We start from the raw sequence: 60,948 nt of genomic DNA, 5'->3' as shown, positions 1-60,948 counted from the left end.
ATCTGTTGGATGGTTGTACCCAATTCCCAGGCTGGATGTGGCTCTGTGCAGCCTGGTCTGCTGGTTGGTGACCCTGCACATAGCAGGGGGTTGAAAAGAGATGATCATTGCGGTCCTTTTCAACCCAGGCCATTCTATGGTTCTGTGAATTCACTGTGAAAATGGGCAGCATGAGAACATCAGTACTGCTGAATCCAAACCCCACTTCCATATACAACACCTTACATCCACCAGCTCAGAGATTAAACACTACTGATACTACTTGAACCCCCCCCCCCCCCCCCCAAGCACTGACTCGATAAACCTGTATAATATACAACCTAAGCACGCTGCTTACAGAAGCAACCATAGAGCAGCGCTCACAGAAGCCCTCCTGCTGTGAAACGAGACCGGAGGGGAGGGAAAAGTTTTGCAGATTAAAAAAATAAAGGTTTATTTTAGGCTGTCCAGGACCGCAGCCAATGCCGGGGGGAGGAAGAATGCGGGGGGTGGAGGGGGGCAGCTCGTGCTTTCAGTGCCCGCCCCCCCCGGCACCGCCCGCCCTCGGTGCCGATATAAGGCGGCTGCAGCGGGCAGCGGGCAGAGCCGGGCGGAGCTGCGGGCAGCGCGGGGAGGGCTGAGAGAACTGAGAACCGCAACGGCACCGCAACCGCAGGGCGGCCTCGGGTAAGGGGGAGCGCCGGGAGCGGTGCTGGGACGGCGCGGGGTGCGGGCCCGATCCTGATCCCGACCCCGATCCTTAAGGCAGCCTCTGGCAAGAGCCAGAAATGTCCATTTGAACGAAATCGCGGTGTCTGCAACGGAGAGGAGCGCTGAGCTACACTAACGTGCCCCTCTCTTGCTCTCCTCTCGCAGAACGGAGCTCTTGCTACGCTGCTGTGCAGAAATGGAAACCATGCACGAGCTGATCCCCTTTGCTAAAGAGATGCTCAGCCAGAAGCCCAACAGGAAGATGGTGAAGCTGTACATGCTGGGCAGCGTGCTGGCGTTCTTCGGTGTGGTCATCGGTCTGGTGGAGGCAGTGTGCAGCCCTTTCACCTCCGAAGGGAGGATAGAGGAGGAGGAGGAGGAGGAGAAGAGACCGACCCCATCTCGAGAGCCAGCTCTCCCTCAGAAGCAGGAGGATTTGGTGTTGGAGCAGAGCAAGAAGTTGTCAACGGTGCAGCGGGGGCTGGTGACCAGGCAGCATGCATCCTAAGGGACCCACTGCTCACCCGAGCACACGGCTCTGCTGCCCCGATGTCCCAGTGATGGTGGTTCCAGTGAGAAGGGCGAAGGTTTGGCTGAATGAGGAGACTGCAAAGTGCAGGACTTGAAAGAAAGGAACGGTTTTATTTGCTGCTGTGCAGCAGTAGGAAAAAATACCTTTTGTTGGTATAAAAATGTGCAAGATGCACGGCGTGGTTTCTTATTTTTACTACAGATGCGTTTTACAACGTTTTGCAAAATCAATAAATATTTTATATGGTACCAGTGCTCTCTAGCTGCGTTCATTTCATGGACAGGATGAGTTTTGTTTGTGCTCTGCAGGAGCCTCCGGCCCCTTCATGAATGGCTGTGGCCAGTAAACCAACCCTCTCCATAGAGCTCCTTCCCCTGGTCCAGCAGCTCATGGCAGAGTGTTGGAGTTGCCCGACTCCAAAAATGCTGCTGCCTTCCAAAAATGGGTCACTGTGTGGGGAGGAGTTGGCTCACAAGCCACGTTCCCAAAGCTGGAGGTGGGGATCTTCCTTCCGGGGTTATCTGAGTTTGATGGCATAGATTCAGGGCTCTGCCATGTCCACGTGTACCCAGAGCTGCTGAAAAACCTGTCTGTCCCCCACAGATCTCTAACAGGCTATGGGCACAGCTAAAAGCAATGCTCTGCTTTGGTTGGAATCCTTCCTGAGCCTGGCACTTGATTGTGGAGAACAGTGTTTGCTCCCCATGTCACAAATGGAAAAGCTGCTGCATGGGCAGACAGCAGCTGGGACTGCACAGTGGGAGTGGTAGAAACAGGCATCTGAGTGCTGTCAGCATCCTTAGAGAGCCTTCACCTATTCAAAACCTTCCCAGGGTTAGTTCTGAGCACTACAGATTCTTGCTGTGTCACTAATGTTAAACTTTGCAGAAAACTGCAGCTTAAAGATTCTGACCATGCTACAAAGCAGCGGTGAGATCATCCTTGACAAGTAGGGAAGGGGGAGAAAATCCCTGTTTGCTCAGTGCCAAAGGCAGTGGGGCAAGGATAGGGGCATGCATAGAAACTAGGAGCTAAAAGCAAACAGTTGTTACAAACTGCAGGAGGGGCTGGAAAACAAAGCAGCACTGCCTGACAGCCACAACAAACACACAGATCTTCCCAGAGCTGTGAGTCAGGATTAAAATCCAGACAGAATCCACACACAGAGCTTCTTGTCAGGCTTTGAACCAAGAGCAAAGTACCTTTTTCTTGAGGGAAAAAAAAAAGAACAGAGTCCAGTGTAAGAAAAAAAAAAAAACAAAAAAGGCCTTGGAGAATGATTTGATTTGGGCTTTAACCAAACCCTTTGGCTTTTGGTGAGGCGGAGTGACCCCAGCACCAATGGGAATTTGGAGGCAAAGAGGGGCAGAGGGTCGCAGCCTGCAGCACCCCGAGGCCAGGCTCCATGGTGGAGCACGTTGTGTGTCCCCACAGCACAGCCAGTGTAACAGCAAGGGTCAGTCCCAGCTGAGGATCACGTCTGTTCCGCAGTGCTGGGCTTCACCCCGTGCTGCTGGCGCACCGCAGCCCCGTCCCACTGCACCCCGCCGCCTCTCTGCCATTATCCAGTCACGGGTTTATGAGCTTAAAGCAAAGAGGTTTGTGGCACAATCAAAATAGCTGCTCCTAAGGCAGCTCACGGGATTAGACAGCTCAAGAGCCGCGCCGGCGGTGCTGCAGCCAACTCGGTAAATCCGCGTCCTGCTTCTCTGCTTCCTATCTCACGAGTTGCCCCCCAGTTCGTGGGGCTGAGCCGTGTGCTGCCACTTCTGCGACAGTGCCTCGGGCTTCAGCTGGGGCTGTGGATCAGGTGAGCATCGATGGCTGATGCACAACGACCGTATAAGGTCCTATTTCAACTATATGGTGACTAACAGAAAAACTGAAAGGAAGGCAACTTTATTTGAATACAGTGAATATTTGAATACAGTGAGGTGACGGAGCACTGGAACAGGCTGCCCAGGGAGGTGGTGGAGTCTCCTCTGGAGATGTTCCAGACCTGCCTGGATGCCGACCTGTGCGACCTGCTGTAGGGAGCTGCTTTGGCAGGGGGTTGGACTCGATGATCTCTGGAGGTCCCTTCCAACCCCTACAATTCTGTGATTCTGTAAAACTCAGTGTGTGGGGGGGATTGGTAGCCCGTTAACATCCCTGTAACTGTGATCAACGGCAGACTCGCCAAATGCAGCAGACCAAAGTGCTCTGCAGACGTCCCAGTCCTTGTCCCACAGCAAACCCCTCCAACAAGGCAGCTTCCAGCCCCATCCCTGAGCCCCCACCCTGATACCCAATGGCACAACCCCCCCAAACAGCACCTGCCACAACCACGTGCCATCAGCAAAACGCATCCACGTGGACCAGGTGCGAATTGCAGGAGGCAATTGTGACTGGGATACACTGGGGAGTAACCAGACAGGAGGTGTGCTGCACAGCCAGTGCTGCGAGGACATCTGAGGCAAGCACAGGGAGCATCTGAGGCTGAGTTAAAGCCACGCAGTGAGGGATAAGCTCTTGAGGAGAGCCACGCGTTGCCCAAGGTGCAGCACATCGCTGGAGCCACCCAGGGTCAATTTCTATTGCTCTGCTTCCTTAAGGACCTGTCTGAATGCAGTTCGCTCTGACCTGTAGATCAGGTGCATTAAGTCCTCGGGCAAATTGCAGCTGGCACGAGATCTGATACCTCTCTGCCTCTGCCAACCTGGCAGCACAGCCACAGAGATCTGATTTCAGCTCAGGCCCTCGTGGCAGAGCTGGGCACCAGGAACGCAGCAGCCCTCCTGCCCAGGCCGTTGGCTTCAAGGGCACGAGCTGAATGTCTTCGGCACGCTCGCCTGCTATTTGGAGTGTGGGCTCTGCATGTTTTGAGAGCTGCCAGGCTAAATTTAGGGGCCCAGATAAGGATATTAGCCTCTCCTACACAGCAGCAAGGGCATCAGGAACATGGAGAGTGGCCAAGGCACAGGGCAGCCAAAGCAATGCATAGAGGCAGAAACTCCTGATTTGGTCACACAGGAAAAAAATAAATGCAGTGCTTAGAAAAGGCCCAAACTGGACAGGATTTACTCTAAAACAGCAGTGAGTGCAAGCACAAAGTCAAACCAAACTATTCCACAGTCACCACAGCACGTAATGGGGGCACCCCTGCCTGTAAAGAAAGACCTGCATTCATGGTAAAGAATGCTGGGAGAGCAGAGTATGAGGAAGGGTCTCATGTCTACAGGATAAAGGAAAATGAGGGGAAAAGAAGAGGAAAACAAGGGGAAAAGTGTAACCCTCTACATTTAATAAAGATTTGCTAATGGGTTAAAAACAGCCAAATATCCTTCAAAAGGGAGAACAAAAAGCTGTATTCTAGTTCCTGCCAAATGCCTCTGTGTCCCCATGGTGCATGCAGGAGCCTGCCTCAATCCCAGTGCTGGAAAACACTGGCTGCAAGGGGCTGGGTGATGCAGGAGGGACATGCAGCAGGAGGGAACACGCAGCAGGAGGGAGCAGGCAGGAGGATTCAGGTGGAGCTGCTCCCCTTGCAGTGACCCCTATGAGGATCTGGCAGCAGCGCAGCCAGAAGCAGCTCCATGGGCTGAATTCAGCTCCTGGGATCAGAAAATGCCTCCACAGCCTCCCTGCCCTCCTCTCACTTTCTTCGCTCCCCGCCCTCCAGAAGAGGTTAAAAACAAGTTCTTAAGCAAAACAAACCCAGAAAAAGCTCTGAGTGGGAGTGAGGCGCAGCGATGCCAGGTGATGGGGAGGGAGGGAAAAATCCCCATGGGCAGCAGAGCACAGCTGGGGTGGGGGCTCTGCAGCATCCACACCAAGGCTGGCAGCTATTGCTTCCCACAACATCCTCATGCTATGTAATAACAACAGATTACAACAGCAGCTCTCCCCACTCGCAGGACGGATGAGGCAGGGCTGAGGGATTTGTTTTCTCAAGCCCAGCAGTGAGATGAGTGCCCTGTGATCACAACCCGAGTTCAAAGCAAAGGGACTCAGGAAGGGGCAGAGCTTCTGCAGCGCTGTTATGGGACCAAATGGGGGCGAAGTGATTCTTATCAGGAGAAAGTTGGGTCTGAAGTAAAAGAGCAGAACTGGGAGCAGCGAAGGCTGCGGGGAGCACACGGTGCCCACCTCGTGCAGCAGTGTCAGTGCTCTGCAGGGCAGCTCCCAGCCCTCTCCCACACCATCAGTGGCACTGGGTTTGCTGCTGCCTGGACATAGCAAGGGAGCGGATGTGACATGTTTTTCCCTTGGACTGCATTCACTTACAAATAACAGCAAAGCTCCCACAGCGCTCCAAGCAGGCAGCACGAGGACTGTGACTTCTCTGCAAAAAAAAACACAACTCTCAGTGCTTGCCTGCAGGATTCTCGGTGCTCCCCTTGGAGCTGGGGGTGCAGCCCTGAGGGGGTTCAGCTCAGCCCTCTCAGGAGCAGGGTGAGGTGAAAAAGCAAATGCTGCCTCCGTGGTTTCCTCCCTGGGATGCAGAGAGGTGACTGCCCTGCGTGGAGGGTCCCATCCAGATGGGTGCTGCAGCTGCATGCATCCAGAGCCAGCGGGCATTAAAGAGGAGCCCTGGCCACCTGCAGCACTCTGCCTCTGATGTTCTCTGAGTGAAACTTGATGCTGTTCAGCAAGGACACACCTCTTCCAGGGTGTTGTGCAAAATTCTGCATTTTAACGTAGGGACAGGAAATATGAACAGAGCCGGGCAGAGCCCGCAGCAGCACCACTGGTTAGGCCACGGCTCCCCAGCTCCGTGGGAGCAGATTGAAGCGTTTGCTTCTCTCACCAACCCCACTGTGACTTCCCAGTGCTTTGGGAGCCACGGCTCCCGCACCAACAGGTTTTGAAGGATTGGCATTGCTGCTGCGTCCGGGAGCAGCTCAGCAGACGCTGTTTTCCTCTTTTCTCTTCCTGCTCCATTTCCTACGATGGGTTTGTTGCAAAAGATTCTCATCCCCGTTTTGGGACTGGTTTTGGCCTTCTGTTTTTATTCGTCGAGGGAGAATTTCAAACCTGGTGAGTATCGCAGGGGAATCTGTCCTGATGCAAAATATTAAAAGCCACATTTGAGCGTTTGGCACGGAGATGTGCAGAGGTTGGACCAAGCCTTTGTGGCAGGGCTGAGGATGGAGCGCAGTTTTAGCAGATATCTGGACTCAAATGGAAGAAGCAACATGCAGCTCCCGGGGGAGCAGGGAGGCAGGGGCTCCTGAAGCAAAGAAGGCTTTGAGCACTTTGCATTCAAGCGCAAACTAACTAACTAATGTTGGATTTTAAGTTCTGCAGCATGCACTGATGGCGTGTTTTTCATTGCAGAATAGCTGGGGTGTTTGTAAGTTGCGTCCTGATGTGTGAAAAGCTGTTGAAGGAGCCAAGAACTGTGCTGTTGTGGTCAGTTCAAGCTGCAGCTGCTCCTGGGTACAGCATTTCCAGGGGAGGGAAGAGGATGAGCGGGACAGAGCACGAAGATCTGCATTCGTCTTGCCATTCGCTTCTACTTGAAGGCATTAGGGGGCTTTATTTTCTCTTCAAATAGGGTTTGGATAAATTAAACTCCTGTGCCTTGGTCCCCAGAGATGCTGAAAGGGAAGCGTGTGATCGTCACGGGAGCGAGCACCGGCATCGGGGAGCAGATGGTGTATCACCTGGCACGGATGGGAGCCCACGTCCTGGTCACGGCGCGGACGGAGGCAAAGCTGCAGCAAGTAAATGGCAAGCTGGGCACTCACACATGCACACACAGACACAGGAAGGCCAACCTCACATTGCAGGTATATACATAAATACGGTTGCATGGAACTGCAGCGGCACAGAGAGCAGATGCGTGCAGTTCTGCTCACGGGTGTGCAAAGTTACGCTCTCCAGAGCTCCTGCATGCACAGAAATGGGCCTCCTGCAGGCACGCACTGCACGCCCTGTATGTTTGAATTGCTCGGCGAAGTACACGTCTGCATATGCACAGACTGCAGCCACACACACCCTCATTCCACTGCAGTGATCTATCAGCTCCCGCTTAACCTACACACACAATTCCAGCACAGATGGCACTGATGAGGAGCCAAACGGCCTCAGGCCATGCATTCACCAAAGGAATAAACTTCAAAGGGAGCCCGAGAGATTCAGAGGCTCCCAGAAACCCTGCAGTGAGGTTTGGGGGGCTGAGGCGTGTTTTGGTGAGCGCAGCCCCCAGCTTGCAGGGCCTGATGCGCCGCGTTGCATCGCAGGTGGTGGAGCGGTGCCGGGCGCTGGGGGCCAGCTCAGCACGGCTGGTCAGCGGCAGCATGGAGGACATGGCCACCACCCGGCAGCTGGTGGAGGTGGCCGAGGCTGAACTGGGTATGTCTGCAGCTCCCCAGCACGCTGCTTTGTTGCTGTGCGCCACAAAAGCAAAAACAAGTGGGGATGGGAAAAGGTTTCCCTTAATTCTGTGCCCTGCAGCCCAGCCTGCATCGCTCCAGCAGAGCCTAAACTGCCCTCTGGATTTCATCCCCGTGCCCTCGTAACACCCTGTCCTGATATTGCAATCCTGGGTTTCATCACTGCTGCTACCAGGGGTGAAGCCATGCAGCAGCTCACAGCTGCATTGCTGTTGTGGTTGTGGGTCATCACTGCAGAATGGCAGTGCTCAGCTCAGTGCCGTGTCTCCCTCTCCCAAAATGAGCCCAGATAGCTCAAGAGCAATCTCCCTTTTGCAGTGTCATTTGTGTTTCAAACTGGGGAGGGAAAGGGACACAACAGCTCTCATCTGGGACGAGTTATTTGATTCCAGCATTTTTTCGTTGGCAGCCACCATCCAGGCCATCCCAGCTCCAGAGATGGCAGGCTGCAGCTTTGACCCAAAAAAACCAACCCCAAGTGACACTGACCCCAAAACATTCTGGTTGCATTGGTTCTGCTGTCAAGAAAGGCTCCATCCTGCCCACAGCAGCCCCTTCCCACCCAAAACTAACACCCGCTCCTCTGCTTCCAGGAGGCCTCGACATGCTGATTCTTAACCACGTTGGCAAGTCGTACTTCAATTACTTTGATGGGGATGTTGGACACGTCCAGAAGCTCCTGAACATCAACTTCCTGAGCTATGTAGCCATGACAGTCTCTGCCCTGCCCATGCTGAAGCGGAGCGGGGGTAGCATCGTGGTGGTCTCCTCCATGGCAGGTGAGTGGGAGCGAGGTCTGGGACGTGGGATTCCATGGGTTGGTTTCTGTAAGAAACATTTGCACCTCAGAGGAGCCAGAACTACTTAACACACCCAAAGCAACCACAGTTTCCAGGTCTTTTTCGCATTTCTGATGCAATCCCCCTGCCCCACCTGGTGATTAAATCCCACACCCAGCGGTGCAGCAGAGCTCACGTAGCTCCAGTTCTACAAAGAAAAGGGGAAATGCCATCATTTCTCACTGCACTGTTCCTCTGACAGTTCGTTGTGGTTTGCCAGGTCAAGATCCTGCAAATGTTTGCAGAGCCTTTTCTAATAAGTTTCTGCTAAGTCAGGAGATTAAATTAACAGCAGCTGCAGCCCCAGCACTGCTGGCTGCTGGGAATCAGCTCCACTCAGCACCCAGAGGCAGGAGATCAAACTTTGCTCCATGGCTGCTGCCTGTTGTGAGATGTGCTGCTGGACTTCAGACTGTGACAGAGCTGGAAGCTGACAGGACTGCTCTGCAGTCCTGCTGCTCAGGTGCCAGGGTGACGTTTCCCCTAACAGTAAACTCCCTTTGGCTAAAATCCTTTATCTGATGAAGCAGAAACAGAGGCTGCTGCAGCTTTCCATGCTTTAATGGAACTTCACTCTGTATCCAGGTAAAGTTGGGTTTCCCTTTACGGTCCCTTACTCTGCAACTAAGTTTGCCCTGGATGGATTTTTCAGCTCCCTGAGGCAGGAATTCAGCATCCAGAGCGTTAACGTTTCCATCACACTCTGCATCCTTGGCTTCATTGACACTGGTAAGCTCCATCCGTGCCATCTGGCTGCCCAGAAACTGAGCATCACATGCCCAGCTTTGTGCCCTCCCCTCCTGTGCCCCCACCTCCAGTGCTGCTTTTCCTGCTGTAGTGGGAGTGAGTGCAGCATCACCTCTGCTCTCAGCAGGCTCCTACCTCTCTTCCACCAAAAAACAGACTCCAGACTGATTTGTTTCCCTGTGCTGTGCTCAGGTAGGATATTAGGACAAAGGTATTCTGAGGAAGAGCAGTCAGGCAGCAGCTCAGGCTGCGGAGTCACCATCCCTGGGGGTGTTTGGAGCCATGGAGATGTGACACTTGGGGACAGAGTCACAGTGGGGATGGCGGGGTTGAACTTGGGGATCTCAGAGCTCTTTTCCAACCCTGATGTCTCCACGGTTCTATGAAAATCAGCCAATCAGTGCACAGGCTGGGACAGCCTAAAATTCAATGAGTTTCAGTGGAAGCACCAGCCGCACATCTCCCATTAATCTTATCTGATGCAGCGAGCGACGGGAGTGAAGGCAATGACGGGAGCGACTTGAAGCTGCTTCTGTTTTCCAGTGCACACACTACATTTAGCTGTAGGAACAGAGGCAGCTCCGCAGCTCGCTCATCACAGGCAAACCATCAAAAGGACAAGCAGAGAGCAGCCCTACTGAAACCTCTCTTGTCCCTCGACTAGAGAACGCCATGCGTGCGGCCGCCGACGTTCTCCTGATGTCCCCGGCTCCCAAAGAGGAATGCGCCCTGGAGATCATCAAAGGAGGAACCCTGCGTCAGCGCGAGGTCTATTACCGCTACGCATCCACCAAACTGCCGCTGCTGCTGCGGGATTGGGCCGCCGAACTGCTGGACCTGCTGGTGCGGCAGCGGTACCGACCCGAGCGGCTGCGGGCGGCCTGAGGGATGCCACCGCCGGGCCGACAGCCGCCTCTGCTGGCCGCAGCCGTGCTTGCAGCCCTCCCTCGTCAGTTAAGCTTTAATAACCGCCTCGCCCCCGAGAGGAGCCGGCTGGGATCCCCGGCTGAGCTGCGGATTCCTGCAGGTGCGCCCTTCCTGCTTGGAAGCCGTCCTGATTGGAGCCTTTCCCCAAAGCTGGGGAAAGTAGTAACTAAGTGTTAAGTGCAGCTTACTAACCTTGTTGTGTGCTCTGTGGATTTTTGTTGTTGTTTTGGTTTTAATCTCTTTTTCCATTACTAAACGCTGCTGCGAATGGGCATCGTTCCACGGACCCGCCTTTCTTTAATTATTGAATGCTGCAATAAACCATTATCTCATTGGAAGAGTAACAGTCTAGCTTGTTTTTCATTTAGCTTGAAGTCCAAGTTCAATGCAAATCTATTCAGCAAGTTAATTCTTTGGGGTACAGTCCCTTACACAGACACTAACTACAAAACGCCCCTGGATACACAGCGCTGCTTCAGTGTTGCCCTAAGCCATAAGCTCAGCACTAAGCACAGTGCTCACTGAAGGCAAAACCTCAGCATGAGCCTGCAGTGATGTGACACAGCTCCCCTCACCCCAGCACTGATATCCGACCGGTGCTTCCATCCAAAATCACTACCCACCCTTCTGATCACTGCCTGCTGCAAGATGAAGTAAGAACCCCATCCCCAGGCCGCCCCCCAGGATCATTTTGCTCCTCACTATCTATAGGAAGCTGGAGCTGCACTTCTGTTCTCCTTATCTTGACACCCATTGTGTACAGAGCAGGTTTTGCCCTTTAAATTTCTCTTTGGGAAAATTATTTGCGAGGCAGTTTGCCCTTTGCCCAGGCAGGTGCTTAGCAGTGACACAGAACACCTGTGAAAGTGAAGATCTTCATTATTCACCTCTTGGCTCTTTAAGTGCCTTTCACAGTCTGCCTCATTGGATTCCTCAAGAGAGAGTGCAATTTTGTGGGTCTAAGAGCCACACAGGAGCTGTCAGCACTGTGCCAATGGTGATGTTACAGAGCGCAAGCCAAAAACAGCAGCAGGGCCAGCCCTGTTCTGCCCAACATCTGTATGACCCTGCATCTCAGTGGTCAGTGCTGACCAACAAACCCTCGTGGCACCAGGGAGGAAGGGAAAATTGGGCTCAGTTTTAGATATGAAGTGGAAGAGAGAAAGCTGAGAGGTCTGAAAGGGGGGACACGGGTGTCCCAGCCCCACCAGCAGTCACCAAACAACAAACCCACATCTCCATCAGGCAGCAGCTTCCCAGGGTGGCCTCAGAAAACACCCTGGACATTGATAGGAGGAGAAGGGTACAAAGAGTCAGCCCAAAGTCCAGCACAACGCCCTCTATTAGGTTAATGTTTGCTAAACTGCAGGGAGCACAAAGGGAATAGGATCGAATATAGAAGAATAGCAGACCTGCAGGGATCAGCTCAGAGCAGCCACTGCTCCCCTCGGCTGTACGTCTGCTCCAACCCGAGCACTGGCAGAGGAATGGGGCTGCTCCTGAAGGTTCTCATCCCCTTGCTGGGGCTGGGGCTGGCCGTGTATTTTTACTCAGGACCTGGGAATTTCAGCGAAGGTAAGTCATTGAAAATGCACGCTTAGCAGCAGGCAGCCGGGCTGCTGCCCAGCCTGCACCACCCGGGGGAATCCAAAGCAGCTGAAAAGCAGAGCACAGGAGGTGCACAAGAGGTGGGAGCCCTTTTCCCCACGCACGAGCAGCTCATGGGGTGGTGTGTGGGTCTGCGAGGCTCGCATTCTTACTCTGAGCAAACGGATTTGTTTTGGAGACACGCAGTTTACCGCTGTAAATATTTATTCATTTTCTTTGTCAACTCCTGCCAAATGCAGAGCAGCTCCACGCTGGGCTGGAGCCCGGCTGGGGGCTGCAGCAGCAGCAGCTGCATCCTGCAGCGGCACAAAGGAGCCGTGCACGAGGGTGTGGTACAGGCTGTGCACAGCCCTGAGCTCTGCATCCCCTCCAGAGATGCTCCGGGGAAAGAGAGTGATCGTGACAGGAGCCAGCAGTGGCATTGGGGAGCAGATGGCGTATCACTTGGCACGGATGGGAGCCCACATCCTGGTCACGGCGCGGACGGAGGCCAAGCTGCAGAAGGTGGGCAGCAGGCACTGTGAGCATGGCTGCAATGCAGACACCCTGCGGGCAGGCAGGAGCTCAGCTACCCACCCATCCCATGTTCACAGGGATGCTAGATTCCAAGCAGGCTCCTCAGCACACCACCATAAATTGTATTTTCAGTGCTGACAGCACAGCATTTCCTCCCCCATGGAATTCAGCTATTGCAGAGGAAACGTCCCTCTGAGCAACATCCCCCCAGCAAAGGGAGAAGGGTTGCCAGCCACCCCCAACACCTCGACCAGTGCCTCTCTCACTGTCCCCAGGTAGTGGACAAATGCCTGGATCTGGGTGCTGCATCTGCCCGCTATGTGAGCGGCTCCATGGAGAGCACAGCCTTTGCTGAGGAGGTGGTGAAAGAGGCTGAGATCACATGGGGTGCGTAGCAAGCGCCCAAACCCTGTGCTACATTTTGGGGTCACCACAACGCAGCCTGAGGCCTGTTGCTGGCTGCAAACATCCAACACACTCTGCTTCCAGGAGGCCTTGACATGCTCATCCTGAACCACATCGGCCACAGCTTTTTTGACTTCTTCAACGGGGATGTGGATCACGTGAGGAAGGTGATGGAGACCAACTTCCTCAGCTACGTGGCCATGACCGTGTCTGCCCTGCCCATGCTGAAGGAGAGCGAGGGCAGCATCGTAGTGATTTCCTCTGTGGCAGGTGAGCACGAGTGCCCTTCTCTCCCTGCCTCGTGTCTTTCCTACTCATCTCTGTGCATGCATTGCAATCAGTGCAATTCTGCAGGCTTACTTGCCTGACCACACATTATACACACATTTGCCATACACAGGTATATATGCAGGAAAACGAGAACAGTGCAGCCCACAACAAAGGTCTCTCATGCCACGTGCTGAGCTTTAAACGTTTCTTTCCTTCCCTAAAGCATTTAAGATAGGTTGCTCACACTACAACATTGCAGCTATAGGAAAGGCAGGGGCAGGCAGAGCCGTGCAGCCCCACACCCACCCAGCACAGGTGAGCTCTGACCCTGCGCCTCTGTCCAGGTAAAGTTGGCTTACCCTTCACTGCTCCCTACTGTGCGACTAAGTTTGCCTTGGAAGGATTTTTCAGCTCCTTGAGGCATGAATTCATCATAGAAAACATCAACGTTTCCATCACGCTCTGCATCCTGGGCTATATTAACACAGGTAAGCTCAGCACCACCGAGGCTCACAGATAAAAACGTGGACCTGGTGCAACGCAGCTGTCCTTCTGTCACTGCAGAGAACGCGGTGCAGATGGTCTCACACGTCATTAAGGGAACACCAGCACCCAAGGAGGAGTGTGCACTGGAGATCATCCGGAGCGGGGCCCTGCGTCAGCATGAGCTGCACTACCCTGCCAGCAGCGTGACCCCAACGCTGCTGCTGAGGGACTTTGCCCCTGACTTCCTGGGTGGCCTCATCAGGAGCAACTACCAGGTGGAAAACATCAAGAAAGCACCGCCGCCCCAGGGCTCGGGGCATTAGCACAGCTCTGAGCGGCCAACACTTCCCCATGGGCAGTGGAGCCTCCAGAAAAGCCCACCCCAAAGCAGTGCTGGGGCCATTTCTGAAGGCGGCGTGGCTGGGAACTGTCTGCACAACACTGGGCACTGGGAGCCTACGACACAACATAAACATGTTTATTTATGCTGCCCGTAAATGGCTCCTCGCAGGCAGTGGGGGTCCCCAAAAGGGCTCTGCAAGGCCAGAATTAGGAGCAGGCTGGGGGATGCAGGCAGCACCCGGACCCCAACTGCTCCGTGTGCTTTGCTGCATCTCCCCCACATCTCTGCAAATGGAGGAATCAGTCAAAAAGTTATGGATATGGAAGGCACCGGACCTGTAGAACACAGCCTTGTGCTTCTGAAGGAAAGGTGGTGGGATTCAGATTGGCACTACATGAAGATCTGCAGTGACCCAGTTGCAATTAAATATTTTAAATAATAATAATAAAATTATTTAGACTGGAGACTCATGGAAGAGGATTATAAAGCAGAACTGCATACTTACAAAGCTCTGAGCTCCTTCTGAGAAGGGATTTGGGCCAACCCCCATCAACCAACCAGCAAAGACAAACAGAGGATCCTTACACTACAGTGGTTTTTGCCTGTACCCTTACTTCCGAACAATAAATCCTACATTACTCTGTGGCATCTCTGGTTTGAGTTTTGTTCCTCTTCCACTGGAGTATGCGCAGAGCCCCTCTCAGCACAGAGCTGCTTAAACCCACCCCATGATTTGCATTAACGCAGCTTTCACTTCTCTAAGACCTTAATGAATTTCTGCCGTTTGTGACCTCTCCTGAAACACACTTTTTTTCCCTCCCTTTCAATCTGCGAGAAGCCTTACAATAATAGCATTGCTCCCTAGATTTCCTTTACCCCCAAAGCAACCTGGAGTGATTCGGTCACCCAGTGCTGCCGGAGCCCCGGGACCAGTGCTCTGATAAGGGAGGCAGCCGCAGGGACAGGCAGTGGGAGCTGCTGGCACCCCAAGATAACCCCAAACCTCACGCTGCGCGAGCAGGACAGGAACCAGGGCTCAGGCTGTGGCCCCAATGCTTCCTGTTCGACAGAAAGAAACACAGTGAGGCAGCAGCAGCACGAAGCTGTGGGCACCCAGAGGACGCGGTGTTTGTGCCCTGCAGCCCCACGCTCACCCAGCTGCACCGAGGCACGGCCAGGTAAGTGCCTGCAGGCCTGCAGCTCCAGCGCTGCCCTCTCACCACGCTGCTTCTTCCCCTTCTTCCACCCCTCTGTGATGGGCACAGGGAGGCGGTAACATGAAACGTTTCTTGTTGTTTGTTTCCCTCGAAGCAAGAAACGTTAACAGGTTGAAAAGCAAAGCTAAAGGACACGGTTGGTAATTAGAGAGGGTAACTTCAGGCAGTGGCAGAAGGACACAAGGTATTCTCTCACCAAGAAGGCCTCAACGCTTTGCTCAGCTCGGGGTGAGTAACGGACCGCGTGTTTCCTTAAGCCTTACCTTGGTTTACAACAACTTCTGGTTAACTAAAGTGCTGCAAGGAGGCCTGAGGGACGGCCAGGTGGGCAGCGGGGCTCCAGAGGGTGAGTGAGCTATGGATGGGAACAGCAGGGTCATTGTGGTATGGATAATAAGACGTGGAAATAACCTGCTCAGCCTCTCATAGCCCCAAACCCCTTCTGCTGGAACCACCAGCACAACCACCAAAAAGTAGAACGCTGCTGGAATCGCTCAGTAAGCGTTGGGTAAAATTAGAGATGCTTCGGAAGCTGTTGGAAGCTTCAGAATGGCATATTCAGACAAACACAGAGCACAGGAGTGCTGACCATCTCTCGGAAGCACCGGATCACCCGGCCCCACAGCCCCATGCTGCAGCATGCTGTGGTTTGCAGGGGCTTCCTCTGCCCGGTGCAGGAGCAGCATGCTGGTTGGTGGCACATCCAGACCAAAGGAGAGGCTCACCGTAGACTAACAAGCATAGTAGTGTTATATACATAAATGGGTTTTTACTTGCTCGCATTTTTTCCCCCCCGTTAAACTCCATGACTTCCTAATTGCTTGAGACAGAATGAGACCAACAAAGTTTTGCTGTCTTTTTTTTTTTTTTTTTTTGACAAAGAAACTCACCCTGCAGATGCACATGGTGCAATAGTGCAGGTGCTCAGCCGCCCACCTGGTTTCGGGCCACAGAATATCCCCAAATACAGAGCAGAGGAGGAATTTGCGCGGGTCGCAGCACCCACCCCAACGAGCAGCGAGCACAGGGTGAGATGGGTGATGAGCACACTGAGCTCACAGACAGCACATCTCACTATAACCACCACCAGCCCCTGGTTTTAACAGGACGGGGGTCTCGCCATGATCAGCCCCCCAGAACGGACCCGGCCGCGGCATGCAGGCGAGAGCTACGAGGAGAAGTGCGAGCGGCGGCAGGAGACGCGCGAGGCCTTGCGGCGCCGTGGCCACGCACACAGCGCACGGCGGCCGGGCCGCAGCGAGGAGCAGCCACAGAGCCCACGGCAGAGAGAGTTCCTGCGCAGGAGGAACCTTGGCAGCACCACCGGGGAGCTCGGCACACCCGTCCTGCTCCAGGTAATGCTTCACCTCCACCGCGTCGGGGCCCTGATGTGCAAAGCGGCCGTATTTGTTTATGGGCTGCGACAGCCAGGGGCAAAGTGCGTCACCTCCCTCGCAGCGTGTTCCTTCCTGTTTGCTAAGCTAAATGTGAACCAAATGGAGAGCTGCTGCTGTTCCTCCAAGTGCAACCCCTTGTCCTGTCTGCTAAATTAGTTTTGCACTTCTGTAATTACTTTCCCCCCCCCCGAGAACTGCACTGTAAACAACTGGGTTCCTTCCATCACCTTCCCCGCTAGCAGGAACAAAGATCATAAAATTGCTCAGGTTGGAAAAGACCTTAAAGATCATCAAGCCCAATCGCAAGCTAACCATACTACCCTAACTCTAACCACCCTCTGCTAAATCATGCCCCTGAGCACTGCATCCAAATGGCTTTTAAACACATCCAGGGATGATGGAAAAACAAAGGGGAATGGTCTTAAACTGAGACAGGGGAGGTTTAGGCTGGATATTAGGAAGAAGTTTTTCACCCAGAGGGTGGTGAGGCACTGGAACAGGTTGCCCAAGGAGGATGTGGATGCCACATCCCTGCAGGCATTCGAGGCTGGATGTGGCTCTGGGCAGCCTGGGCTGCTGGTTGGGGACCTGCACACAGCAGGGGGTTGGAACTGGATGAGCATTGTATTGCTCATCCTTTATCCATATATCCATATATAAAGGATGATTGCATCCTTTGCAACCCAGGCCATTCTATGATCCTATGGTGATGTGTTTGATGCTCTGCTCCCCGTTGTCTGCCCTGTGCTGTCCAGCTAACAGGAACATGGAGCCTCAGATCTGCAGAAAGATGCAATGCAAAACACCCAGCAGACAAACAGATTTCCTTCTAGATTTGCATCCTGTGCAAAATCAATAGCAGATCCCCATGGGAACAACCGTGCTCTCAGCATCACCTCACTATTCTTCCTCCACCAAAGGCACAAAGCTGGACCCAGCTGCAGCCCTCTGCCCCTTGTTTCACAGACCCTGACACCAGCCATTTCTCATTGCAGCGCCCATGGAGTCACCCCGTGTGCCCATCCACACTCGCCCCACTTGGGCTCAGCAGTCCTACAGGCATTTTGGCTGAAGCCATCCCTGGGCCACGCACCTCTGTGAGCTCCCGAGGTAGGTGAGGGGCACTCGATGGCCCTTCTTCCCCTGAGCACCACAGCATCACATCCCCATTACTCCTGGCTACAGCTGCACCTCCTCAGCACTGCTCAGCAGAGCTCAGCACATGCACAGAGAGGAGCTTTAGGGCCCCAGGTGCATCCTTTCACTTTATTTTCACAGGAACTCAGACTCCTGCAAGCACGAGGGTGAAGGACTCAAGCCAACAGACAGAGTAAGCCCTCCTCCCCTAGGCACAACCCAGCCATGCCCACTCCTTGCTGCCATAACACACAGCCTGCAGACACCTGCACTGTGCCCACAAGGAGAGAGCTGGGCTCTGGGACGCTGTAAGGGCTTGCATTCACCTCACAAGTGTGCTCTCTTTTTCCATTTCAGCTGTGGAAATACAGTTTTCAATAAGGTAAGCAATATACACACGATATACAGCCCTGTTCCCACTGCTGCCTCCAGCTGATTTCACAGCATTTGAATGCTGTAGCCCATTTGTTATTTGTCTGTGAACTGAAACAACTCCATGGTCTGAAATACTTCCTCTTTCCTGCAGGAAATCGTGCAGCTCTCTGGTTACCTGAAGGTAGGCACCAGGCACCACGAGCAGCCCTGGAGCAAGAACAACCATACATTATTATCATGATCAGACCAAGGGCTGCTTCCCCACAGGAGGCCCTGCACCGTGAGCTGCTGCTGAAGCAGAAGATGGTGATCCTGCAGGAGCTGCTCGCCACACTGCTGCACGCCTCTGAGAAGTCCTGGCAGGTACAGGCAGCTGGGGGCTTTGCCATGGGGCAGGGACAGACAGACCATGTAACCACAGTCCCATGGAGCTCGCTTTTCTGTGTCTCAGTATTGCACTTTGGAGATGCTACACATGCAGCACTGTTTGCAAAACAAAGTGCTTCTTTTCTCGCTCTCCACTTTCTGGTTAGGGCAAGTTGAACGCAAGATCAGAGAGAAATTGAGGGGACGTGTGCTTGAAATTTTTCCCTCTGTCCTTATCAGGAGGTAAAGTGGAGGTAATGCATTTTAGGGCTCATTCTTTAGAGACATAGGAAGCGTTTTATGCAGGGTTGTTAAATGAAATGTTAATAGAGAGTCTATCATACCATCAGAAAAAGGGTTTGAAAGTTCTGTTAGGGCACAAAAGCAGCGATAGGGCGAGAGAGTGTAAAAAACAAGTGTTAGATGTACTGTGGTTAGAAGCTTCCGCCTTCGCTTACTTCTTCAAACATAATGCAGGAGGAAAAAACACACTGACACACTGCATGAAGTAGCCATGAAACCTCAGATTAGAAACAGGTGGGTGCACTTTGCTTCTTGCTGTCTCTGCTGCAGAAGGCAGGCTTCCCTTTCACTGGGGGCTACGAATTAAACAAATTCACTCACTGCTGGCACCGCAGGCACAGAGCAAAGCAGGCAGCACCATGCTGGGAAGGGGCAAGGGACAGGGGATGCTGTGGGTGGGTTTGGATGTCCCTTGTATGCTGTGGCAGCTTTAAATTCCTCTCAGTATTTGAGGTTTTAAAGACCTGGAGCTGCAGGTACACGGGTGATCTGGCAGCAACTCTTGAAGTGGTCAGAGTGATTTAAGGAGATGCTCACAGATGCTTCTAGTTTGAAAGAGCAGCTGCACGCCATGCAGGAGGATGGGAGCATTGCAATGCTGTGGGGATCAGCCCCCTGCATCCCCCCATGGTTTTACCTCCAGGATGGAGACTCTCCTGCCACAGCTCTGACACTCAGCTCTTGTCTGTTGTAAAACTGATGGATTCAGAAGTACCGGCAGGCACAGAAAACACAGTCTTTCCTATGGCTGTTAAATTACTTTAGAGCTGTTCTCTTCTTAAAAATTATTTCTTTAATACATTTGCTTCCATTTCTACCTTCTGAAGTTGAACCCAACGCTTGGAAGTGCCTTACAGCCCCGTAGAATCTAAGCTCTGTCACATCCCGTGCTTTACTGTGATTTCATGGACCCATTTTCCTGGCACAAGCATTGTGTTTGTGCAAAGTGGAAGCCCTCCAGAAAAAGCAGTTATTGCTTCACACCAGCTATTCCAAATGGCTCACCAAGGAGTATCGGAAACAGTTCATCAGCCACAGGACAACAACAGCTGCCAGACAGAAGAGTTTTAAAGTCACTGAAGTGGCAGTCATGGAGAAACGCAGCAGCAGAGTTTTTAAGGAAAAAGTTTGGAGCTGCTCAGCCTGGTAACTTCAGAGTTGAGGATGAGGACTATCAAGGGTTCCAATCCAGCATCTCCAAGAGTGGACGCTTTTTGAACCCATTAACCTCAGCCCTCTCCCCTACCTGGAGTTTTGCCCCTGAGTTCCTGCACCAGGACTCTGAGTGATGATCAAAAATCACCAGAGAGGAGAGGAAAGACCATCTGACAGTGATAGCTGCAGGGTTTGGTTGTTGTGTGGTGGTTTGCTTTTTTTAAGCTGGCCCCTTTCATGTCAATAACCATCAGCACAAAGGCTTGGCCAGGATGAGCTCACGTAACTTTTCTGGTCAGAAGCACAACTACTTCTGCCCTCCCACGTATCTGCACAAACCCACCCGGTCTGGTAACAGGCAGTTTATTCCCTATAGGGAAATCTCAGCCCCGTATGTTCTTCTGCCAACTTATAAACTGCATCTCCATAAAAGCAGCCTGCCAGCACATTTCTGCTGTACAGCGTAGGAAGGGGCCGGTGCTCTGCTGCCCTGTACTCTGCACAGTGCACAACAACCATGAAACACCACTGCCCTCCTTTGTAAGCCTCCGCATACAGCAGAACAAATGAACCACAAAGGAAAGACAGGCATAATATTTCATATTTTAAAATGCTTTGCAATATGCCACCTACTTTCTAAGGGGACATAGCCCTCAGGCTATTTTTGTACTGACAACCGAACTGGGAAGCTTTATTCTTTGGGACTGTAAACTTATTCCTGTGCCAATTTAAACAGTGCTAAGACACCAGAGAGTCAGGTTTGGCTTGGGTCTGACAGCTCTTCCCCAAACATCAAGGAGCTGCTTATTCAAAAGCCCAGCTTCAAACACCAGCAAGCAGAAACAATAACGATGCTCTCAGTATCAGTAGTGAAAAAACAGCATATGTGAACTCTGCTAGAAATTGAATCTGAATTTGCATGCAGTCTGGTTTCACAAAACCTAAGTAAAAAGCCCAACAAACACCGAGATGATAACAGGAAAAATGAATCCTTGTTGTTGTCATCCATCCTCCTGCCTGGCTGCTCAGTGTCACAATGCAGACCTGATCTGTTTCCCATGCAAGCTGCAGGATGAGAGCTCAGCACTGCAGGAGCCATCAGCTGGGACTCACAACCTTGTGGCCAGGCAGCAGTTCTACCTCAGGAAGGGTCTCACGTGTAAAGGTTTAACTTCCCCCACAACACACTTATTCTGAGACTGAAGTCTAACTGGAACTCTAAGCACTGAAATACTTTGACCAAATTTAAACACAGTATTATAGAAGAAAATGAACAAAATGCAAACTAACAGTGTTGGAGGCAGAATGTGTAAATCGTGATTGCATACACTGGTCCAATTGTTTTTCCCCAGGGTCAGCTGAATGAAGATAAACTCAAGTGTAAACTGAGGGCCCTGGAAAATCAGCTGCAGGCCTGCACCCAGGTAAGGGCTGATTGTCAGAGCAACAAGCAAGGCTGAAGAAAGGCATGAAAAACTGAATCATGTAATTGGGTCAGGTCTCAGTTTCTAGAGTAATCTGATTAGATACAGATCTGAAAAGTATTTTTCCTCTTTGCTGAAGCAATATTTCACAGCAAATTAGCAGTTGCATTTACACAGTGTGGATTTGCTAATATTCAGTCTTAGCAAGATTAGGAATATATCAGATAAAACCCCTCAAGCACTCTAATTCTTCCTTTAAAGAGTTACTCAAAGGAGTGTGTGAAGAAGATCCTGATAGAGATGGAGGACCAGAAGCAGACCTACGAGCAGAAGGCAAAGGAGGCTCTGCAGAAAATGCTCGAGGACAAACTCCAGGCAGAGCAGCAGCTGCAAAACTCTCAGGTAAGAAACACGTTTGACACCTGGCTTTGCATCTCATCCAGGCCCTTTATTTCAGGGAAAGACAACAACCAGTTTACTGTTTGCAAAGATGCAAAATTACTTTTTTTTTTTTTTTTTTTAAATGCTACCACCCAAAGTCCAAAGGTAACGACAACCTGTGCTCATTTTATGCTGTTTGTAATAACCTGGAGCGGGGCTCATATCTGTTTCTCTTAGAGGTGCCTGGCTGCGGCGAGGGAGGACCTTGCCTTCTGGAAGGAGCACTACACCATGCTCAAATCCGAGTGGGCCCAGATGGCCAAGGCACACAGCGAGCTCAAGAGCAACCTTCACGCCCTGCAAAGCCAACTGCAGGTACATCAGACCCCCATGGGAGCAGCGCTGCAGCCCAAGGGAGCCCATGTTTTCTGATTTGCAAACAGCCCACAGGCTGAGATCATTTCATACAAAAGCCCTTTGGTGAAGTTGCTGTTACTGCACACCCAGTCCTTGCTTCTCACCACAGCACACGGCTACAAGGAATGAGGAGCTCTGCCAGGCCCTGGACTTCCTGCAGCACGAGCATGCCGAGCTCCAGCAGCGTGCTGACAGCCTGCAGCAGGACAACCAGCTCCAAGCCAAGCGTATCGGCAACATCGAAGGTACCACTCCTTCAGGGAAAGGCAGAAAGCAAGGACATAATCTGAAAGCCCTGGCTCTTGGAGCCTAGTACACCCAAAGCAATCTGTATCTGAATGCATTGCATAACCTCAGCTTACTGAGAGCCTTTGGTTTCCAAAGGGTCCCAAATTAAAGATTAAAAGGGTTTCAGAAAGAAGGGTGGAATGGGAAACTTCCATACCTGCATGTAGATATTTGCATGAACACTGGTTTTCTTATTATTTCAGGTAAATTGCAAAAAGAGCAAAATCAGAAGCTAATATTGGAGGCAACAATCAGCCACCTGCACAGTGAGTAACACAAAGAAGTACAATGTGAAAGCACTGCATTACTGCTGTAGCAACGACAGCGTCTTGTTTTGTCCCCAGACCTGATGCAGAACCAGACCAATGAGCAGAAAACACAGGAAGTGGTGGTGCAAAGGAAAGGTCAGCAAACTTTCTAACTTCCACCTAAAGCTGCTCTAACTTGACATGGGAATGTCAGAAGTGACTCCAGGAGAGGAGAAGTCTGTATTTCTTTAGAATAAAGGATTATATTAAAGCTACACAAAACTAGTTACGATTCTATGATTATATTTTGGTAGTTAACATTAAAAGACAAGTTTATTTTTGAGGCAGATACTTTACAAAAAAATAAATGGTTTTCATTCCAAGTTCTTTTTCAGTGGCTATGCCATTTTGAAAAAAAAATCAGCTTGTAGCTGCAATTACAGCTGTACTTCTGTACTTAAAGAAAGCAGTAAAAGAAACTTAAGCTCTTCCTCCCTTCCATTGGTAAGTGTTTGAAAACATTTCTCTAAAGACTATCAGCTTGCATCTACAGGAGAGGCAAGCCTATGATAACTGAGCTCCTCTCTGTACATAGCTTGCAAATATTATCTTCAAACTATGCTAAGTAGAGAAGCTACAAAGCAAACTGGAGGTCAAGACGTGTTTCTCACCAGCAGCCTGACTGTTTTCTAGATCAGGTTTTCACCATGCAGAACCCACCTCTCACTCCTGCCAAGGAAATGCAAAATGCAATGTCTGAGCATCCCAAGGAGAAGGCAGAAGAAAGCCTGAGGAATGAGATGCAGGAAAGGACATTCCAGCTTACAGCAAAGGAGAAAGAGGTGAGGAAGTCACTGCTGGGACAGCAACCCTGTCAGGGATTGAGATGCCTTTTAGGTGCTCTCAGGAGCATAGAAAAACAGCACATTAAAGCTCCTGGAGGCAGCCAGAGCTGCAGGCTGCACCTAGTATCCACCAAAAGGATTTACTCTGCTTTATTTCTGTTCTGATACCAGCCTCAGATGAAGCTCACAGTTTCTGCTGGCAGGGATAGGGCACCAAGCAGCCATGCCTAGAACCACTGCTTCAGACAAACCCATTTCTGTTCATGGGAAAAAAGATAAAGCCACTCTTGAACAGCCAAAGCCTTAGGCATAAAGGAAGCGTGGGAGGGGGAGGTAGGAAGGCTCATAAATAAATAACAACAAAAAAAACCCTGTAACATCTGACCAAAAAGCCCTCAGCTTTCTGACCTTCTGCAGGGTGCTTACCACATAAGCAATTATTTCAGGACAAAAAACCAGTAGCACAAACTGTTCTTGCACACCAACAGTCTCACACATCTTACTGCAGAACTCATAACAGGGACTTATAAAAATAAGATCCATGACTTACCAGAGCTGAGGAACACACCAGAACCTGTTCCACTAACTCCTCCAGAACGGTGCCCACATCACCTGGGGAAGGGGCTTAGCTGAGTGTAATCACAGCAAAAGGGAACAGCTGTGGGTGCCAGCTGCATTGGCTCGCACAGAAGGACATGAACCCTGATGTTCCACCCCACATCTTTTTCCTGATTTGTATGTGGTCAGAAGAAGTGGTTATTTTTTTTTTTCTTTCTTTTCTTTCACATAATGTGAAAGATGGCAGTAGAAGCAAGCAGATCACAGGATGGGAGCAGCCAGGGCACTGTCTGGGCCCCCACCTAACACTGAAACCTGCTCTATCCTATATAGGTATGTAAGGGCATGTGAGCAGCAGAAGGGGAAATCCCCCCTTGTCCCACTGCCCACACACAGGTGAAGCACCATAGCTGCTGCGGGAGCCCTGCCTGTTCTGGGGTGCCTGAAGCCACAGGACTCCCTCCTGCTGACCCCTGCCTCCATTCCCCCTCCTCCAAGTGCCAGGAGCTGCGTGCAGAGCTGGAGGCACTAAGTGAGGAGTACCGCTGCTGCCTGAGCTGCCTGCGCCAGTGCCGCCAGGAGCTCAACCAAAGCCAGATGGTGAAGGTGGGACCGACCCTCACCCCTTCCTTGTGGCAGCTGCACATCACCCTGGGAAACACTCCTTTATTTGGGGGCAGTGTGGAAGGATGAGCAGCATGCCTGTTAGGGATGGGATGAGTGGTTTCTTCTCCCCATCACCTCCTGGTTACATTTGCTTCCTTTCGCAGAGACAACGCGGTAACTGGCTCCCTCTTCTGCTGGCAGTGATAGCAATAGCCACGGCTGCTGTGCTGGCCAGCTACAGACCATGAGCACCTCCTCAGTGACCTCCGTGCACAACTGACTCCTGACCTGCTGGCAGCAATCTGCCCTCACTGCAGTGCTTCTGCCGCTCCTTGCCTGCTTCATACCCCAAGCTGGTCTCGGCCAGACAAACTGACACGGCTCCAATAAATGTGGGGAGATCACCCTTCTCTTCCATGTGAGTTATTCGTTAACTGAGGGTTGCACTGCTTGGTCCCTGCACAAAGCCATTCAAATGGCATCTCTCGGACTCATGGGGGCAGCAAGGATCGTGTGTCCCATGCATTTGGGAGCCAAGCTGTGTGCATATAGAGAAACAACAATGCAATTCCCTTCATTTGTCGTTTCAGTGCATGGGAAATATTCCACCCTACACCATCTTTTCTGGCAGCCAGCAATAAAACTGCATACCACCCAAGCTGAGCACCCTTCACACCATCTGCTCAGCCCAGGCTCAGCCATACCCCAGCTTCCCTCATGGCCAAGCACCCTCAGCCACGTCTGCTTCTCTTTCATGCTCAGCACACTACTTTGGCAGAGCCAGGTTTTCCCACCCATCAGAGCTGTGCAGCCTTTATGGCAGTGCTTGTCCCTTGCTCTAAGCACGGGCTCAGACACGAGGTGTGACACCACATCACACACACAATAAAGAGCCTACAACAAACTTCACAAACTAAGAATACTGCCGTGTTAGCATTTTTTATTAATCCTCAGTCGTTCACAGCAAATAAATACACACAATAACACACTCCACAGTCAGGATCCAGGCTGTGGAGCTGCTCTGTTTGTTCATCCACATACTTAGGACACGCATGGACTTGATCCACACCTGGCCTGGTCAGGCCCAAACCCATCTGGTTCTTGCTCGGGGCCTCCTAGAACTGCCTCAGTGGGTTCCCCACCTCACTCCCTGAGGCACGTGAGGAACAGGATGAAAAGCCAGTGTTTGTCCATCTGTCACAAGGCAACTGCAGGCAGCAACACCACCTTGCTGGAAATGCAGAGATCAATAAAGTCGCTCTGTGCACAGAAGTCATCCCTCAGCTCTTTGCTCCAGGCGTCCAGCACCTCTTGCAGCTCCACGCAGAGGCTCTCAGGGATACTGAAGGAGCAGATCTGCACCTGGAGCCCTCCCTGTATCCTGGGGCAGGAGGCCCGGGCCGTGAATACCCTGAGTGGCGTCAGCGCCAGGCAGTTCTCAGCACCCTCCTCCACAGGGAAGGTGTAGGCTGCCGGATAGCCCAGCAGCACCCCGAACACGGTGCAGAGATTCCAACCCGTGGCCACGACCTCACTGCAGGACACGGGGCTGTCTGCAGCCTCCTCCGCAGCCACGAGGTGGGCCAGGAGGGCCTCCACGTGTTCCCTGACGGCCGCAGCTTCAGCTGGGCCGCAGAGCGCAGGACCGGACCGCGCCGCCGCCACGTCAATGAAAGGCCCGGGGCGGGCACGGAGCGCGGCCTCCAGCTGTCGCCGAGCGCGGCCCGGGTGCAGCAGCAGCACCTCGCCCGCCACGCCCAGCAGGTGCAGGCGGCCCAGGCCCAGCCCGGCCTCCCGCAGCCGCTCCACGTAACACCGCAGCTCGGCGGGCCCCGCCGCCCCGCAGTCGTACAGCAGCGCCGGCTTCAGCCCCGCCGCCACCGCCAGCACCTCTCCGGCCAGCTGCAGTGCGCGGGCCGCCGCCAGCCGCCGCCCGGACCCGGCCCCCAGCGCCTGCCGAGCCGCCGCCACCAGCTGCGGGGCGGGCAGAACGGCCTGCGCATCGCCTCGGCCCTTGGGGCCCATGGCCGAGCCCCGGCCCAGAGTAGCGGCGCACCCGGCGCCCGCGGCTTCCGGCCCGGCCACAGCGCCACGCGACGCCGGGGCGGAGCGGCCTATGGCGGCGGGGCAGGCCTCACCGAGGCGGTGCTGAACGCGAAAGAAGGCGGAGCGGAGCGATGCTGGAGCTCAGAGCTCCCCCTGCCTTTAGGCGTTATTCTAACGCACGCGCGGAAAGAGACGTGAAATAGAAAGCACAGGGGGAGGAACATGAGCTGGCCTGAAAGCTTGGAGCTGTCAGAGGCTGGTTAAACAGAAATAAAATAAGGCGAGATAACGTTAAGGCAATTTTAATAGAGTACAGATTAGTTTTTCCTCTCTCCCACTCAAATCTTTATATACAGGATGTCAGTATTTGGTTTAAAAAATATTACAGAATTACAAATCTGATTTATACATAGTGGTGGGTTAAGCAAGCAGCTAAAAACAGTGACCGAGCTAGAAGCATTCCTTATTCCCTTTATTTATAACACTCTCCCAAGAAAAGTACCATGAGACTGTGGAAATTCAATCAGAAAACCAGATTTACAGATTTCTTTCAGGTTCAGGCAAGGCACTTATCAAAGTTTTCTTATATACACATGGGAGGGAACAGCACAGGAGGATCAAGTGCCTGTCACTGCGCGGGCAGCGGCTGTGCCATGTGCATGGTAGGGGCCTGCATCGGCCACCCCTCCTGGTGGGTCTGCAACAGGCGGTACAGCTGCTTCAGGTGAGCTACAATGTTGTCCTTGATGTCAGGAGTAGAGATCTGGAGCCGCACGCTGCCGCTGTCAAAGGAGCGCGTGAAGTCACCGGAAAACATCTCGTATATCATCCGGGCCACAACAGGGATGACCTGTTGAAGAAATCCACCATTTCAGCCTAGCCATCACACAGTACATTTCTGTTCCTCGGCAAGGACTCCTTGCCAGAGAAGGTTCCCTGCAGGATAGTTTCCACAGACACCTAAAGCACACTCGCAGCTCAATGCTATTTGGCAAAAGAGCATCTGCATATGCTGTGACAAAATCCAGCAGCCCTGTTGGGATTTCCCCCTGCCAGTGGTCACAGAAGAGAACAACAGTACTCTGGTTCCTGTGGGTATCAATCTAGAGCCAGTGCATTGCTCCAGCAGGGTTATCACACGTCACTCCAAGGCCTTCATTCCTACCTGAACCACGATCAGCTTTCTCTCCCGAGGTTTTCCATCAGGCCACTCTTCCCCAAAACAGAAATAGATCTCAAATGGTGGCTGTTTCTCAATTTGTCCTTTCTGGTGGGCAATCAGCTCTAAGAAGAAAAGCAGAATGCTGCAGGTTTGTCCACTTTTTGGATAGGAATGCTTACCATGTCCCACCCACATTGTGCCAGGTCTCAACTATGCTCCCTTGCCAGAGCTGCTTCTTGCATATCCACAATTACAGCCTGTTTCTTGAATACACAAAAGCTTTCTTTAAAAGCAAACCCACCAGCAGCTCAGACCATTAAATAAGCCACTCCACAGTCCATCAAGGTTAGGGGAAGCAAGGACAATTACTCACGCTCCATGCATATGCAAACTAATTAGCACATTCAAACCAACCCACAGGACAGACCGCCCTTTCCAAACGTCACCAGGATCCAAAGTTATCTTCCAGAAGCAGAAGCTACCTACCACTTAGGAACGTTTCCAAACAGAAGAGTTTGACTTTCTTTTGCCTCTCAATCAAATTTGGTGTAGTGGCAGAAGGTGCACAGGGACCGGACCAGTACACCTTGCACTGGCAGAGCCGCACAGCGTAGATGGCATGGCCACTGACCTCCAGGATCAGTCCCCTGTCCATAACATCCAGCAGCCGACTGGTGAAGATCTTTTGCTTTTCATTGGTGATTTGCTCTGTTCCTGGAAACCTTACTTGTTCCAAATTAATTGGCCCAAAGAGCTCTTCCTGGTCTGGCATAGGACCCAGCTCTCCGTAGAACAGTCTGCATCCCTGTGGGTTGCTCACAGTTGTTGTCTGCCCAGTCTCCTTTCCTCGATATTCGAACTTGATTTCTAGGTCTGTCACTGAGAGAAACTGTCAGTAGGACTTTTCCTGGACCTCTGCACATACATCAGCAGTAAAGACATATCACACAATACAAGCTAGGCTTCCAGGGATGTTTTAGCTATACACAGATGCTAACGAGCAAAAAAGGATTTAAAAATGGTTTTGATTTTTTAAGAACAATGACAGAAGCACTACAAACCCATGAACGTACTTGGAAGAGAGCTGATCCAGAGCTCCGGGCTGCTGAAGAAGTCATGCTGCAAAGCAGTCGGGGGCATCTCCATATCCAGAGGTTCATTCTTTGGCCACACAGCTTCAGGGCTGCAGTTCTCTGCGCTGGCTGGAGCCATCGGAGAATCTACAGAAGGGAATTGACTCTTTCCTAAGCCAAGTCTTAATTTCAAGCACGCACCAATATACAAGCAAATAACTTCACTATTACATTACAGCCTATGGTACCAACCATTGATATTAAGAAATGGAAATGTCTCTTGAATAGGGACATGCTGAGATGGATTCAATTCTTCCTCTTCATCCTCATCAAGATCATTTTCCTTCTCATCCCATGGAGCTGAGCCAGTGGAACCTGCAAACAAGCACAAAGTGGGCAGACAATGGGTATGAAACACTGCAGGGCAAGGAGCTACTGTGTGAAGATGTATTAATTTTAGTACAGGCATACTATGGCTCAAAGTCCTCTTCAGGTGCAGCTGGGCTTACAGCAGCTGCCAGGCACTGCACACAAAGGCAGCTCGGGAGTTAATGCCACGCAGGGAAAGGTGCACGCATTGGACAAACGCCTGCTCAGTAACCAGCTCTGTACCAACAAGGCCCTCACCTGGATTAATGATTGATCCCTGGGACTGCGGGATATCGCACACTTCATAGATTTTCACAGGATTCATGGGCACCTCCTTGGTGCCATCATACATCAAATTGAACTCCCGGCTTTTGTTAAGAGCACATCGGAGCTGGGCTTTCCATTTTGCAGGGTCTGGCTCGTCGACTCCTTCCTGGTATTTTCCTGTTTCCACAGCCCATGCCTGGGGACAAAGTACAGCACGGTGCTCAGTCCAGCCCTCACAACAGAGCCAATTTTATCAGAAATAAAGCTTAGAAACAAATTTAGTGTGAAAATCCTCTTCTGCAGAAGCCTTAACCACAGCTCTTCTGATAACGGCAGCAGACGTTCCCTCCTTAATAGCTTCTCCTATTAAAAGGAGAAGATAAAAATAAATGCATGAAGATGCATGCTCTGAATGTACAAGTTAAGTACCAGCCACACAGGATTGTGCACTGAGTCTCTCTGGGTGTCTCAGCTGTGATACCAGAAACCATTTCTGCAGTCTGGAAGCATCTCCTGTGCAGGGGATGGATTTGGTTACAGCGGCGTGGAGCAGCCCCAGCATCAGAGCATCAGTCATCCATTGACCAGGCAACCATACATCACCAGGCCTGTCATGGTCTGAAAGGGTTAAAGAACTGTACACCTCTCCAGCGCAGTGCCAAGCTTGGCACAGAGCACCAAGGTGCACAGAGTGGCATTTCAAAGAGCCAAGAAAGAGAACAAAACGCACCTGGAATCTGCTACTGAAACGCCTATAGAGCTGTGGGGACAACAATTCGGCCCTTTGTGTAACCAAGCTTCTCCCTCCCTCACCTTGAAGATGGTGTTCTCCTCCTCGTGCTGCGGGCTGTGCCGGGTCGCGTGCTTCCAGGGGATCTGGAACCTCTTGGCTTCTCGGTTCAGCCAGATGAGGCCGGGGTACATCCCACTGTCCACCTGGGCCACCAGCCACGGCTTCAGGCGCACTCTGCGCGGGTGTAACGCCATTGTCTAAGACAGACAGAGGTGAGAGCAGACCAACTGCAGCAGGTTAGTTTGATTTCTCTTGTTTACAAAGTGGACTTCATGAAAAAGCACCCTATGGGGTGCTACTGCTATCAGTTGTTACTGCACACTGAAATCACTGACTCAGCTAGCGACTGTTCTACAGGAGGAGCTACAAACGGGTCACTAAGCAGAGACTGTAAGTATTTCTAGAACAACAACTTGGTAAATATTCCATTAAGTAGAGGTGTACATTATTTGTGTTAATTGGGAAAGCTGAGCCCCAGCCAAGCCCGAGCTGGAAATGCTGCGCAGGAGATAAAGCCACCAGCAAGCCACAGCAAGAACTGACATTGGAATTCCAGAAGCCTCCACGTACCCCTCACTGAATGGGACTCTCACTTTGTTTTCCTTCAGTCCTGTCAGTCTCGCCTTAGAGAGACAAAGCTAAGGGGCCAAATCTGAAGTTTCTGCCCCAACTGAGGTATAGGAGGAATCATCAGCAAGGACAGGACTGCTTTATAAGAGATGGGCTTTCCTCCAGAAGTCATTTAACGTCTGTCCTCAAGTTCCTCAGTGCAGCAGAATCATCTGCAAACATCACTGCAAGGTGCTGACCTGCAGTAACTGCAGTGTTTATCCAGGAGGACACGAACTGCAAGTCCACGCTCATGCTAGAAATCAAGTCATGCTGCCTTAACGGTTTGTTAAGAAAACAAAACTGCGGTTAAACTACAAATCAGATGCCTTAAGTAGTATCTTGTTGCTGCTACATTCGTAACCAGCAATATTCTTCTTCATCAGAACAGACAAAGCCAAAGAGAGTAAACAACTGCCCCCTCTGCAAGAAAAAGTAGCATTTAGCATCTTTTGGGAGGAGGGATTCATGCTACACGTGTTAGAAGGCATATCTCACACATTCATTCTGAGAACTGTATAACAATGAGGAAAAAATGGCAATTTTCCCATTGATAAAGCAAATACAGGAGAAGTAAATCCTTCACCATGAGCCCCAGACACTGCTACTGGAGTTGCAAAATGAGTCTAGCAGCAGAGATAGAGGAGATGATAAAGCCTATCCAAGAACTAGCTCAGGAACACGTTTTATTTGTTCAAATACCTGCAAGTGTTCACACAAAATTAATCTGAACGCAGCTTATTTTATCTGTTAAGCAAAGAAATTGTCCTGATTTCACTGCAAATCCTGTTTAAATAGTACTCGGAAAACGTGCTTAGCCAAGGACCCAGGCATATTAGCAGATATATCTCCAGGTGCTGCAAAAGATCAGAAAGGAATCCTCGACATTATTTTTATGCTTCTGAAAGCTGCTCTATCAGTTATCCGTACACAAAATCCCATCAGAATTAAACACTCCACAAAGTGTTTGCAAAATCACAAAGCCCAGGTTAATTCTGGGCTTAGAATTGAGACAAAAACAACAAAAGTCAGGTATTGATCTCACATGCAAAGGGAAAATCAGCGATTTCTCCTTGGAACAAGGAAATCCTAACCGAAGCTTGTTTCTGCAACTTCTCATGCATTTAACTTTAGTACAAGCAGCCTCTCTGCCTCCAGTAACACACACATCTGCAAGGCCAAGATGGAATAGAAACCCATACGCACCACAGAGAAAAATTCATGCCTGCCTTTCATAGAAAACGGATTCAGTCACGTGCACAGAGCATTGGCATTGCTCATTAGGATCAAACTGTCCCCTGGGTGACAGCCAGCCCCTGTCAATACCAGATGTTACAATGCTTTATGACCTTTTATCACCAATGACTTGTTGACACACTACGAGAGCAAACCAACTTGAATCCATTGCAGCAGACAGTGACTCAGCCCCTCACAGCCTTCAACTTCCAGCCCAAGAATCCGCGACCACCGGGCGCTGCGAGGGCAAAATGTTACCCAGCAAGAGCTCACGGGGGGCTGGGAAACGAACAAGCACCTCACAGCCCAGCAGTGAAAGTCAGAGCCAACCAGTTGATTTCAGTGACCCTCAGCACAGCTGTCAGCCAATGTAACAGCACGCAGCACCACGCTGCATAGGGGCTGCTCTGGGTCAGGGTGAATAGCCCGTGTGCCCCGAGCTGAAGGATGCTCCGTGCCCCTCCTGCCTCCCTCCTGCACGCCTCTCCCCATAGCATTGCAGCCCACGGGTTTTCCCAGCTGCAGCGCTTTCAGGCTCTGCCAGCACCGCCAACACTCAGCACCTTCCCAACCAGCTCACAGCCTCTAAGCAAGGAAGGGGCGTTCTCTGGGTGCAGCTTTGCAGTACCACGGGCTGCCACCTCGTTCCTCACTTGTTACCTTTGTTTGATGACATTCTCGTGCATCTGGTGGATTTTTTTTTCCTTCCCAAAGGCAAGCAGCTCAACCCTCATATCAGTATTCCCACCGACAAACACGCTGAACTTTCATCCAGTTAGCTGACACTCCACCACCCCCCCGCACGGGGAACCTACGGCTCCCACATCTCGCAGCTTTGTACATCACCGCTTCCCCAAAGCCCCACAGCCCCTCGCTGCGGCCATTAACCCTTTCAGCACCATTCACCCTCGCGATTCCCACGACAGAGATGAAAGGAAGGGGCCTCCCAGGTGCCGGGTCTCATAGCTGTGCTATGGGAACAGCCGTCGCGGCACGGGGGAACGAGAGCCACTCCGTCCTGCCTTCGGGCTTCGCTTCTGCTGACTTCAAAGACATCGCTTAAGGCTAACGGCAGCACGACCCATGCGAGCAGACAGAGAAGGCAATAAACGGACACGGGCCGGGCAGTCCCCTCCCCTTACAGCCCGGAACGGGCCGGGCAGGAACACCACGGGACGCCTCCCGGCGCCGCCTCGCACAGAGCCGAATCCTCTCCCCATCGGCCGCCTTCCAACTCCGTCGCGGCCCCGCGCCCCGACCCGCTCCGCCGGAACCCCGCACCGAGCGAGTCCCGAGAGCGGCCCCGCACCGCCCGGCCCCGCCGCACAGCTGGATCCCGCGCCACTCACCGCTCCGCTCCGCCGGGGGTTGCCGCGCCGAGGCAGGGGCCGCTCCGCTCCGCGCCCCGGGGCTCTCCGCCGCCCCGCGGGGCCCGCGCGTGGGCGCAGCGGCGGGGCGGCGCCGGCGGAGGAGCGAAGGGGGGAGCGCGGCGGCGGCGGCGCGCACACGGCGGCGGCTCCGCCCTCACCTGCTCAGGTGCGCCGGGCGCAGCCGCGACGCCGCCCGCCCCGCCCCTCCCACGGCTCCGCTGCGCTGCGCCCCGTCGCCACGGGTGGGGGCAGCCCGACCTCTTTTTTTTTCTTTCTTTCTTTCTGCTCTGAAGTGGAATTCTAAAAAACAAAATGAATTTCGTCCTTTTTTTTTTTTTTCCCCCCGCCCCCCCCGGCCGCCCCCCCGCGCCCCTCACTTCATAACCCGTTTGGCCCAGCGCATCCATCCATTACGTTTTAACCAAAACTTAAAGCCTCAAAAACTTAAAAAGACCAGCGCACAGCCGCTTTCTCACCAAGCCGTACCAACTTTCCTCCTCCCGCAGCCCCGGCCCTGCGCGCACCCTCCTCGCTGCCTGCGGCATCCCTCAGCATCCCGCCGGTCTCGCTACTCGTTCGCCTTTCATTTCTTTTCCCTGTAGGTGGAGAGCCGTGACTCAGTGGTGAATCTTGGTTTCAGGAGATCGCATAATGCTTCCCCGTTCAGTTTCAATGAACTAGAACAAACAGTGGGGAATTTCCCTCCTCCTCCATCATGGAACACCGTGGACGGTGCTGAATCCTGACTTTGGGAAGACTAACCCACCCCCAGAGCTCAGTGCTACACCAAGATTTAGGAATTATATGTGCAGAATGCTGAAAACCTTCATGTGAACAGAAAATGGAACTCTGTATTTTCCTTGGGAAGTGTGCCTTGCAAGGTGCCAAGTGAAAGAGAAACCTTTCAGCCTTATTCGTCACTGAAGCGTGGCCATTGGAAGTGACATTGAGCAGGAGTTTGTCAGAACAGAGCAAAATGTCTGGCAGTGAGAGACAAACATCTAAGGTTGATGTTTTCATTGTAGGACTGTGCTGTGCTGGTGAACTTCAGATTTCGCTGGTTGGTTTTCCCCAACTTTCTTGATATGGAAAGTGAGGGACAGCTGCTCCTTAATAACACCTCCATGTTATTAGTCCTGCCATGTGCAATCATAGAATGGCGTGGATTGAAAAGGACCACAGTGTTCATCTCGTTTCAACCCCTTGCTATGTGCAGGGTCATCAACCACCAGACCAGGCTGCCCAGAGCCACATCCAGCCTGGCCTTGAATGCCTCCAGGGATGGGGGCAATGCAGTGGCCAGTGTGGTGAGCAGGCTGAGCTCCCAGAGTGTGGGAGACCTTTGATCTCCTCCTGAGAAACTCAGCACCAGCACTGGGCACATCGACCCACATTCCTGTCACCTGCACTGCTGTCTGCTGGCAATGGGAAAGGTTGGAGTGGTTCACATTGGTGGCCGGATGCTCAGAACACCTCAGAATGTTCCCTGGGCAGAGCTCTGCTCCTCCCATGCCTGCCCTGGGGATGCTGCAGACTGCCCATCCCAAGGAGTGCTCGTGCTGCTGTGCCTGAAATGATGGAGCAGTACAGAATGAGTGAAGCCCTCACTGCACCTCCAGCCTCACAGCAGCCGATCTCCTCGCACAGCCAGGCCTGCCCTGCAGCCATCCCAGCCTCTGCTGGGATGCTGTTGGAGAGGGTCCAGAGGAGCCACAAAGATGATCAGGGGGCTGCAGCACCTCCCCAAAAAGACAGGCTGAAGGAGCTGGGCTTGTTCAGCATGGAGAAAAGGAGGCTGTGGGGTGACCTCATTGCAGCCTTCATAGGGAGCCTACAAACAGGAGGGGAATCAACTCTTGGAAAGGGGAGATAACAGCAGAACAAGGGAAAATGGTTTGAAGTTGAGGGAGGGAAGATTGAGGTTGGATGTCAGGGGAAGTTCTTTACAGAGAGAGCGGTGAGGTGCTGGAACAGCTGCCCAGAGAGGCTGTGATGCCCCGTCCATCCCTGGAGGTGTTCAAGGCCAAGTTGGATGGGGCCCTGGGCAGCCTGGGCTGCTATGAAATGTGGAGGTTGGTGGCCCTGCGTGTGGCGGGGGGTTGGAGCTTCATGATCCTTGAGCTCCCTTCCAACCTTGGCCGTTCTGTGATTCTGTGAAGGGTGCTGCAGCTGCCAGGCACATAACACAGAGCTGTGCAGGGCTTTTCCCTGAGTTCCTCCAGGGCACTGCTGCAGCATGTGGCAGCTTGTTGTGCTGGGGAGCTGACAGGAGCTGTCTCTTTTTCCACGCTGTCGGTGGGGAAACTCTGCAGTGTTTCAGTCGTATGGGCGATGCTCTGCGGATGTGTAATCAGATATTCCCCTTTGCAACTCATCACCGAAATTGCTCATTCTGATGTGACATTTCTTAGCAGGTATCACCCTATGAAGCATTGATCGGAACCCTTCAAGGAGCCGAATAGAACCTGGCTCTTTATTACAGTGACCTGCATCTGTTTTTTGAGGTGTGCAGAGAAACTCCTTAGGTTGACAAACTGTCCTTCACAAAGTGATGTCCTGCTGGCCATGGGGCAGCAGCTGTGTCTGTAGTCTGCGGAGTGCATGCTTTGGACTGCAGGAGTGTCTGCAGGGCAGTGTTCATACCAGGAGCGATGGTATTTCATTTCAATACCAAAATCACATCAGTACTTGTGTTAACCTGATTCCATGCCCCGATATGAGCAGCAGCACCAGGCAGGCTTTGCAGCTCAGGTCTCTTTCAGTCCTCTGTTCCTGGCTAGAAAAGCTTGTAGTCATCGAAACAACGAGGAGCCATTTTCTGTCCTGGGAACAGATCACTAAGTTCCCATAAGGCAAAACACAATTATGCAATGAGGCAGCATACTGTCCCAGGCATGCACAGTCTTGTTATGCACTCTCAGTGCTCACATTCCAACATGCAGCCGCTCACAGAAGCGCTGCACAAAACGGTGCAGAACCCTTCAATGCGCTGCAGAGCCACGCAGAATCCTCCAGTGCAATGCAGGAGCATGCAGAGCCCCCCAGCTCATTTCCCAGCAGAAGCAGCTATGCTTCTTGCAGGCTCTTTGACCCAGATAGAGCCGTGCCCTCACCAGGTATCAGGTGAAATGAATCAAGGAATGTCAATTGAGGAAAAGGCCTCATGTGGTAAATGGAATGGGGAATACAACAGATGAAATGCCACAGTAACAGTCGGTTAGCAGAGGTGCTTTCCAGAGGTCTGGCTGAATGGTGAGATCCTATGAAATTCAGATGCCACACTGCACCATTGCCAATGAGTTACCTCAGAGGGGTGAAACTTGTCCACAGCACTTGTAAAAGGAAGAATTAATCTTAGTAATCCCATTGCATTCTAGGTGCAGAGAAGGACAAACACGATTCCTCCAAATTAGCAAGCCCAAATAGTTGACTTTAATTGAAAGAGAAGAGCTTTACCCTTCCCAACAATTCCCCTGGTCTTTCCCACCCGTTGCTATTACTGCTGAGCAGCTTTTGTCCTCTTCGTGTTTAAGATCCTGAAGTGAATGCATCATTCACTGCCTGGGCATCCTCACACACTGAAAATTACTGACACCCACAGCTGTGCTCTACCTCTGCAGATCTGCATGCACACACACAGGCATCTCCCCATGCACACGTTCTGCTATTGGCAGCACATTGACAGCTGGAAGCAGATTAAGAGGAAGCCCCACTGCAGACACAAAATACTCCCACAGCAGCAAATTTTAGACTGACTGTTGAACTCTCTTTTTCCATATTAGAAACTCTTCTTCCCAAGCCAATCTGCGTCCAAAAAAGAACAGCTTAAATCCTGGTGGTCTTTAATATTACTATAATGGGGAGTCTATTGTTTCCTATTAACACTACTCCAATCCTCTTAAAAGGAGAATCCTATCTAGCTATCAGCCTGGCTCAGGCACATTTTTAGCTACAGGTCATTTCTTTCCAGCTGACACAGATAAGTGGTTGGTTTCAAAACACCTGGGATGATGAAGATCAGGGCTGGAAGCCCCAGCAGGAATAGGGAACAGTGGTGGGAAGGGGGGCTTTTGGCAGCATTTGGCAGCATTTGGCAGCATTTGGCAGCATTTGGCAGCATTTGGCAGCATTTGGCTGTGACCAGCCCCATACCAGGCTTCTACAGAGCAAGAGGAGGTCAGTATTATAGCTAGACATGGCAAGCAGAAGTACTTCAACAGCAAAACGCACAGAAGAGGAATAAAGAGGCCTCAGGTTTTAAAAATACACATTTCTATATAGAAAGGAAATAAAAGACGTGTTGCTGTTCATTGAAAATGTCCATCATGTAGAGCAATAGGAACACTTGCCTCCGTGTATTCAATTCTTCAGCACTTTGTGTAGAGTTCAGCTTGTAGTAGGCATTCAATTAATTTTATATGTCAGTGGTCCCATTAACGTTAGCAGCTTCCCTCATGTGAGTGGAGTTGTATGTATTTTATCAGGCTTTGCTCTTAATGTTTCTCATTCACTTGCCTTATTTCACTGAAAAGTTGGAGCACTCCCTGCAAACAGGTGGTATGTGCTTCCATTAGAAAAAAAAACTAATGAGGGAGCTTATTATCCTTCTTTTTAATGAAAAGCATAATGAAGTGAACACAGCTTGTGGGCAGTGTGCAAAAGGAAGCTCAGTTCCCAAATTCTTCAGCATAAAGGTGTTGATGTGCAGGAGGACCCTGAGCCTCTGCAGTCTGGTTCTAAATAGGGCACAGCCCAGAACATCTGAAGGTCTCTGTGGCTCATGGGTGGGAATCTCCTAATGATCTTAGTTATTTTTATACGTGTCTGCTGCCACATGCTGCTCTGCCCCAGTGCAGAGAACAGCTCTGTGAGCACCCAGTGAGCGCACGGGGAGCTGGGCACAGCCTGGGGAAGGAGAAATTAAAAGACAGCAGCAACACAAAGTCACAATATTCACATCAAATTGAGGCACAGAACAGCCAGGAAAAGAAAAAGCAACTGAAGGCGTTATAAAGGAGCGTACAAGCAAAGGAATTTGGATTTTCTCTTCTCATACGGAACAAAATGGGACAGCAGTTTACCAACGCTGAAGGGGAACAGACAGAGATTGATGTTGCTGAACTGCAGGAATGGTACAAGAAATTTGTGGTTGAATGTCCCAGCGGAACCCTCTTCATGCATGAATTCAAGAGGTTCTTCGGCGTCCAGGATAACCACGAAGCAGCAGAGTACATCGAAAACATGTTCAGAGCTTTTGATAAGAATGGGGTAAGCAGTAAGGAGTTCTTATGCTGGTCTGTCAGTGATCAGCACCTTTCCTTTCCTCCTGCAAGATGCAGGTCTTCTGGTGCAGCTCCCAGTCGTGTCATGGTGCTCTATTGGGACAGAAGGGGCATGCAAGGTACTGCAGTGTTCTGCATGGGCTGGGATGGCCTCACAAATCTGCATACTGACTAAAGGCAGAACACCCTGATTGGAGTATTTGTAGATGGATTGAAAGGTTTAAGTTGTAGGCGGTCGTATTTGTGACAATATTACCGAAAGGACATCCAGTTATCAAAGGCTGAGTGGGAAAAAATCTGCTATGCCAGGGGGGTGACAGTGACTTGATGTGCAGTAGAAGAAGCGTGTGTACATATAAGCAGGTGGCATGTAACAAAACATTGATTGCAGTTGCTCAGAAGCAAAGGAACGTCATCCAATTCAGACCTCCTGGTATGGATTCCCTTTGCTGTAGGGAAAATGAGGCACCCTTTCCTGGGGTGCTTTCCCCAGGGCTCCTGGGCTAGCAGACTTGCTGGTTTAGTTGCAGTTTATACATTCTCATATGTTAGTGCAAAAGATAGCTTAATGCCCTCCTGTAATATTCACAGAAGTGAAATATGCTTGCCTTTCTCATCTTGAAATAGGTAAGGGATGCTTGACAGTCTTATTTTTCTGAAGCTCTTGACTGTATTCAAAGCAGCACAGATACTCTCAGCCCATGCAGTATCGTCTGGCAGTTTTGCACTGAGGTTTTGTAAGCGGTTTTCTATCAGTCATGGCCAGTTAAGCATCAGTGAGACTCTCCTCTTTTCCTTCAGGATAACACCATTGATTTTCTGGAATATGTGGCTGCCTTGAATCTTGTTTTACGGGGAAAACTGGAGCACAAGCTGAGGTGGACGTTCAAAGTGTATGACAAGGATGGGAATGGCTGCATAGACAAACCTGAGCTGCTAGAAATTGTTGAGGTAAGTCGGCATTGCCTCATCCCTCATTTCAGCAATCACAGTTCTTTGGCAACATTGTGATGCACTCAGTTTTTGTGATAACTGAGGTTTCAAGGCAGCTGTGGGCAGCAAAGCGACAGTGCCTGACCCTGGTGAAGGGTCAGAGGGTTGGTGGAGCCCAGCAATGAGAGCAGCAGTGCTGTGAGCTCTGGGTTTCTGCTCAGACCTTTCCTGTCAGATGTTTTACATCAGAACCCGCTGTCCTGGCCAAGAGGAAAATGCTTCAGCCCTGCTCCTCCCAGCAGCCAGGCTTCCTGACTGTACAGCAGCTGAGAATACGCTGGGAGGCACAAACTAGCAGAGAAATCCCATTTGTAATTAGTCCTTTCTGGGTTTCTGTTCCGTGCTTAGTTTTAATTAGTGACTGTGAAGAAGTGCGAGGAGGCATGTGGGTTAGCAGGCAGATACAGGTAACTGGCCTTTAACTTCAGGTGAATCCCTCAGGCAGTGTGCCAGCCACAGCTTCACCCTTTGATGGCCATATTGATGAGGTTCAACTGATGCTTGTATGATATTTTAGGATTTGGGGGTAAATGCAGTACCAAAAGAAATCAGCTGTGGAAATCAAGTCCTTTGGATGGCCAGCAGCTGGGAAATAGCAACCAGTGTGTCACCTGCAGGGCAGGTGGGGAGCATCTGGGAGCCAGACCTGGTCAGGTTCAATTATGGTTTTGAGGTCAGACTGGAATTGGCCAGAACTGTGTTAGGCCCTGGCTAATCCCCTCTATGGGAAGACATCAGACAAAACTCTTCAGCCTAATGAGCAGAGGTAATGATGAGCAGGTGGCTGTCATGTCAGGCGGAGGTGGAAAATGCCATTTTCTAATGGCAGAGTGAAGCAGGAGTTAGGGTACGTGATGCTGCAGGTTTGGGGCTTGCAGCTCAGGCAGGAGCTCCAGGGGAGCCGGGAAATGTAGTTGAGCCTGGATTTGGCTCTGCTGAGGCCTTAGGAAAAAGTCGTATTGAAAAGCCAGTTTTTTCTATCTGAAACTCTTGCCTTTTCTTTGCAAGGGGGCTCTGAGGTCTTGACCAGGTTCTGTGAGGGAAGTAAACGGCTTCAAGGCGCAGATAAAGCAATCCCTAGTTGTGAGTGTAAGATCAGAGGTGGATCTTTCTCAAAAGAGGTTAAAGCTGCAGCCTTTCTAAAAGGCCTCTGCACTGCTGGTAAAACAATGACTTTCATCACTGCTCTTCATTTTCTAAGCCCTTTTTCTGACTTGTGATCTTCCTTTCAGTCCATCTACAAGCTGAAGAAAGTGTGTCGGTCAGAGGTGGAGGAGAGGACCCCACTGCTCACACCAGAGGAGGTTGTGGACAGGATATTTCAGCTGGTGGATGAGAATGGGGATGGTAAGGAACTGATGGCTCAGATTGCATTCATGCATAATGAAAAGTTATCTCTGCTGGGCAGGCTGGTTTTAATTATGTTTATCAAGAAATCGCTTAGAATGATCGCATTACTCAGACAAGTTGGGTTTGGTTCTGGTCTGTTCATGGTCAGAGCTGAGAGCAGCTTGGTGCAGCAGGAGGAAATCTCTTATTTTAATGTAAAATATCACTGTTCTGTTTGCATGCTGCACCACCATTGTTCTCTAAGAGCCCACAGCAGCCACAGAGTGCATCCCAGCCTGTGAACTGCAGCCCAATGGTGCCTGCGGGGTGTGCTTGTGATCCTGGCTCAGCCTTGGGAGCTAAGGTGGCACTGCATGCTAGCCAAAGGGATGGGGAGGGGGGCTGGAATGAATGGATGGGGTTACAGCCCCGTTATTGGCCTTTTTTAGCCAGCTGACCTGTAGAGTTTGTATGGGGAAAACACAGGAGGTGGTTTTCACTTCCTGTTGTCCTCCTCTTGTGTCTGATCTGTCCTGTTTTGTCTCCCTGTCCTGTCCTCCTCACCTCCCACACAGGGCAGCTGTCCCTGGATGAGTTCATCGATGGGGCCAGGAAGGACAAGTGGGTGATGAAGATGTTGCAAATGGATGTAAACCCCGGGGGATGGATCTCAGAGCAGAGGCGGAAAAGTGCTTTGTTTTGAGGGAGCCCAGTTTTGATATGGCTGAAGATGTGATGCAGACTGTGGCTGTGGCTCTCTTACTCCAGGATGTAGTGGCTTTCCTTGTCAATACAATCTCAGCATCCAGATGAAAACTGCAGTGGCTGAAGAAGCTGTATCTCACTCTAAACCCATGTGCTGCGAGGACTCCTGGGACCCAGAGACTATTTTTGGCCAGTGAATAAGTCTCTGTGTGTACACAATGCCACTCTGGGTTTTGGTTACACCCCGAGGAACAAACTTTCCATGGTGAAGTGGAGCAGGATCTGGGCAGCATCTGGTCCAGGTAACAGAGCAGGAAAGTGAGAAGTCCTGGTGTGGCGGTGCCATCTCTGTTTGCATCGTTGATGTCTGCAGATAGCAGATGCTAACCCAAAAGCAGTAGGGGTGCTCTGATGACAGTCTGCACCATCTGCAATACTGTTATGGTTCATAAAGTGTTTGCATGTTTAGTGGATTATGCTACCAATAATGTAAAGTGATTGAACACCACTGTATTGTAGATTATAAGGTTTATATTCAGTGTAAGCCAAAGCTGCACACAGCCGAGGAAAAGGCAGGGGGAGCAGTCACTGCGAGTGCCTCCCTCTGCAGAGCAGATTCTGCTCTTTGCACATGGGACAAGGGCTGCAGGAAGAGCAGGGTGAGCTCAGAGTGTCACTGCCATGAGGAGGTGAGACTGCTTGGCTGGCAGGGTTGGAGAACAGGAGGGGACAGACAAATCCACTGTATTACTGAAGGGGTACAGTGGTTTTACATTGGACTTTCATTGAGCCACTCTGCAGAGAGAAAATTGGCACAGCTTGGAGGTTGAGCTCTGCTTGTTCTTACAGCTGACCCGTATACCTACATACCTCTATGAAAGAATTTGAGTTGGCCTCATTCATTGGTTCATTTCCCTTGGATTTATTTTTCCAAGTATTTTTTCCTTACAAGAAAATATTCACCTGCAAAATAACCTGAGCTTTCCTGTTTTACTTTTCCCATGGGATCACTGGGCCAAGCCCCATCCACGAAGATGCTGGCATTCTCTCTTTTGTTTTTGTGGGTTTTTTTGTGGCCTTTAATCATGACAGTAGTACCTTTCACCAGGTGACCACTTTGCTGGTTTGCAGTTTAGTCCACTTAACCAATGTTTAAGTCCAGGAATAGGAGGAAGTGTTTAAGGTAGGGCACAGTCAGTGCTGGAGACCAAATTTCCACTTTGAAGCAGCCTTTCTGAGAGCTCTCTGTAAATATGCTCTCACTCATGGCATTCCTGCTTATCAGAGCAGATTGGACTCCTCGCTTATGCTGCTGTAAGGAAGGGTTCAAGGCTCATTCAAGTCAACAGTTGATCCACCTGAAAGAAACATCTCCCTTCCAGTTGTGATATGGGGACCTGGGGGACAAGATTCACTTTGCTGATTTTCAGCCTCTCGGACAAACGTTCTCATGGCAGAATACAAATCAAGCCCTCACATTTCAGCATCTCAGGCAATGTGACACTTTGTTTCTGCTTCTCACAGTTCTTAACTCAAATGGTTCTGCAGTTACTGTAGTTTCACAGCCGTGGTTTAACCAAAATGCTGCGGGTTTTGGTGCCCTGCTCCCCAGTGGGGAGGCAGCTGTGCATCTCTGTGCACGCACTCCTGCACTGGGGTGGTAGAGGGCATCCTAACACCGAGCAGATGGTGCCAGGAGTTTTGTATCGTGCGTTTAATAAAGGTTGGTTTATTAAAAGTTGGTTTGTAGCAATTATTTTTCGCTAGAATGAAGCTGGAGACCGGAGCATCTGACCACCATTCTGGTGTTTAGGGCTGATATAAAGAGTTTAAGGGAAGTAATGGGAGTTAAGAGCAGCAGCTGAGCTGGGTGAGGCAGAGGTGGGGACCGTGTTGCAGACACAGAGCAGGAATGGAGTTCTGTATGGCTGCTATGCAACAACACGGGCAAGTGTGTGTGTGATCAATGCTCATCTTCTGAATGGAATTTGACAGAGCTGCTGACAGTGCTGTGAGCTGAGGGTGCAGCAGTGAAATGGCCTCTGGTTCGTCCCTGTGAGGGCTCAAGAAGGGACCAAAAAAACGTTTGGGACTCAGCTGCAGGACGCTGGCACTGACGGGGACAACAGAGGTGCTTGAGCTGGAGCAGCTCAGCGGAAAATCTCTTTCCAATCTTGTGATCTTTCGTTGAGAAATCACAAGGCGCTTTGGTCTCGGTCCTCCTTTTAAATCCACAGGTATAAAGGCTTTGATCTCCTCCCAAACTCAGCTCACACTTACATCAAGGTACCGAAGTCAGACATTCTGCATAATCCATTTTCCAGACTCGCAGCCCAGCTGGAATTGGATTTGGTTGATCGGATTTCTTGTTGGTCTAAATGGAGAAACAGGATGGCTTGGAGGGGGCAAATGCCATCTGATTTTCTGAGCTCCTTACCGTCAGCTCTGAGGTTTGATGCACGCAGGGTTGGGTGGGATTGAAGGTGAAATAAGTGGGTTGGGAAGCTGGAGGTGAAGCAGGTGGCTGAGAGTGAGGGGCTGTGAGTGGGGAGCACTGCATCCTCAAATGCTATGGGAGGGAGTGCAGCTCTGAGCAGCTGAAATCATGAAGCTGAGAAGGACAGAGGCTGGTTACACTGTGCTTAGCCACACTATGTATCTGTGTTTGTATTCGGGGAGGTGAGGCTCACCTGTGTGTTGCTGGGGCTCTGTGGCTGCCCAGGGGAAAACGTTGTGTGCAGCTCATCCCCAGAGCAGCTGGGATCCCCTTGGGAGTATTGAGAACCAATGGGCAGCTCAGGGCTTCAGCAGCCCTGTGGGTTCACCCACTGCTCCCCAAATCCTCCGCTCTGTGCAGGGGTTGTGCTGCACATCACTCCTTGTTGGCATTGCTGACAGCATGTCTGTGGCTCCAGCACAGCTGCTGCCATTTGGAAAAGAAAAATTAACCAATTTTGCTTGATTAGGGAGTCACAATATTAGTTTTCCATTGTTTTTACTTTGTTTCTGTCGAGGCTGAGAAAACATCCTCCTGAGAGCAATGCTGAGGGGTGCAAGCTGCCAGCTGGGTTTCTCAGACCCTTTTAGAGGAGCTTTGTCTTTAGGGTTCCTATGGCATTGAAATTGGGTGTGCTGGGGCTTCTTGCAGCAACTTGGGAGCACAGTGCATCCCTCTGCTCCCCAGGGCAGCAGACAGGGGCAGGATGGGGACAGAGGGAAACAGAGGGAAAGCAGCAGGAGCCTGGGAAGGCCAGGAAATAAAGCAGAACTCTCAGAGAAACAGCTCCAGGAGTACCCAAGGGTGAGTTCTGCTTAAAGAAAGCTAAACCTGTTCAATGCAAACGGCACTGAGAGCAGCAGGCAGTGCTCACTGTGAGAAACCAGGGCTCCTTCCTTGCTTGTGCTGTTCTTGCAGAAGGACATAACAAAAACAAAGGCTGTGTCAGAGCTTGTGTCACAGAGTTAACCTGTTCTGCTGGAAGCAGGAGTGATTGATAGAAAGAGAAAAGCACCAGGTGAAATGATTTTGTAAAACACCTTTATTAATTCACTGTAAGATCGGAAGTGCAAAAGCTTCCAGGTACAGTTGCCCCCACATGAAAAATGTGCACAGGAAAAAAAAAACCAAAAAGGACCCAAAAAATCGCTTGTGAATTGCAAGCATCCAGAGATACACAACAAAGTCCTTCGGGTGGGCAAGAGCTCCTTCCTGGTGCCCTGCATTGCCTCATTGTGCTGAAATCGGCTCCCAGCAGATGAGGAAACTTCAGGGTGCTGGAGGAAGGGCTGGGTGGGTGTTTGGGGGACGGTGCTCACGCCCACTGTGCTGGTGGGTGCTGGGGCTGCCTGCTCCCCACAGCTGGGGTGTTCGTGGAGCCCATCTCTGCAGCACACCCAGCTGCATGGAGATCATTGCTGCCTGCAGAAAGCAGCGGATGCTCGAGGTGCCACAGAGCATTGCAAGGGTTTGTTTTGTTGGATGGGTGATGAGACATGCAGGAGAATTCCTGACCTGGTCCCTCTGGGGTTACTGACATTGTGACCGTTCCAGGTATGAGCATATCCTTCAAGTTCTGACTGTTGGTAGAAAAAAAGGCACCATTCTGTGTTTTTAATGCTTTGAAACAAAGAAAAGCCACTGATTCACCTCTCTCCTTTTCATTACTCAGAGATGTTTTTGTCTTATGTTATCACTAATGATTGCTAATGTAATAGCAACAAATCAAAGAATTGTGTGACCAAAGCCATTTGCTTTTGGGGAAAACATTGAGAATGCTCAGAAAATATATGGAAAGAGACATCTCAGATCTGCTTTTTGGGCACAGGCAAACACCGCTCTGCTCTTCAAAGGGAATTATCCCTGTGCAGAGGACCAGCTGGGGACTCTGCAAGTAAACACATGCCCTATTCCTGTTTGCAGCAGCTCTGAACCCAACGGAGGTCCCACTGAGGAGCAGAGTCCTCGTGTGAGCTGAGCTCCCATCCAGATCCATGTGCTCTGTGGGTGCTGGCATTGGCCAGTGGCTTGGTGAGAGCTCTGACTGCTCTAATGTACCTGAACCCTGCGTGCTGCAGCTCTCCCTGCCCTCAGAGGTGGAGCTCTGCACACCCCTACACAGCAGTGACCTTCAGAGGCACCCGAGTTGAGGTGGGCACTGGCAGCCCTGCAGCAGCATGGCACGGCCGTGTCCCCAGCATGTCATGCTGCACTGACCCCCCCGTGCTCCCTCCACAGTGCTGTGTGTCAGCAGGGCCAAGTGTTTTCGGAGGGGACGTCAGTCCCTGTGCTCATAGGGTGCCCAGCGCTCCGTCACAGCATCAGAGTGGCACTGGGACAGTCCCCAGCTCCCGCAGTCACAGCCCGTTTCGTGTCAATAACGCAAAGGAAGGGGGAAGAAAAGTTTGAGGGAATGTGTCCTGGAGTTTACTGGGCAGCCTCCTCTGCCTCCTCCGGAGCGTGTGGGTTCTTCCCATCATTCTGGATTAATTTCACGATGTGTGTCAGGTCCAGGCTGCGGGTGAGGATGTCGAGCAGCACCTCGTCCTTTTGGACACCTTCCATGAACTCCTCCAGCGAGAGCTCACCTGTGACACACAGTCAGAAAGACTTCATTAGGTCTCATTATATCCTGCAGCCCTCATCCTCCACCCACAGCCCCCACACCAGTCCAGGAGTCGTTGCTGAACCATAGCACACAACCCAGCCCCACGGCAGCGCAGCCCCACACTGCAGTGTCCCCCTGGTGCCCACAGGGACCTATGGAAGAGCAGTGGGAGCTAAACCTTCCCCTCACCCACTGCTACGGGGCACCCAACACCCAGAATTGCTCCAGCAAATCGGGCTGCAGGGAAGGAGAAGGAGAGGGCAGAGCTTGACGTCGCATGGGAAACTTCCTTACCATCCCCATTGATATCAATTTTATCGAACACCATGTTTGTGAACTCCTCAGCTGTCATGGCTTCATTGCAGCGGTTGATGGCTCGGATGGCCTGGAAAGAAAGGACACACAGAATGGTACTGAATGCTGTGCAGGTTTCTGTATTGCTACAAGGAGATCAGTGATCTGACACGAGACACTTTTTTCCAGACATTTAAGTTCTGGAAGGGACAAGTAAAGTCCTTCCTAAAATAATGGAGATTAAACTCACTTTGAATTGCACTCGATGCATTAAAAGCTTAAGTGGGCATACTGGGATAAGCCAGGAGCCCTTCACCTCTGCAAATCCTTAGATTAAATTCAAGTGCTTATCTCAGCCCAGGCTGCAGTGGCCATGCTCGTACATGACATCACAAGGGGCTCACTGTGCACCAAGGTGTGGGGCAGCTCAGGGCTGAGGTTAAGGCCAGGGTGAGGGTTAGAGTTGAGCTAGGATTAGGGTTGGGTTAGGGTCAGGGTGAGGCAGGTCCCAGTGTGCTCTAAGAAGGCGGGTGGGAGCGCTGGGCAGTGCCTGCCGATTTAGGGAGTTGTCTGTTGGGTTGGGATGTTCCCATTGCAGCCTCTCTCCACCCGTGTCTAATAACCCTCCTCTGTGGAAGAAGCAGGAAAAGCAGAGCCCACTCACTTTGATGATGTTTAGCAATTCTCCCCGGTCAATGCAGCCGTTCCCGTCTACATCATAGAGTTTGAAATACCATCGCAGCTTCTGATCCACTTTGCCTTTCAGGACCAAGCTCAGGGCTGCCACATATTCCATGAAATCTATGTAGCCATCCTAGAAGCAGAAGGATTTAATCTATACAGAGCCTTAATGAGCAAACTTGACATATGTACCTGGCGAGGGATTCATGAGCCTCAAATCTCCCCGTGCTAAAGGAATCTTGCTCCGCAAAGCAGCAGTAATTCAGGGGTCAAAGAGGAGCAAGCTTATGGTGGATCACCCAGCACTTTGCTCTCTGCACACACGTAACAGCTCCTCTCTGCTGTCAAGGGGTTTGTCTGCTAACTTCCAGGAGAGAAGCGAACCCAGGAGGGACCCAGGGCCATGCAGAGTTCTGGGTACCTGAATCCCATGGCCTTCCCATCCAAATCGCTTCAATGGAAAATGGTACATGCTACAAAACCATGGAAAATCTTCTGGAGAGAGTAAGGTGGTGCTTTGTCAATGAACAAAGCCCCGGGCTGTCCCATGGAGCAGCTTCCAGAAGGGATCATCTGCTCTGCTCCACTGCTGGATTAGTGCAAATCGCTGCTGAGCCCTTCCCAGCAGGGGTCTCCTGAGCATCAATTCCTTTTCCAGGCACGGGGTCAAATACCAGGCAGTGAGCAAGGAAAGGGCTCGGGCATAAGCAAAACCACTTTTAGAGGATTCATAGCCTAAATTGTATTATTTCCGTGGGATTAAGCCCACTAAGCATGAAGCATCCTCCTCATCTCACTGGTGCTCAGGCCCTGCATGCAAACCTCTGCGGGGAATGGCAGCTCCTTGCCAGTGCAGAGCATGTGCAACAAAATCAATGACATGGCAATCTATTTACAATTCATAACAACAGAAAAACACACCCAAGCTGTGCTGCAAAGCATTGTTTGTGCCATGGTGGGCTTCTGCAGGAAGCAGAAGGTGTCACAACACCAAGGCTTTGAGGGCACTTCATTTTAAAGGGATCGCAGCGTGCCCAATGAAACCCTACAATTTTAATAACTTAAAATTCAAAGGGAAATATCAATCCTTGGAGAGCCTCTTCCAGAGCAATCAGCAGGTGAGGAGGCTCTGCTGGCTGATGCCCTACTGCATTTCTTCACACTGCCTAATTACAATCTATGAGGCTGCAGACAATCAGGCCATGCATTACAGATGCACACCTACACTGCCAACGCCCGCCATCGCGCACGGAACAGCACGCAGCCAACCCACAGAGCAGAGTGGGAAGGACAATATTTACCTTATTAAAGTCAAACGTCTCAAACATTTGCTCAACGTATTTGTTTGCTGACGGGCTCAGGTTTTTCAAGCCAAAAAACTGTTTGAACTCATAGAGGGTGAGCTGGCCTGATGGGCACTCCGTCATGAACTTCTTGTACCACTGGTGGCACTCGGTGGCACTCAGCTCCTCCACTGCTTTCCCATCCATGTTCCCCATCTCCACACAGAGCGCTGGGCACTTTGCAGCCAAAACTGGAGGTCAGTGGATGAGTTCTGAGGTCGGTGGATGAGTTCTGAGGTCGGTGGATGAGTTCTGGGGTCAGTGGGTGAGTTCAGAGGTTGGTGGGTGAGTTCAGAGGTTGGTGGGTGAGTTCTGAGGTCGGTGGATGAGTTCTCAGGTTGGCAGATGAGTTCTGAAGTTTTGGGGCTTTGAAGTTCTCCTTCTCACCTTTAAAGTGCCTCGTGCTGGTCCCAGCCCAGCGGTGGTGGTGATGGACACGGGTTCCTTTGTCTCTTCAGGCAAATGTAAAAGCACAACAATCAAAAAGCACAAAGACACAGAGCTGAGGGTGCCATTTAAGTACCAGCAAATCCTCCCTCAGCCAATGAGGATCAGGGTGGACCCCCACCAGGAGCATTAAGCGTTCAGGTTTAAAATAGAAAGGAGGTAAAATGGGAAGGTCTTGCAGATTACAGCCCAGCAGAAGATTAGGAGGGCAGAATTTGCTCCGTGACAGTGTAAGCTCCTAATCTACTTCACTTACAGTTTTCTGTGGGCTCACACGAACAACAGCTTTTGCACCAAAATCAGTGTCAAAGAAAAAGAGAGGAAAGCACTCAGATGTTCTGGTGGTGGTGTCACCCTATCGCTCTTCCTCAGCCTTATTCTACTGGAAGATTCCTGTGTGGGAATCACGGAGTCACAGAATGGCCCGGGTTGGAAGGGACTTCAAGGATCATGAAGCTCCAACCCCCTGCCACATGCAGGGCCACCATTTAATACCATTTAATACCAGCCCAGGCTGCCCAGGGCCCCATCCAACCTGGCCTTGAACATCTCCAGGGATGGACGGGGCATCCACAGCCTCTCTAATTCAAATCAATTTGAAATTCAGAGAGGGAAATTTCCATTTTGGCTCCTATCAGGGATGCTGTTAGGGTATATTCGGTGTGCTGAGACAGACACAAGCAACATCATTCCTTTGAATGGCAAAGTGTAAGTGTGAATGCAGCTGCCAGATGCTTGTGCATGGAAGTTCCTGCACCACTGTGAGCCCCACATCCACCCTCACAGCACCCAGAGGAGGACTGGGAGATCACAGGGCATATCCTGAGGATGTGGCATGGGCCTTCTGCTAGCGCTGTCATTGTGGAGCTGCCCACAGGGAACCTGTCCCATAGCACCTCTGCTTTTAGATCACAGCCTTAAGACAAAGAGCTCAGTTTTGCCTGCAGAGCCTGGTGTTGAGCCTTCATTGAAGTAAATCGGGAATAAGTCTGCTCTGGTAGGTGGCATTACATAAGCATAAAACAGTTATGAAAAAGGAATTAGATCGAGGAACTGTAATTGGATGTACTAATCCTGCTCCTGCCCGCGGCTGGCTCAGCTCCTGCTGTGCCCAGCGTGGTGCAGAGGAAACCTCTATGGGACAGCCTGTCCCAAAGCACAGCCAGGCCTTGCAGTTGTTGGGTGCCCATTAATAGAGGCAGGGTTGCGTGCTAGGGGTGGGTGTGAGCTCACCAACAGTTTCCAGAGGCTTTGCTAACACTGCACCTGGAACACAAGGCTGGGATGCTCTGGGAGAGCAGCACAGAGATGAGCCAGCCACCCCACAGCCACTGGGAATAATAATTTCCCTATGCATAGGGCAGCTCTGTGAGCAGTGCCATGACTCTGCTGCCCGTCCCCTGGCTCCATGTCACTTCTCATCTATGCCTTCAGGTGGGAAGCAGGAGGAAGACCAACAGCTGCTCTCACTGCTTTGGGTTTATTGCTCTGCATTACGGCTTTGAGTTGGGATGGGTCCCCACTTCATGATGTTAGCGCTCTGGACGTCCATCACCTTCTTGGTGTGATCGGTGTCGTGGTGAAAGAGGTACCCACAGGTCGGCCTCTGTGAGGTGTAGAAAGGGCTGTATGAGTTGGAGCAGTGCCGTGTGTAGAAGAGGAACTTGAAGGAGTCGGGTTCCTGGCCCCCAGTGTGGGCAACAAAGGGGACGAAGCGGGAGGCCAAGGTCTGCTCTGAGCAGTGCTGTGCTGGGGATCCCCGGCCCTTGGGGCTGGGTAGAGGGTGGGGAGCATCCTGCTTTGCTTTGCTCTCCCCCATTCCCTTTGCCCTCTTCTGGTCTTTGCTATGTGTGGCCTTCTGGTGTTTCAGTCACCTGAAAAAAAGTTGGACAAATGCATTTTCAATGGACAAATGCACTGCCGTCAGCCAGCAGTGCTCAACATCCCGACGTGATCATTGCGTACCAGTGGCCAAAAATCAGAATGAACATAAACCAAAACACACTGAGGGACTTGGGCTCATCCCCCACTGCTTGCAGGACACTGCTTTTCCCTTTGGCGTTGGGCACGGTGGAGCCCTGGTCCCAGATTAGGGTCTCAGTAATAACACCTATAAATAATAGCAATATGAGCTCCTTCCAGTGCCGTGTCAAGACTCCTCCAAGCAGCAGCCACAGCTGACAGGCTGTGCAGACAGCTTACCCCAGCCTGATGCATGAGGTGCAATGGGGCATGAGCAGCAGCAGCATGCAAGCGCAGCCTGGAGGCACAGCCCTCAGCAGTGCCAAGGGGAAAACAGAATTATTGAATCTGGTGAGGCCAGCCTGTCCCTGCCCCAAGGTCAGCACACCAGAGACGTGCCCAGCACCGGACCAGGGGCAGCACAAAGCAGCCATCCCACCCATAGGGATGAGAGAACCCTTTGCAGGAGGACACGGTGTGGGTGTGTGCCCAGCACAGCAGCCCTGCCTCGTGCCCCCCGGCTACTCGAGGCTGAGCCTGACTGCAGAATTATTTTGCCATGGTTATTTAACCATGACTCAGTTATCTTGTTTTCATTGATGGCAGCTCTGTGCCGATGGAAACTGGCTCTTCCCCCAGCAATTATCCTATTTACTTCTGGGCATCCTAAATAAACTCCTCGCTGTCTGAATTTATTTTTAACCACATAAAGAAGTTTCCCAGTTTCCGTGACGCCCTGGCTTACTGGTGCTTTATTTTGGTTCTGCATATCTGGCTCTGAACAGAGCCTGCTACACCTATTATGAGGGGAACACCAGTGAATCATTTATAGAAATCTCCCTCAGCCTCATAGGGAAATGATGAGATCCCCCAGGCTTATCGCCTCACTTTGTCACTTATTTCCCAGATGCAGCCATCTGCCTGGTGCCTGGAAGTCCCTGTGGCCAGAGCTCAGCACAAGCAGTAGTTCAGCTGTCCCTCCAGCAAGGAAACAACCTGGCTCCCAGCACTTGCCATGGGAGACAAAATATCGGGGCTTTGGGTCTCGAAGATGTAAGAGCGGACCTTGCACTGTGGTCTGTGGATCCCTGCTCCAAACACTCTGAGGTTTGCCCAGTACCAATCACAGTCACACGCATGCATGATTACAGCTCCTTGCCTTGTGCGCTTTGACAGATAGCAGACAAGTATACACACGACTGAGCTGCTGCAACTGCACCCACCCAGCAGGGAGGCATCAGCGTTATTAAGGCAGCGCATTTGGGGTGTGTGGGTAAGGCCTTGAGTGCTTTGAAAACCTAACTGCTAAGTCATGTAGATGCCTTTGAGATGTGCAAGGCTCGCACGCGCCCAGCGATAGGGCAGCGCTGGGCAGGATTCTGGGCCGGGGAGTGCTCAGCTCTGGGCTTTGCTCATGCCATGGGTTCGCCTGCCCTGAGGCTTCCTCCTCACCCTGTGGGGCACTGAAAGATCCCTCGTGCCCGTGTGGTGCACCTGATTACGTGATCATGGAGGGGAAGCACCAGTTCTACGTCCATGGCACTATTTATGGTACTGGCAGAACTCTAGCAGGGATTAAGAGTCCTGTGCAATCCTATTTTGTTCAGCCATGCATTTAAGGCCTCTAATCCCTTCCACATTGCCTTTTGACTCCCAGAGAAGATCCCTACAGGTGGGGTCACAGGGGCAAGGCTGAGTTACCAGAGTATTCTGCCCTGCTGGCAGCAGCTGCCCTACCCTGGGATGTTGTCACTGTCCCTGCACAGGGACTGACGCATGTGCACAGGGGCAGGGATGCTGCTGCTCGCTGGCACCACGAGGTCCTGTTAGCAGAGCTCTCCCTGCACCGGGGCTTCTGGGGCCATTGTGGTGTCACCAGGGTGGTGGCCCCAAGGCAAAGGGGTTCGGCCACGGCTGCCCATGCAGCTGCTCTGCCACCACCACCAGTTCGTGGCCCCGGCAGCACAGACCCAATATTCCTTTTGGCACGAGCTGCTTCGTTGCTTGGATTTCTCCTCCCAACTTCTATGGGGTCTGGCAGCGGAACCTCACTGCACAAGCATTTCTCACTAGGGAGATCTGCATCTGCAGGGCGCAGCTCCCTGCACTGATGCAAAAGCAGATTGTTCTGGGGTGTTCACCTGTGATCAAAGAGAGCCTCACACAGCAGTGTTCCATCACGGCAGTGTTCACAGGGCTATCTCTGTGCCACGAAGTCAGCTGGCAGCCACCCCAGTCCTCCCAGTCCTCCCAGCTCCTCCCTGCCAAGCACCCAGCCCAGCAGCCCACCTGCCCCACCAGCAGCATCAGCCTCCCTTAAAACACAGCTGTCACTAAGTGGGGCATCTTCACTACATCATCCGAGCTTGCCCTGTGCTGAAGCCTGCACCACACCTGGTGTGCTTTTCTTTTGCTCTTTCCATTTGAGGTATTCTCGTGACCCCCATCTGTAGGGTGCAGAAACTGCTGGTGCTGGTGGAAGGGGCTGAACCATCCCTCCCTGTCACTGCACAGCAGCGCTGCAGCTTCACAGCCCCTCTGACATCTCTGCAGTGCAACAGCATTTTGTGAAGCAGCTCTGTGCAAGAGTGCTTCCTCATCCCATGGAACTTCATTGGCTTATCTCCTCAAAACAGTTCCTCTTCTCCTTCCCCTTTCTTGTGACTTTCTTTGCCTTTCTGCATGCCCCGCTCCATTTGTTCAGTCAAAGACTGCGACTATCAGCCCAGCACTTACACCTGGCATGTCTCGCAGAGATATTGTGTCCTTTGCACATAACAATGCTTTTGTTTCACCCATCGGCTGGTGAAATAAAACCGCTCCATTTGGCAGCATGGGGCTCCTTCCTCGCATTTGATTTCTGCTCCCCAGAGGTGCCCCTCTCCCCTGATCCATGGCTGCAGCCCCCAGGCACACCCGGGGCGTGCAGGAGATGCACTCAGACAGATGTTTGTTTGCTTCCGTTCCACCTCTCCATAAGCAGCAGTTAAGCTAACAGTCCCGAGGGCTGAGCCCCACTAATTACAGAGCAGGTCAGGCCTGGAGATTCCCTGGCAGCATCAGCCTGCAGGATGGGCGTGGGGTGTCGGTAGATCCAGCTGCATCCTGGAAAGGCTCTGAAATATCACAGCCTGTAACAGCCCCAGAGCTCACACGGTCAGCCTCTCAGCTCCCCTCCCTTTTGCATTTGCCACTTTTGTTGGCTCTCTTTGCCTGGCCTTTCATGACATGGCTGGAGCCTTTTGCCATATCACAGCAGTGCTCATTTTTCACTGTTCCCACACTGTGCTTTGTGTATAAAGAAAACGCTGTGGAAAGAGGGATTTCAAAAAGTGATTAAATATGTGATAGTTACCACTGGGAAAGAAATCAGTATCCTTTTGACTGCCAAAACAGCATGGAAGCAGAAATAAATGCAAGATAGGAGGACCTTACACTGTAGCTGTGCTTCAGAGTTAATGTTCTGACAATTATTTGGGGTTTAAAGTTCTCCCGTAAGCCCCATCATTTATTAATAACCAAGGTTACTCATTAACCCTCAGCTCTTATTTGTGAGACAGGACATTGATGGCAGCGTGGGACGCTTCAGAAAAAATGATCTGGGGTCAATTCCCACTGTCTTTCAGCTTCTGTGTCTGAAATAGCCCAGCTGCCAGCAGTGCGGGGCATGCAGGGAGGGCTGGTGTTTGCAGGGATCTGTAGGGGATCCGTATGTGTGAATAGGGCTTTGCAACTCAGTGAGCCCCGTCCTTGTGGGCACCCGAGGGCAGCGGATGGGGCTCTGAGCACCTGATGGAGCTGTGGGCGTCCCCGTGCACTGCGGGGCAGTGGGAACTGATGGCCTTTGTGGGTCTTCTCCATCTCAAGCCGTTCTATGCTCGTGGGACAGCGGGACAGACAGACAACCGTCGGGCAAAAGCTTGGCCACGCTGGGGACGAGTCGGAAAAGTCGCGTGGCTGCACCTGGGGCTGAAGGGGAAGCAGAGGAAGGCGGCGGGAGGAGCGGGGCCGGGCGGGCACCTGGCGGAGGCGGGGCCGGGCGGGGCCAGGTGTTCCGGCCGCTCCGCTCGCTCCCTGCCCGCTGCCTCCCGCTCCCAGCGGCCCGGTGCCGCCGGAGGTTCGGTGCCGGGAGCGGAGCGGAGCGGAGCGGAGCGGCGGAGCCCCGCCATGAAGAAGCATCACTCCGTGCAGGGCACTTTCAGCCGCCTCTTCGGCAAGAAGCACGGCACGGCCGCCGCTTCGCTCTTCGCTACCAACCCGCCCTGGATCTTCAGCCAGGAGGTGACCTCCGACAGCGCTGGAGGCACCGGTCAGTGCTCCCCATCCTCCGTGAAGCCGAGGGGAGGAAAGCTTGGGGAGGGGCGACCAGGAGCGCTGCGGGGCGGGGAGAAGGGCTGCCCCGTTCCCGTCTCGTCCCTGCGATGCGGCCGCGCCGCTCTTTGCCCGGCTTTCCTCTCTCCTCCCTAAAGCTGTTTCATGAGACGCCGTGATTGAGGGGGGTGCTGTTTGCGTTTCGTTTGCTTGTAATCGCAACGCTGTGCCCTGAGGGCTCAGGGAGGAGGGGGAAGGGGTGACGGTGGTGCAGCCGGGGTGGCAGCGGCCGCTGCAGGATGGGGTTTGGCTGTGAGCTCCCAGCGGAACCTCCAGCGCTGCTCCCCCGCTGTTGGGCGAAGCGGTGCCGTCGCAGCGCGGTTACGCCCCGAAGGCCGCTGGTGAAACTCTGGTAAAACGTGATGGAGTTTCATTGCAGCTCTCGAACGCAGAGGGAAAATCGCTGCTTTCTGCCTGCTGCGAATGTGAGCGGGATTCGGGCCTCTCTCTGATGTGGCTTGAGTTAAAAGTAAACAAAAAGCAAGCAACAAACTTGCTGCCTGCTCGCTACCCAATGGGCTCCCATGGCTGCGGCACAGTACAAAGGCATTCCTTGCAGGTGTAGGAGCTGCTGCGCAGAGTAAAAGCCAGCAGTCCTGGAACTTGTGCATAAATGAAGGTGATTGAATCACTCCCTGCCATCCTCGTGGTGTTTGTGCTGTTGGTTCATTTCTATGGCTCTAGGTTGCCCAAGGAGGTTGTGGATGCCCCATCCCTGGAGGTATTCAAAGCCAAGATATGGCTCTGGGCAGCCTGGTCTGCTTGCTTGTGACCCTGCACATAGCAGGGGGTAGGAGCGAGATGATCTTTATGGTCCTTTTCAACCCAGGCCAATCTATGATTCTGTGTGGCACATGCATTGAGTGACTGTGCTCTGAGCAGTGTGTGCTCACTGCACTGAGTGGAGCGCTGCTCCCAGGCTCTCTTGGATCCCAAACAGTTTATTTTCACCCCACGAAGCCCCATGTGCTCCCTGCTTCTCAAAGGTTTGCTGCATCTTTGCATGCCGTGGTTGCTGCCCAAAAGAGTCCCCTGCCCGTGCGAATCCCCACCTTGGATTTTTCATACAAAGTAAACAGAAGTTAAGCAATGTGGGAAGGGTGTAGGTCTGCCTGTCACTGACTCAGAGATTCCTGAACAAAGTGACTGCTGCCGCCTCCTCGCTGCGGTTCCCGGCTGTGCTGCGCCTGCTCCAGGTGATGCAACCAACCCTGGAGTAGGAAAGAGTTCCATTGCATGTGTTGTAAATGGCTTATTTTGTTTCCCACAACTGAGGGGACACAAATGACTTCAAAACAGACCGAATGCCACAGAGTGGCCAACGCTTGGCCAGGGCCAGCTGCTCCCTGTGGCTCCAGAGCTTCCCCAAGCTCTCCTTCCAGGAAACAGCACAGTGACAGACCTGCAGCAGGCAGGTCCTGTTTATCTAGCAAAGAAAGCACAACTACAAGCACTTCATTTTACTTTAATTAAATGCATTCAGGTTAGAGATGCTTAGTAATCTAGGATCAAAGCCCTTGTGATCTTTAATACATTTTCTCACTGAGTTTACTTACTCAATGTCTTAATAGGAAATTCTCACATTATTTCAGGTCTCTGAACCGCTCTATCTCCGCTCCACAAAGCTGTCTGAATCAACATTCCCATGTTCTGTGGGCCTTGGCTCTTGCTGCTTGCTTGCTGAATGTGGGGTTACCCGAGGGGTTATGCAAAATTAACAATAACAGTAATTACGTGCTGGCATCTCAGGGAAGTCCATAGGGACAGAGGATTGTGGATACACTGGGCTGTACGTTAGGGCAGACTGTGGTGGGAGAAAGGAGAAGCTTGTATGCCTGCTGGACCTGGTGTTACAGCTCATGGTTATGCTGAATTCTTTCATCCCTCCTGAGACATTTCCGGCCCCCACTGTGGCCAATTCCTTCACTCCAGGTGAAGAAAACGCTTTAGTTCTGTGGGGATGCATTTAAGCATTTGTCCTCCCCTTATCTCCCTGAACTCAGTGTAAACTTCTCTTTCCTTCTTGGCTGATCTCTGCTGGTCCCCAGAGAGCAGAGCTTCTTGCAGCCAATGAGAGGAAGGCGCACCGGCTCTCTGAAGTCCCTTTGAGGTGTTTGAGTTTGTTCAGCAGAGGAAGTTCCTGTTTAATGATTTCTTCTCTGCAGCGTAAGACTGCATTCCATCCATCCCAGCCCCAGTTGGACCTGTTCTGATTCGTTTACTATTTTCTCTAAAATCTGCCCTGCCTCCTGGTCTTGCCCATATGTATGCAATGCCTGGTGTCTCCTTCCCACTCTGTTTATCAAGCCCTAGCAGCAGACGTGGCTGTGTGCCATGACAGCCCAGGATTGCCCAGAGACCCCACCAGGGCCTCCACCTGTGTGAGGAGGGGGAGGCAGCATGGGGGACATGAGCTGTGCCAGGGGACATGGTCAGCCTGCCTGGAGGTGCTGGAGGCATGGAACCACAGCCCTCTGCTACCACCGAGCTTATGCAACTTTTGCTCTTCTGCTCCTCAACCTTTAATTTCAGTATGGAACTTGACAGAAACTATTTCTGCACTTCCCGCTTTAGCATGGGAGCTTGAGCACTGTGCTCCCAAACTTCTCAAGGGGAAAATAAGTCTGTTTACTTCTCAGCGTCAGTGTTTTGGAGCGGAACGCTGGTTCTTGGTTCCGCTTTATTGGTTTCTGCTTTATCCTCTTTGCTATCGAAATCTGTTGGTGGGAGCACTGCTGCTGACCTTCTCTGGTCGCAGCTGCTTTGCATGCTTCCCCCCCTCTTCCTTTTCAGACCTCTGTATTTGGTGGTGGTCTGCTTGGCTGGGAATTATTGGTGCATCTCCTTCCAGCCAAGGTGGGGTTTACACGCTTCAGAGCTTCTGCTTGTAAGTTCATGCTGTTAATCAGACACAAAGAATGCAATTAAAGTAATTTTATGAGCTTTATTCTCCGTCAGAAATGAACTGACCCAAGAGGTGTGGCTGAAGGTAGAAGCACAGGGCTGGGAACCAGCAGCACCTGAGAGCTTCTGCTCACAGTGCCAGGGCTCTGTGCTCATCATAGCATTTCGTGGACAGTTTGGAGCCTCTCTTCATAAGGCTGGCTGGAGGCTCAGTGTTGGGGCGAGCAGTTTGTCCTCCAGTGCCAATTATGAGAGGCCAACATGCAGCAACGCACAGAAGGATGCTCTAGGGATGCCATGTCACACATCCAGCTGGATGAGTGGCCCCAGCACCTGTCCTGCTGGGAGTACACAGAGAGAGGCCAGAAAGCACCTCCTGGGGAAGTTCTGTGTCTGTTGCTGTGCTGTCCCAGAGGGGCATCTTCCTTCCCCAGACCAAATCTGGGTGGGGAGTGAATTGGATACAGTACTGACATTTGGTCCTCAGGGCTAAATTTTGCTTCATTGCTATTAGAAATGAGCCTGTCAGAGAGATGCCTGTGCTCTCCCACCTCCACCACCTGGAGCCCAGACCTGCCTCCTCAGCTCCGATCCCCTACACAGTGTGATGCTCCTTGCCCATTTCTGGGAGCTGATACAACAAACCCTTCCCAGCGCTTTCTGAAGCGAGGTGCTGCCCAGTGCTGTTTCCCTGCTGCCCTGAATGCAGTTCTGCTGCTAACTGTCCTTTCTTCCTCTCAGGGGATGTGATTGAAGTGTATTATGGTGACAACCGCTTTGGGACGATGACCGACTCCGGAACTGCAACGTTGAAGCCTCGTCCCAGAGTGCGGCCGCTGCTGACATTCCTGCCCCTGGTGAGTGTTGGCCAGCAGTGCTGTGGGCTGATACCCAGAACCAGCCAGGCTGGTTGCTTCCCTCATCCTCCTCTTTGGGGAGGGGGGGGAAGAAAAGAAATGAAAAGCCAAAGCACTCTGTAATGATGATGAATGCGAGGGATTAGGAGGTGATTCGAGTTCAAGGCTCTTGTTGGGCATAGGCGAGATGCTTGGGTGAGAGATGTGAGCATTATCTGCCTTGTACTTTCATTTTTGTCAAAATTGCTGAGTGTGTAGATGAACAGATCTGGCTGGCGCTGCTCTTTGTGTAACTGCTGGCAGTCTCTGATCTGGCGTCGTGCTGGATAGAGCAGGAGGAAAGCTCTTGTTTCTGGCCCAGGAGCAAGGAGGCGATGCAGCAGGTGCCTGCAGAGCCTGATGGGCTGCACTGACTCCAAATCTCTTTGTTCTGGTGTGAAACAAAGGAGTAGCATCTTCCGTGTCCCATAGCAAACACCAGACGTGAATGTCAAACATCACAAGCTCAGCAAGCAGAGAATGACCAAGCTGCGTTTTTTCTTTTTCTGTAAGGAGTTTGGGGAGTGACAGAACCTTTGCACAAGCCAAAAGTTGACATGGAGGGAAGAGCAGCATGTCCATGTCTGAGCTAATCCCAAAGGTGACATCTTTGTGTTGCTAGATGAGTTTGTGGTGGTTGAAGTCGCGCTCCTGGTCAGAGCTCCTCCACCCAGCATGGCTGGGGATGGGACTGGGCAGTGGGTTTTGTTCTCTGCATCTGAGCAGCTGTGGGCAGTTGTCACACCTGTGTTATCAGGATACTGTCACAAAGCTTTGTGGCTGTTGGACAGTTATTTTTCCCATTCTCTGTGTATGGGATAAAGCTCTGAGCAGGGCTACCAGTGTCCAAAGGAGGGAGTGCCAGTGCACATGGACCACAGGTGGTTGGACCACAGCTGGGACACCACTGCCTCCAAAAGCCACAAGTGCTCAGTGCTGGCTCTGGTGCTGCACTGCCACTTGTGCTGAGCGAGCTGTCTTCCTGTGTAAGGCACCTTTCCAGTGGTCTTACCTCATGTAGGTACATGAAGTGGGAAGTGTGTGGTTGCTCAGAGGTAGTTTGGAGACGGTGATAGCTAAATCTGAAGTGATATGGGTCACTGAACACATTTAGAAGTCCTTAGTCTTGACAAGCATGTCCTGTCTGAGTAAGGGATGTTTTCCTTGTACACCTTCATCCTTCAGAGCAGTCATCACCCACAGCAGAAGAGCTGGTCTGCTGTCACCTGGGTGCAATTCATTCATGGGTTG

At 51.7% G+C, this 60,948-nt stretch overlaps 10 protein-coding genes across 28 annotated transcripts in view; 6 read left to right on the top strand and 4 right to left on the bottom strand.

Annotated features, from left to right (window-relative positions):
* The first annotated feature begins 588 nt into the window (after positions 1-588).
* Positions 589-1,470, top strand: G0S2 (G0/G1 switch 2). The gene is made up of 2 exons (XM_042884387.1): positions 589-666; positions 856-1,470. Exon 2 carries the CDS (start codon positions 887-889, stop codon positions 1,196-1,198), a length of 312 nt encoding a protein of 103 aa, XP_042740321.1. The 5' UTR covers positions 589-666; positions 856-886; the 3' UTR covers positions 1,199-1,470.
* Positions 1,471-5,914: 4,444 nt separating this feature from the next.
* Positions 5,915-10,453, top strand: LOC122187074 (corticosteroid 11-beta-dehydrogenase isozyme 1-like). Of its 8 annotated transcripts, XM_042884303.1 has the most exons (7): positions 6,171-6,241; positions 6,542-6,643; positions 6,762-6,930; positions 7,450-7,561; positions 8,196-8,381; positions 9,027-9,380; positions 9,853-10,453. In XM_042884303.1, the coding sequence occupies exons 3-7, from the start codon at positions 6,802-6,804 to the stop codon at positions 10,071-10,073; spliced, it is 1,002 nt and encodes a 333-aa protein (XP_042740237.1). In that variant the 5' UTR covers positions 6,171-6,241; positions 6,542-6,643; positions 6,762-6,801; the 3' UTR covers positions 10,074-10,453. The 8 variants fall into 8 exon arrangements, with proteins under 8 accessions (XP_042740240.1, XP_042740235.1, XP_042740239.1 ...); XM_042884306.1 differs by lacking the exon at positions 6,542-6,643 and having other exon boundaries at positions 5,915-6,241; positions 6,800-6,930; positions 9,027-9,170; XM_042884301.1 differs by lacking the exon at positions 6,542-6,643 and having other exon boundaries at positions 5,915-6,241; positions 6,800-6,930.
* Positions 10,454-11,489: 1,036 nt separating this feature from the next.
* On the top strand, positions 11,490-14,391 carry LOC122187118 (corticosteroid 11-beta-dehydrogenase isozyme 1-like). The gene is made up of 6 exons (XM_042884380.1): positions 11,490-11,690; positions 12,097-12,227; positions 12,515-12,626; positions 12,729-12,914; positions 13,259-13,402; positions 13,479-14,391. Exons 1-6 carry the CDS (start codon positions 11,603-11,605, stop codon positions 13,721-13,723), a joined length of 906 nt encoding a protein of 301 aa, XP_042740314.1. The 5' UTR covers positions 11,490-11,602; the 3' UTR covers positions 13,724-14,391.
* A 73-nt stretch (positions 14,392-14,464) lies between these two features.
* On the top strand, positions 14,465-24,866 carry TRAF3IP3 (TRAF3 interacting protein 3). Of its 8 annotated transcripts, none has more exons than XM_042884374.1 (18): positions 14,465-14,921; positions 15,055-15,188; positions 15,843-15,988; positions 16,067-16,315; positions 17,353-17,467; positions 17,636-17,687; positions 17,852-17,876; positions 18,021-18,050; positions 18,137-18,232; positions 21,046-21,117; positions 21,379-21,519; positions 21,736-21,873; positions 22,025-22,160; positions 22,407-22,469; positions 22,548-22,607; positions 23,145-23,293; positions 24,353-24,460; positions 24,625-24,866. In XM_042884374.1, the coding sequence occupies exons 4-18, from the start codon at positions 16,082-16,084 to the stop codon at positions 24,706-24,708; spliced, it is 1,503 nt and encodes a 500-aa protein (XP_042740308.1). In that variant the 5' UTR covers positions 14,465-14,921; positions 15,055-15,188; positions 15,843-15,988; positions 16,067-16,081; the 3' UTR covers positions 24,709-24,866. The 8 variants fall into 8 exon arrangements, 7 of the variants coding, with proteins under 7 accessions (XP_042740308.1, XP_042740312.1, XP_042740307.1 ...); XM_042884378.1 differs by lacking the exon at positions 24,625-24,866 and adding an exon at positions 24,188-24,250 and having other exon boundaries at positions 24,353-24,420; XR_006181240.1 differs by lacking the exons at positions 24,353-24,460; positions 24,625-24,866 and adding an exon at positions 22,847-22,955 and having other exon boundaries at positions 23,145-23,235.
* Positions 24,867-25,380: 514 nt separating this feature from the next.
* Positions 25,381-26,485, bottom strand: CUNH1orf74 (chromosome unknown C1orf74 homolog). Its single transcript, XM_042884381.1, has one exon. The coding sequence runs from the start codon at positions 26,483-26,485 to the stop codon at positions 25,658-25,660; it is 828 nt and encodes a 275-aa protein (XP_042740315.1). The 3' UTR covers positions 25,381-25,657.
* Positions 26,486-26,792: 307 nt separating this feature from the next.
* IRF6 (interferon regulatory factor 6) lies at positions 26,793-33,408 on the bottom strand. 4 transcript variants are annotated; one of them, XM_042884444.1, is made up of 8 exons: positions 33,365-33,408; positions 30,191-30,367; positions 29,369-29,573; positions 28,994-29,116; positions 28,742-28,888; positions 28,155-28,547; positions 27,672-27,790; positions 26,793-27,356 (listed from the first exon to the last, which is right to left on the bottom strand). In XM_042884444.1, exons 2-8 carry the CDS (start codon positions 30,362-30,364, stop codon positions 27,135-27,137), a joined length of 1,383 nt encoding a protein of 460 aa, XP_042740378.1. In that variant the 5' UTR covers positions 30,365-30,367; positions 33,365-33,408; the 3' UTR covers positions 26,793-27,134. The 4 variants fall into 4 exon arrangements, with proteins under 4 accessions (XP_042740378.1, XP_042740376.1, XP_042740375.1 ...); XM_042884442.1 differs by having other exon boundaries at positions 30,191-30,397; positions 33,365-33,405; XM_042884441.1 differs by lacking the exon at positions 33,365-33,408 and adding an exon at positions 32,915-33,202.
* Positions 33,409-38,107: 4,699 nt separating this feature from the next.
* Positions 38,108-42,432, top strand: GUCA1B (guanylate cyclase activator 1B). Its single transcript, XM_042884401.1, has 4 exons — positions 38,108-38,653; positions 39,469-39,618; positions 40,893-41,007; positions 41,565-42,432. The coding sequence occupies exons 1-4, from the start codon at positions 38,450-38,452 to the stop codon at positions 41,690-41,692; spliced, it is 597 nt and encodes a 198-aa protein (XP_042740335.1). The 5' UTR covers positions 38,108-38,449; the 3' UTR covers positions 41,693-42,432.
* Positions 42,433-46,618: 4,186 nt separating this feature from the next.
* Positions 46,619-49,273, bottom strand: LOC122187160 (guanylyl cyclase-activating protein 1). Its single transcript, XM_042884436.1, has 4 exons — positions 49,076-49,273; positions 47,758-47,907; positions 47,094-47,184; positions 46,619-46,779 (listed from the first exon to the last, which is right to left on the bottom strand). Exons 1-4 carry the CDS (start codon positions 49,271-49,273, stop codon positions 46,619-46,621), a joined length of 600 nt encoding a protein of 199 aa, XP_042740370.1.
* Positions 49,274-51,044: 1,771 nt separating this feature from the next.
* On the bottom strand, positions 51,045-51,813 carry GUCA1ANB (GUCA1A neighbor). Its single transcript, XM_042884084.1, is given in 4 exon segments — positions 51,045-51,416; positions 51,418-51,438; positions 51,578-51,674; positions 51,767-51,813. Coding segments are annotated over 4 exon segments (537 nt in total).
* Positions 51,814-55,654: 3,841 nt separating this feature from the next.
* CUNH6orf132 (chromosome unknown C6orf132 homolog) overlaps positions 55,655-60,948 on the top strand; it is a 16,683-nt gene continuing 11,389 nt past the window's right edge. For both annotated transcript variants that reach the window (XM_042884393.1, XM_042884392.1), the window contains exons 1-2: positions 55,655-55,835; positions 59,543-59,658. In XM_042884393.1, the coding sequence (XP_042740327.1) occupies positions 55,694-55,835; positions 59,543-59,658 (258 nt within the window). In that variant the 5' untranslated portion in view covers positions 55,655-55,693. The remainder of the gene's footprint in view (positions 55,836-59,542; positions 59,659-60,948) is intronic.

Source organism: Lagopus leucura, unplaced genomic scaffold (assembly GCF_019238085.1).
Source record: "Lagopus leucura isolate 7727_CA_CO unplaced genomic scaffold, USGS_WTPT01 Super-Scaffold_100043, whole genome shotgun sequence".
Taxonomy (NCBI): domain Eukaryota; kingdom Metazoa; phylum Chordata; class Aves; order Galliformes; family Phasianidae; genus Lagopus; species Lagopus leucura.
Note: the sequence above shows the minus strand (reverse complement) of the source record. Positions and strands in the feature narration are given on the sequence as shown.

What these genes read in the sequence shown, in the direction of transcription:
- G0S2 (XM_042884387.1), top strand. Translation starts at nt 887, where the DNA reads ATGGAAACCATGCACGAGCTGATCCCCTTTGCTAAAGAGATGCTCAGC.
- LOC122187074 (XM_042884301.1), top strand. Translation starts at nt 6,154, where the DNA reads ATGGGTTTGTTGCAAAAGATTCTCATCCCCGTTTTGGGACTGGTTTTG. An exon ending in GGTGGCCGAGGCTGAACTGG is followed by an intron (nt 7,562 to 8,195) that starts GTATGTCTGCAG and finishes CTCTGCTTCCAG; the next exon opens with GAGGCCTCGACATGCTGATT. An exon ending in TTTCCCTGTGCTGTGCTCAG is followed by an intron (nt 9,381 to 9,852) that starts GTAGGATATTAG and finishes TCCCTCGACTAG; the next exon opens with AGAACGCCATGCGTGCGGCC.
- LOC122187118 (XM_042884380.1), top strand. Translation starts at nt 11,603, where the DNA reads ATGGGGCTGCTCCTGAAGGTTCTCATCCCCTTGCTGGGGCTGGGGCTG. An exon ending in AGAGGCTGAGATCACATGGG is followed by an intron (nt 12,627 to 12,728) that starts GTGCGTAGCAAG and finishes CTCTGCTTCCAG; the next exon opens with GAGGCCTTGACATGCTCATC. An exon ending in AGTGATTTCCTCTGTGGCAG is followed by an intron (nt 12,915 to 13,258) that starts GTGAGCACGAGT and finishes GCCTCTGTCCAG; the next exon opens with GTAAAGTTGGCTTACCCTTC.
- TRAF3IP3 (XM_042884373.1), top strand. Translation starts at nt 16,082, where the DNA reads ATGATCAGCCCCCCAGAACGGACCCGGCCGCGGCATGCAGGCGAGAGC. An exon ending in GAAATACAGTTTTCAATAAG is followed by an intron (nt 17,877 to 18,020) that starts GTAAGCAATATA and finishes TCTTTCCTGCAG; the next exon opens with GAAATCGTGCAGCTCTCTGG. An exon ending in TTACAGCAAAGGAGAAAGAG is followed by an intron (nt 23,294 to 24,352) that starts GTGAGGAAGTCA and finishes CCCTCCTCCAAG; the next exon opens with TGCCAGGAGCTGCGTGCAGA.
- CUNH1orf74 (XM_042884381.1), bottom strand. Translation starts at nt 26,485, where the DNA reads ATGGGCCCCAAGGGCCGAGGCGATGCGCAGGCCGTTCTGCCCGCCCCG.
- IRF6 (XM_042884441.1), bottom strand. An exon ending in AGGAGAACACCATCTTCAAG is followed by an intron (nt 29,574 to 30,190) that starts GTGAGGGAGGGA and finishes CTTTGTCCCCAG; the next exon opens with GCATGGGCTGTGGAAACAGG. An exon ending in GGGATCAATCATTAATCCAG is followed by an intron (nt 29,117 to 29,368) that starts GTGAGGGCCTTG and finishes GCTTGTTTGCAG; the next exon opens with GTTCCACTGGCTCAGCTCCA.
- GUCA1B (XM_042884401.1), top strand. Translation starts at nt 38,450, where the DNA reads ATGGGACAGCAGTTTACCAACGCTGAAGGGGAACAGACAGAGATTGAT. An exon ending in GAGCTTTTGATAAGAATGGG is followed by an intron (nt 38,654 to 39,468) that starts GTAAGCAGTAAG and finishes CTTTTCCTTCAG; the next exon opens with GATAACACCATTGATTTTCT. An exon ending in GGTGGATGAGAATGGGGATG is followed by an intron (nt 41,008 to 41,564) that starts GTAAGGAACTGA and finishes CCTCCCACACAG; the next exon opens with GGCAGCTGTCCCTGGATGAG.
- LOC122187160 (XM_042884436.1), bottom strand. Translation starts at nt 49,273, where the DNA reads ATGGGGAACATGGATGGGAAAGCAGTGGAGGAGCTGAGTGCCACCGAG. An exon ending in AATTGCTAAACATCATCAAA is followed by an intron (nt 47,185 to 47,757) that starts GTGAGTGGGCTC and finishes CTTTCTTTCCAG; the next exon opens with GCCATCCGAGCCATCAACCG. An exon ending in AATTGATATCAATGGGGATG is followed by an intron (nt 46,780 to 47,093) that starts GTAAGGAAGTTT and finishes TGTGTGTCACAG; the next exon opens with GTGAGCTCTCGCTGGAGGAG.